The sequence below is a fragment of the Microcaecilia unicolor genome, chromosome 2 (assembly GCF_901765095.1).
Source record: "Microcaecilia unicolor chromosome 2, aMicUni1.1, whole genome shotgun sequence".
In the NCBI taxonomy this organism is placed as follows: domain Eukaryota; kingdom Metazoa; phylum Chordata; class Amphibia; order Gymnophiona; family Siphonopidae; genus Microcaecilia; species Microcaecilia unicolor.
In genome coordinates this window covers 308524115-308596203 of record NC_044032.1, presented here as the reverse complement: position 1 = coordinate 308596203, position 72089 = coordinate 308524115, and the positions used below count along the sequence as shown (strand labels likewise).

At 45.6% G+C, this 72089-nt stretch overlaps 1 long non-coding RNA gene across 1 annotated transcript; it reads left to right on the top strand.

Annotated features, from left to right (window-relative positions):
* The first annotated feature begins 23321 nt into the window (after window positions 1-23321).
* On the top strand, window positions 23322-48625 carry LOC115463132. The gene is made up of 3 exons (XR_003941002.1): window positions 23322-23405; window positions 33220-33223; window positions 48615-48625. It is a non-coding gene; the product is annotated as an uncharacterized LOC115463132 (long non-coding RNA).
* Window positions 48626-72089: the final 23464 nt, after the last annotated feature.

Genomic DNA, 72089 nt, shown 5'->3' with positions numbered 1-72089 from the left:
CCACTGTAGGCTTAGCAGCCTGCAGACCCTTACGAGGACCTGCAAACAGGACAAACAGATGATCTGATTTCCTGAAATCATTGGTCACTTCAAGTATCTGATGATGACTCGTCTCACATCCAGATATTTAAGAGCAGAATACTCCTCTGGGTAGTCCTCCCTACGAAAGGAAGGGAGACAGAGCTGCTGATTCACATGGAAGCGAGAAACAATCTTGGCAGAAAGGAAGGCACTGTGCGAATAGTCACTCCTGCCGTCAGTGAACTGTAGAAAAGGCTCTCGACATGAGAGCGCCTGGAGCTCGGAAAAACTCTTCTGGCTGAAGTGATAGCCACCAAAAAGACTGCTTCAACGTCAGGTCTTCAAGCGATGCCCTCGACAAGGGTTCAAACGGCGGCTTCTGCAATGCTCTTAGCACCAGGTTGAGATTCCACGCAGGCACCACTGAGTGCAGAGGAGGGCGCAGGTGATTAACCCCCTTGAGAAAGCGCACCCACATCTGGCTGCGAAGCCAGAGAAGCACCTTTCAGGCGGCCCCTGAAGCAAGCCAGAGCCGCTACCTGGACCTTAAGGGAACTGAGCGACAGGCCTTTGTCCAGACCTTCTTGCAGGAACGCCAACACTGAGAAATTGGAGCAGAGAAAGGAGAAAGAGAGCCTGCTTCACACCACGCTGCAAAAGATACCCAAACCCTGGCGTAAGCAGTAGAAGTAGAGCGTTTCCCTCGCTCTCAGCATAGTGGGCAATGACCTTGTCTGAGAAGCCCTTCTTCCTCAGACGCTGCCGCTCAATAGCCAGGCCGTAAGCCCAAAGGGGGAGGGATCCTCCATCACCACGGGACCCTGATGTACAGGCCCTGCTCCACTGGCAGCCGCAGAGGATCGTCGACTGAGAGCCTGATCAAGTCCGCATACCAGGGACGTCTGGGCCAATCCGGACCACCAGGATTATCCTGCCGGGATGCTTTGCCACCCGGTCTAGCACCCGCCCAACATGGGCCAGGGCGGGAACACATAGAGAAGCTCTTGTGTCGGCCATCGTTGGAGAAGAGCATCTACTCCCAGGGATCGAGGGTCCCGTCCTCTGCTGAAGAAGCCGATGACGCCATCAGATCTAGGCTCGGCTGGCCCCAGCGCTTCGTGATGTCCAAGAACGCCTGAGCAGATAGCTGCCACTCTCCGGGCTCCAAGGTATGGCGGCTGAGAAAGTCCGCCTTGACATTCATGACTCCGGCAATGTGGGCCGCTGACAGCTGTTCCAGGTTCGCTTCCGCCCACTGGCATAGACTCATAGCCTCCTTGGCTAGAGGGGCGCTCTTGGTACCTCCCTGGCGGTTGACATAGGCCACAGCCGTGGCATTGTCCGACAGGACCCGTACAGGCTTCCACACCAGTACCGGGATGAACTCCAAAAGCGCCAACCGAACGGCTCTGAGTTCCATGAGGTTGATAGACCACTTTGCCTCTGCAGGAGGACCAAAGCCCCTGCGCTGTCCTTCCCAAACATGGGCTCCCCAGCCCGACAAAGAGGCGTCCGTCGTGACGACAATCCACTCTGGGGTCACCAGAGGCATTCCCGCAGACAACTTGTCTGTCTGCATCCACCAGCTCAGCGCCTTGCGCAACTGCTGGATCCAAGGGAAGGCGCACAGCATAATCCTCCGACATCGGAGTCCAGCGCTGCAGCAGAGAGAGTTGAAGTGGTCTCATATGAGCCCTGGCCCAGGGCACTACTTCCATCGTGGCCGTCATAGAGCCCAACAGCTGCACATAGTCCCAAGCCCGAAGAGGAGAGGCTACTAGGAACTGGTCCACCTGAGCCTGAAGTTTGACAATCCGATTGTCTGGCAGGAACACTCTGCCCACTTGGGTGTCGAATCGAACTCCCAGATACTCCAGGGACTGAGTCGGGCGCAGCTGGCTCTTCTCCCAGTTGATGATCCATCCCAGGGAGCTCAAAAGAGCAACTACCCGATCCACAGCTTTGCCGCACTCTGCATAAGAGGGGGCTCGGATCAACCAGTCGTCCAGATAAGGATGGACTTGTACTCCTTCCTTTCGCAGGAAGGCCGCTATGACCACCATTACTTTGGAAAAGGTCCGCGGAGCAGTAGCCAACCCGAACGGGAGGGCTCTGAACTGGAAGTGTCGGCCCAGGACTGCAAAACGCAGAAAGCGTTGATGAGGAGGCCAGATGGGAATATGCAAGTACGCTTCCTTGATGTCCAAGGATGCCAGGTACTCCCCTGCCTTCACTGCCCGCTATAACAGAGCGGAGAGTCTCCATGCGAAAGTGCCGCACTTTCAAGGCCCGATTGACCCCTTTGAGGTCGAGGATAGGCCGGACAGAACCTCCTTTCTTTGGTACCACAAAGTAAATGGAGTAACGCCCCTTGCCAAGCTGACTTTCTGGCACCGGAACGACCGCCCCCAGGCGGATCAGATTGTCCAAAGTCTGCTGCACTGCCACAGCTTTGACCGGAGACTTGCAGGGAGAGAGTACAAACCCGTCTCTTAAGGGTCGGCAGAACTCTAGCTTGTAGCCGTCTCTGATGACTTCCAGCACCCAAGCGTCTGAAGTGATTGTGGTCCACTCGCCCAGAAACGAGGACAGCCGTCCTCCAATCTGCACTGGGGCGTGGACCAAGACCCCGTCATTGGGTACGAGACCCTGGGGGAGGACCGGAGGGAGCACCTCCGGGACGGCGGTCTCTGCGAAAGGAATGCTGCTTGGGGGAGAAATTCCTCTTAAGGAAGAGGGGGCAGAAGCACCCGACCTGCCCGGGCGGTACCGACGGGCTTCCTGAAACCGTCCTCTGGAGGTACCGGGACGAGCACTAGCCCGAGCCCTGACCTCCGGTAACTTCTTGCCCTTAGACGTGCCGAGATCGGTCACGATTTTGTCCAGCTCGACCCCAAAGAGCAGCTTGCCTTTAAAAGGCAATCTAGCCAGGCGGGATTTAGAGGCGTGGTCAGCAGACCAATGTTTCAGCCAAAGCCACCGCCGCGCAGAGACTGTCTGAGCCATGCCTTTAGCTGAGGCTCTCAAGACATCATACAGCAAGTCTGCCAAATAGGCTAAGCCCGATTCCAGGGCTGGCCAATCAGCCCTCAAGGAATGATCAGAGGGGGAAGCCCGCTGCACCATAGTCAGGCACGCCCTGGCCACATAGGAGCCGCACACTGAGGCCTGCAAACTTAAAGCAGCCGCCTCAAAGGACGACCTTAAGGCCGCCTCCAATCTCCTGTCCTGGGCGTCCTTTAGGGCCGTGCCACCTTCCACCGGCAATGCCGTTTCTTAGTCACCGCAGTGATTAAAGAATCCACGGTAGGCCACAGATAGGCCTCACGTTCACTCACAGCCAAAGGATAGAGGCGGGACATAGCCCTAGCCACTTTAAGGCTCGCTTCTGGGACATCCCATTGAGCCGAAATTAAGGTGTGCATGGCATCATGCACGTGGAAGGTTCTAGGCGGGGCGCTTCGTCCCCAGCATAATGGCAGAGCCAACAGGGGCTGAGGGAGAGACGTCCTCCGGAGAGGATATCTTCAAAGTGTCCATGGCCTGTAACAACAGGTTGGGCAAATCCTCTGGGCGAAAAAGCCGCGCTGCAGAGGGGTCATCCGCTCCATCCGAGCGGGGATCCGTCTCCTCCAAGGAATCCGCAAAGGACCGTTGGGAGACCTCAGACACGCTGCCCTCATCTACATCGGAGGAGACAAATTCCTCCAAGGCCTGGGAATCAACCCGAGGGCGTTTACCTCTGGGAACCTCAACCTCTTTACCAGACGAGGGAGCGGGGGCAGCGTTGTGCATGAGGAAGGCCTGACTGCAGCAGCAAAACAAACTCGGGGGAGAAACCCCCCAGACTGTGCACTTCCGCAGCCTGGGCAACAGCCCTAGGCGCGCTCTCAACCGGCGCTCGCAACAGCGGGGGAGAGACATGCTGCGCATCCAAAATGGCGTCCGGCGCGAAACTCCGCGAAGGAGCCGCGCGGGAAGAACGGCTCTTAACTTTAGCCGCTTCTGTGCTGTCGCCCAATTAAGGGCGTTCATGGCATTAATGTCTCCAACCTCATGGGCGGCCCAAGAAGAAGCCGTCCGAGCCGCGTGGCCGGCCAAGATGGCGGAGGCGAGGAGCGGGGGATGGGCGTTTATGGCGGGAAAAACCGCCACGCCGGAGGAAGGACCGGGACATTCATCGGTCACGAAACTGTCACCCAACAAGGGCGAATCAGGCTTTAAGACCCCCGCATCCCCTCTAGAAGCGCTCAAGCGACCCGGGGAGCGACCCTTTGCGCCCTCGCCCTCCGACTCCATGTGCCACGAGGAGAAGAATCGGGGAACCCCCGCCCGCTATAAAAAGGTAAAATTACCTGCTGTCCGCTCCGAGTTGTACGACCTGGTGTCTCAGTGAGTAGCTGCAATAGACGCTTAAATAAACGTCGAAATAAACGCCTTTAAGGCCGTTCAAAATTTTTTTTTTTTTTAACGGAGCCAGCGGGAGGGGGGAGAAAAGGAGGGACCTGGCACCACCAGGTTTGCACTTGCTCAAAAGAGCCCTCAACCCCAGGCACTCAACAAAACCTAAAAATTAGGCTTGGAGGCCTAGCCAGAGCTGCTGCTGTGTGTGACCACCACCTGCTGAGATAGAGAACATACTGAGGAGTTTCCGGCAGCACATGACCACATATAGGGAGGCAAAAGTTTGCTCTCTATCTCCACCTGCTGGTAGATGGACACAACCCACCCACCAGTCTATGGATTGATCAGCTTGATGATATGGAAGCCTATTTTGAAAAAATCAGATCTTGCTCCGACGCAGGCCAAAATTATCGAACAGTTTCAAATCTATCCTTTCTTTCTAAAGTTGTAGAGTCAGTGGTTCTTGATCAGTTTTCTACTTATCCGGATTGCTCTCTGTAGAGGTTAGTCTGGATAATCGGCATCCTACTGTATTAGCACCAAGTTCTACAAATACCACTGGAACTCACAGTGTAGATCTGAGCTGCACCCATGTTCCACCCAGGCTACAAATATGTGTGCACACACCTCTAAAAAATAATTGTTATTTAAGTGAAGTGGTTATTTACAGAATAGCGCTTAGAAAGATCTTTGTTAGTTACACATATATGTACATAAGTTATCCCCCGGATTCTATAAAAAGTGCTAAATATTGCAAGTGCAAATTTAGGCACACTCCCAATTTACGTACGCGATTTGATTGAACAAGCTGATTAGTAGCAATGTCTTTTTAACAAGTAATTATTGACACTAAATAGAATTAATTAAATTGTATGTGCATTAATTTAGAAGTGGGATATGTGCCTAAATTTTACGTGCAAGTCAATAAAGAGAAAGTGGAATTGGGAAAGTTATGGGTAGATCAGAGGTATTCCTTTCAGTTACGCATGTAATTATAGAATAAGGTGGGATCCACGCCTAATCTAGGCATGAATATATGTACCATGTTTCCATTGGTATAAAATGCCATGCCTAAATGTAGTCATGGTTCCCGGGCATAATCTGTAAACTGTGCCTAACTTTAAGCGCTGTTTATAGAATAACGCTGAGTGGGAGGGTTTCTTGGCACCAATCTTTTTAAGCGCCATATATAGAATTTAGTCCTATGTTGGTAAATGCCATTACTCTATTTTTGTGCAAAATAGATGCATAAATGTCAGTGTGTTAAGTGGGATCCCTGTTCATGCTCCACTCATGTGCATGCCCCCCTTGCAAATACACACTATGTAATGTACACAGGTATTTGTAGAATAGCATATTGGAGTCCTGCTGGCACTTTTGTGGGTACATTTACACATATATGCGTAAGTGCCTCGCCTCACCCCATGCGTGGAACAAACTCCCTGAGCCCATACGCCAGGCCCCCTCCCTGCCCATCTTCAAATCATTGCTCAAAGCCCACCTCTTCAATGTCGCCTTCGGCACCTAACCACTACTCCTCTACTCAGGAAATCTAGACTGCCCCAACTTGACATTTCGTCCTTTAGATTGTAAGCTCCTTTGAGCAGGGACCGTCCTTCCTTGTTAATTTGTACAGCGCTGCATAACCCTAGTAGCGCTCTAGAAATGTTAAGTAGTAGTAGTAGTAGTACCTTATTCTACAAAGTTCATGCTCCTAAATTTGCATTCCTAAAATTTACCCTCCTAAATTTATGAGCATAATACATGCTCCTAAATGTATGTAGGGGCATAGATTACACTTGTAATTTAGGAACATAAATTTAGAAGTATAAATTTAGGTGCAAAATCTTTGTAGAATAAGTGCCTTAGGGACCTTTTTACTAAGGTGTGTTAGCATTTTTAAAGCACCTACAATTAGCACGCGTGCTAACCATGTAGGCACCTATAGGGATATTGTAGGCGTGTACACGGTTAATGTGCGTACATGGTTAATGCGCCTATAACACAGCTTAGTAAACAGGGCCCTTAGTGTCCAGTGGTTAATTGAAGAATGTTCTGATCCAATAGATACAAGAAAGGGACTGTGTTCTGAGCCATGAGAGCACTGCTGCCAAGAACAGGACTCTTCAATATAAAAGGGTCTTCCCATCCAAACTCTGTATACATGGCTTGCAGATGAACATTTTCCCAAGAGTAAAGAAAAAGCTGACAAAATGACATACCTTATCCTGTGTATCAGAGCAGTGGAGGGGCATTTTTGAAAGGACATACAAGTCAGAATAGAGAAGTCCAGCTTATAATGTCCAAAACAGATATCCATCTCGTGGGTATTTTCCAATTGGAAATACATCAGGATTTCCTGTTCAAAAATACATGAGATGGATTTCCGTGCGCTGAGGACGTCCAGCATGAGCAGCCATTTTACAAACTGGAACATCCAACATATGAACGGCAAAAAAACAGGGACAAGGACGTCTGGCAGCATTCTTAGAAGAATGACTACACAGACATCCCAGAGGAGCAGGGAGGCAGTCTAGTAGTTAGTGCAGAGCACTTTAAACCAAGGGACCCAGATTCAAATCCCACTTTAACTCTTTTATTTTGTGAGCAGTCCAGAAACAGAAAAATATATAGTATACCTGAATGTACACCACTTCAATAGCCTTCAGGCTACAATAGGTATTTTTCTGTTTCTGGAGGGCTCACAAAAAAAAAAAAAAAAAAGAGTTAAAGTGAGTTTTGGTCCTAGGTTCCTTGGATTAAAGTCCACTGCACTGACCACTAGGCTACTCCTCAGACTTGAGTCCTACTTTATTTATTTATTTAGATTTGCTCACACCTTTTTCAGTGATAGCTGAAGGTGAGTTACATTCAGGTACACTGGATATTTCTCTGTCCCTGGCAGGAGGGTTCACAATCTAAGTTTGTACCTGAGGCAATGGAGGGTTAAGTGACTTGCCCATGATCACAAGGAGCAGCAGTGGGATGTGAACCGGCCACTTCTGGATTGCAAGACTGGTGCTCTAACCACTAGGCCACTCCTCCATTCCACTTTGCTGAGAATGCCCATAATACCTGAAACCGTCAAGAGCCTGGTATCCTCTTTCAGTTTAATTTTCAGGGGTGGAGGGAGACAGCAACCACTGGGGGATTAAGGAGGTGTCATGCCTTAATCTCTCCAGTGGTCAACTGCTCAATCAGTGCACCTTTTTGTACCTTGGATGTGACTGAAACAGGTCATTTAGGATATAGACTTGGGTATTTCTTACCGTTCAGTTATTGCTGTTGGATGTCCTGATTTTGGGTGCTCCCTAGTCCCACCCAAAATATGGATGTCCATTTTCTGCCTTTGCAAAATCAGGATTTTAAGGTTTCAAGCACATGGATGTTTATTTTGGGCATTTTGAAACATCTACATGCTTCAAAAATAAGCTCCTTAGAGTTACAACATTTCTCCTAAGCCTGAAACACCCATTGTCACTAATTCTTTCCATAATAAGAAATTCTTGAAAAAGACAGTGTAACTAGCTAATAACTTAATGCAACACCAAGCTAATGTTGACATCTAGCAAGATTATGTCTGACTTTAGTGTCAATAATTTATTAGACCACATTGCATGCAGCAAATATGAAGAAATAAATCATTTCATTAATAATTCTAAATAGCATAAGGGACCTTGTTTTCAGCAAACAATAAAGAAGCATTAAAAAAATAATAACAATTATCCATCTAAATGGCAGTGTAAATACAAGTAATAATGGATTTTTGTACAGTCTTGTACTGAATTTTAACTATAATAGATGGTATTCACTTGTCAAAAACAATTGGAGCTCAGCCATGAGAGGGGACATGATCCCATACAGATTCATTATTCTGGAATGACTCATTAAATATTTAATAGCATACGAGCATTGACATTTCGAGAGAGGATTCACACCACAAAATTAATAAGAGATGACAGTACATGTCTTAGGATAGATTCTTCAGTAATAGAGTATTGTATCAATTGCACTTTCCAAACTGAACCAATTGATTCAGCAACAGATGGGGTACAAAAATGTCAAACACATTATAATACTGCATTTTTTAAAAAGCACACAGAGTTTTAGGTCCATGCTTTTCGATCTCCAGTATTCACTTAGCATGTTTATTATTTTACATCTTCATAAATGGAGCAAGAATAGATTAGATACTACAACTCAGAAAGAAACAGACACAACTGAAAAACTTTTTGTCAGGAATGATACTAGTGTTGCACATATCACATAGACAAAAGAGATAATGATATAGTTTGCCCACACTGGTAAAATCTGATGGACCTTGCACCAGAGGTGAAGCTAGTTGGGTCACCAGGGGAGCAGCCGCTCCCACAAACAGACTTCCGATGACGATGGAGCCTATTTTTCACATGATCTGTCGCATTTAAAATATGAGCCGGTGCTGTTGGCAATCCACTCTCCACTCCCCCTGTGCCCTCAATCTGGCTACATTATTGCCTTGCACCAGTGATTAAAGCAAAAGTTTGCATAGTCTTTTGCTCTGATTAGTGTCCCCAGAAATAATACGCATAGGGATTGCATCTGGTTTTTCTAATTTTTACATTGAAAAAATACATTTATAATTTTTGATTATCCCAAACTACAAATGTATCTCTGACCCCTATCCTCAACCTCCACCTGGCACCTCTTCTTCCTTCTGTATGAATAATTTTACCCACTGACAAGTTGGACTATCCTCTACTTCTCCTCCTCCTCCTACTTATCATTTCTGCAGCACTACTAGACATACGCAGTGCTGTATACTTGAACATGAAAGAGACAGTCTCTGCTGGACAGAGCTTACATTCTAATCAGGACAGACACACAGGACAAATAAATGATAAGGGAATTACTTAAGGTGGGAATGACAAAACAGACTTGGTTACTGAAAGTGAATAGGGGCTAGGAGTTAAAAGCAGCCTCAAAAAGGTGGGCTTTTAGCCTAGATTTGAAGATGGCCAGAGCTGGAGCTTGCTGTACTGATTCAGGAAGTCTATTCCAGGCATCTGGAATTCATTGCCGGAGAACGTGGTGAAGGCGGTTAGCTTGGCAGAGTTTAAAAAAGGGTTAGACGGTTTCCTAAAGGACACGTCCATAAACCGCTACTAAATGGAGTTGGGAAAAATCCATAATTCCGGGAATAACATGTATAAAATGTTTGTATGTTTGGGAAGCTCGCCAGGTGCTCTTGGCCTGGATTGGCCGCTGTCATGGGCAGGATGCTGGGCTCGATGGACCCTTGGTCTTTTCCCAGTGTGGCATTACTTATGTATTTATATGGTACAGCAAGATAAAAGGAACGGAATCTGGAGTTTGCAGTGGAGGAGAAGGGTACAGATAAGAGAGATTTTACCCAATAAAGGAGTTCCTGTGGAGGAGTGTACACAAAGATAAGCGTGGAGAGGTGCTGATGAGCTGCAGAGTGAATGCACTCATAAGTCAAAATAAGAGGATTTTGAAATGTATGTGGAAATGGATAGGGTGTATTCCAGGGTGCAGATCTATATATAAAATGCTACTTAACCTGCAGAAAGGGCTCTGATTATTGTCTATTAAGAAGGATCTTTCAGGGAGGGACAGACACAAAACGTTTGTTTCATGTCATTTCGTATTTCATTGCCAGGAATTTTTTGTTTTATTCATTTTATTTGGCCATCTTGTCATCATAGGAGCAAAGCTGCTTAGTGTGTGCGCTTTCAAAAGATTGAACATTATGGGGGCAATTCTATGAAAGTCACCCAAATTTGGGTGCCAAAATACAATGCTGAGTGTGAATTCTATCTATAATGGCATCTCAGCACCCAGATTCCATTATAGAGTGTAAGGCTGTATTTGCATGCCAATATTTTGGCACTATCATAAGTACATAAGTATTGCCATACTGGGACAGACCAAAGGTCCATCAAGCCCAGCATCCTGTTTCCAACAGTGGCCAATCCAGGTCACAAATACCTGGCAAGATCCCAGAAAAAGTACAAAACATTTTATACTGCTTATCCCAGAAATATTTTCCCCAAGTCCAATTTCATAATGGTCTATGGACTTTTCCTTTAGGAAGCCATCCAAACCTTTTTAAAACTCTGCTAAGCTAACCGCCTTTACCACATTTTCTGGCAACGAATTCCAGAGTTAAATTACACTTTGAGTGAAGAAACGTTTTCTCCAATTTGTTTTAAATGTACTACCTTGTAGCTTCATCGAATGCCCCCTAATCCTAGTATTTTTGGAAAGCGTAAACAGATGCTTCACGTCTACCCATTCCACTCTACTCATTATTTTATAGACCTCTATCATATCCTCCTCAGCTGTCACTTATGCTATATAAATTTGTAGAATACTACTTCCACCCAAACAGCACATGTACATGAAAATAATATTAATGCATAGAAAATTTAGTATTTTATAATATTAGAGCACAAATGGTGCTTACATTTAAGCACTAAATTGTTAAATTAGGGGGTATGTGCAAAGAGGGCAGATTCTTTTGAAAAGAGTGCATACTCTTTTCTTGATAGTGCACACACTATTTGCACATATGCAATGGTTTGAATGAGTACACACCGTTAAATAAAGTGCACACTTTCAGAAAGAGGTGCTGCAACTTCTTTGCATATAGCGTTGATTATTAGCACTAATTAGCTTGTTATTCAATTAAATTGTGCATGCAAATTGGGCACGCATGCAATTCTTGGTGACTTTTTTTTACATTTATAAGTTTTACATCTTTAAACCAAGAATTTATACTTGTACAGAAAAGTGTTGTTTTTCTCATAAAGTTAAGGAAACATAACCTTATAGACAAAATAAAGGCAATGTATACAACATAAACACTCAAGTTCACATTCAATGAGATCCAAGATTACTAAAAAAAAAATGAGGAAAATTAAGGAAATATTCTAAGGTAATATTGTACCTAAGAGTTAAGGCTGGTAGTTAACTATTCAAGCTTATTTATCCTCCTAATGATCTTTTAGTTGCTATAAAAGTTGTTAAATGAGTAGGCTCTGTGAATACATATTTAACTGCATTATATCTAACAATACATTTACAGGGGTACCTTAAAAATAAGTAACCCCTAATTGCAAGACACCTGGCTTTAATACCAGGAACTGCTTACATCTTCATTGGGTTTCCCTTGAAAGATCAGGAAATAGTTGAATTTTGAAACCTAAAAAGGATTTCTCTCTATTTCTGAAAAACATACGAAACAACCATTGCTTGTCTGGTAACAATGACACTGTTGCTACCAAAGTAGCAGAAATGGCTAAGTTCAAGTCCGAAGTGTCCAATAAAGTTGAAACATCTAAGGTATTTTGCCATTGTTGTTCTGATATATTTTTTTTGTAAATAGTAAACTTGTGTAAAAGGAGGAAATTTATCTTCTGAGATTCCCAGTATTTCTTTTAGGTAACGTTTAAACATATCCAATGGCCTCACCAAAGTTACCACTGGAAAGTTTATAAATCTAAGATTATTATTCCTAAGCTAATTTTCAAAAGTTTCAGATTTACTCCTTAAACTAGATAAATCCTTAATAACTGAAAACTGTATTTTCCACCTTAAGAATATTTTTTAAAATTTGTTCCATTCATACAACCATGGATTTAACTTCAATCTCAGACTTTTCTATTCTCTGCTCCATACAGGAGACTTTCTGTGAGACGATATTTAGTTGTGTAAGAAAAGTTTTACCTAATTGTGAAATTAGTGACCAAAGAGAGTCCAAAGTTACCTCTTCAGGTTTCCTGGTAAGAAATTCAGGTATGGTTTCCAATGTTGAAACTGCTGCCTTCTCCTGATGAAAAGCATTTTGATTTCCCACTTCTTCAGTCCCAGCTGGCATGATCACCCAGGAGAGTATTGCTTGTCCTTCCTCTCCTGACTCTCCCCATTGTACTAGAGCCTCCCTCGATCCAGAGTCCTGCCCACTTTCCAATGGTGGCCCCGTCGATTCAAGCAGGGGAGAGCTTGAGCCTTGTGGTTGCGGGGGAGGAGCTCTTTGATCGGGGCTCAGCATAGTCTCAAGCCCAGAAGACACCGAAGGTTCCTCACTCAAGTCGGCATCTTCTATGGGACCGCTCCCGATCTCTCTTCTAGCCCCTAGAGTCCTCAAGTGCCGATCCATCGGACTGACAAATGGGGAAGCTGGCAGCGCGGGGGGGGGGGGGGGGAGGCTCGAACCGCTGCTCTACCCCGTCACTTCAGCATAATTTAGAAAAGAAAAGAGGGCTGCTACTGCCTCTCAGGTACGTGCCGCCATCTTGAATCACTCCAATTTTTGGTGACTTTTATAGAATTAGTGGGATAGTGCACATTCTTTTGAAAGAGTGCACATTCTTTTCAGCAAATTTTTTTTCTGCTTGTTTTTGTTCAGTAATGACATGCAACAACATGGGATATGTTGCTGATATTTTCTACATTGTTGCAAATGAAAGGTAAAATCTTAATTTAACAAATGTGTCGTCAAAAGAGTTCTCAACAGGCAATACAAATTGTGCATAAAGGTAGAAGAAAGAGATTAAATAACACTGCGGAGAGACAGGAGCCCTGCGGAACTCCAGACGAGCAAGTCAAAGATTTCTCTATACCTTCGAAAACACAGAACCCCCTATCTTTCAAGAAAGATTTAAACCAGCATAACACACAACCAGATAATCCGATCGATTGTAATCGATTCAAAAAAAATAGAATGATCAATGGTGTCAAAAGCTGCAGAAATATCCAAGGTAACTAACAAACCCTTACCAAAACCTGTCCTGACACTGCCTAACAAAGATATTAATAATGTTTCAGTATCATGGTCTATTCAAAAGCCAAATTGGTGTTACTACTACTACTACTATTTAGCATTTCTATAGCGCTACAAGGCATACGCAGCGCTGCACAAACATAGAAGAAAGACAGTCCCTGCTCAAAGAGCTTACAATTGATCTAAAATCTCATGTTGCTGTAAAACGTCACCTAGTTATTGAAACACAGCACGTACAATCAATTTTGCAAAAACAGGTAATGAATAAATTGGGCGGTAGTTGTCAATTTGTGACTGATCAAGACTTGAATTTTTAAGCAAGGGTTTCATAGCTGCTAGTTTCAAAGCTGATGGCATAATGCCCTCATGTAAAGATGCATTAACCATTTGAGTATATAAAGGTAAAAATGAGACTTTTAACTTTTTCACAATAGAATGATGTAGATAATCTAATTTACAAAAAGAATTATTGATAGTAGTCATTATTTTTTCTAATTGTGACTCTTATAGTAAATCTGAACCACAGTTTATCATCACTTAAAGGATTATAAATTTCAACCGGAAAAGGGTTATTTTCAAACTGAGAAGCAGTCTGGTCAACTTTCTGACGAAAATCTATAGCAAAATCCTGTGCCAGATGCTGACTAGGAACTAATGCTAAAGACTTTACCACTGCAAACAATTCTTTAGCTGATGAGGGGGCTTCTGCTATTCTTTTTGAACATTCGTCCTAACTGTGTAATAAGAATGACGTTGAAGATTATACTCTTCTAAAGTAGGACGACAAGGGCATTTCCTCCATGCCCTCTCTGCTCATCTACAATTCTAGGAAAGACTTAGCAGATTATGATGTGAGGAGTACACCTGCCCATACTGAGAATACTACAGATCATCTGAACTAGATTGACTCTGAAAGTAGCAGTCAAGCTTCTGCTTTCCATATGAAATATTAGGTGCTCTGTGGAGGCAGCAGATCATTTTGAACCATAAGACTGAAGGTATTAATTGGTCTCATTTCCTACCAAGGAGTCCAAGGTTAAGATTTCGAGGAATCACAACAGCCCCTAGAGATTCTCAGTACACAAAGAATGACCACAAAAGCATATGTTCAAAAGGTTCCTGGTACATCCTAAGATGACTATTATGTAAAATGTTTGAGAAGGTCCAGATGAGACAATAACCCTGTAGTCTAGTACATGTGTTCTGGACTAGCATATAACTTAAAATGTAATATAACATCAATTTACCATCAACTTGTTCTGTTCCTTTGATTAACCTATGTCAGTGGTGCAGAAAGCACCAACAGTTCAGCTTGAGTAACTATTATAGAGGTCTATAGTAAGGGCTTGTACTTTGTGATTCTTAACTTCCATGTTCTCTTGGAAATTAGCTAATTTAGGTTTGTCTATGTGAGTGTTGTAGCCTATTGTAAATCAACAACAGTAGTAGCTACACCAGTTTAAAATAAGTGAGTGTTGTAGAGGTCTGTAGTAAGGTCTTAAATTGGTGAGATTTAACCTCTATGTTTTCTTGGAAATGGGCAATGTAGGCCAGAGAACTGTCTAATGGATCAGTTTTGGATTTGTATATTCATATGTGCAATTTATTGCCTTTGAATATTGAGTAATTTCAGACTTGAAGGGGGGAGTCTTAACTGAGTGACAGTATAGACTGGCTCACCAACCCCATTTGGCTTTAAATAGGTGGCCTGGATGCACATCTGATTTGATAAACAATTGATAGTTATTAGGCACTCTGGTCAGCTTCCTGCTCCCAGCCCTACAAATGCACTGATATAGGTTGCCTAGGCCTAAAGCCTTTGCGAAGAAAATAATGCTCAATTGAGAACTTGTGCCCCTTCTCCTTTGCATTCAAACAAGGGTTGCTAGCTTGTCATCGAAGAGAAAAAAAGAGTCAAAATGTCAATATTTTGAAAGGAGAGAGCAACAGCTATAATATACCTTGTATATGCTCTGCTCTGCTCTAATTGTAACCAGGCAATGGAAACATTACAAAAATATTTCTGTAAGCTATGCAAATTACTACATTGGTTCTGGAGATTGTCCAATTAATTTCTTCTATCCTCAATAAAAAGTACTGGCAAGCTGTGAGCCCTAGATATCAAAAGCTTTGGAAAAAAACTCAAGGAATATGACATCAGAAGTATTTTCAGCAATGCAGGCCTTCAGGGCAGAACAAAAACACCATAAGCCCTGAATTTATATGCCAAAAATGTCTACCCCAACTGTATCCCAAGAAGAAATACAAGGAGGCACCCTGTTTTTGAAATTGTCCCCTACGGGTCCTATATGCAGCCAGTGGCAATCAGCATTTTGCTGACTGCCACCGGCATAAAACCAGAAACTTCAATGCTTGGTCTTATCCAGGAACTGACTAAAATATAGTTGAGTAAGGACCTCTTTTACAAAGATGCGCTAGCAATTCCTGATGAGGCAAATGAAAGGAAATTCGTTCAATTCCCATGCTATGCGGGAGTCGCTAACGCAGCTTTGTAAAAGAAGCCCTAAGTGCGATATTCGGCACTTAATCAGCTATGAAGAACCGCATAAAGATAGGACTGCATTTATCCCCTAATTCTCTAAAAGTCGCCAAAAAGTGCATGCCCAAATTTGGTCATATGCTCAATTTGCACACGTAATTTAATTAAATAACAAGCCAATTAATGCCAATAATTGGATTTTTAACAAACAATTGATGGCACTAATTAAATGTAATTGAATTTTACATTTGTAAATATAGGTGTGGGAGCCATGCTTAAATGTTACATACGATTTGAAAAATGGGGCATGGAAATAGGAGAGGCATGGCCAGAACTGGGATGTTCTTAAAATTAATGCACATTGTTATAGAATAAAGGGGATATGTGCCTAATACAAGTGCAAACATTTGCACCATGATTCAGTTAGGCATGTTTCCCAGGCATAGGCACTGTTCTATAAACTGCACCTATCTTTAAGTTTAATAGCCCCTTTCTCTATTTCTGTGGACGGCACTATCATTCTTCCTGTCTCATCAGCTCGTAACCATGGGGTCATCTTTGACTCCTCTCTCTCCTTCTCTGCTCACATTCAGCAGATTGCCAAAACCTGTCGTTTCTTTCTCTATAACATCAGCAAAATCCGTCCCTTCATCTCTGAGCACTCTACCAGAACCCTTATCCACACTCTTATCACCTCTCGTCTTGATTATTGTAACCTGCTTCTCACCAGCCTCCCTCTTAGCCATCTCTCTCCTCTTCAATCAGCCCAAAACTCTGCTGCACAACTCATTTTCCGCCAAAGTCACTATGCTCACATTAGCCCTCTCCTTAAGTCACTTCACTGGCTCCCTATCCGTTTCCGCATTCAATTCAAACTTCTCGTATTGACCTATAAGTGCATTCACTTCGCCGCTCCCCAATACCTCTCCACTCTTGTCTCTCCCTACGCCCCCTCTCGGGTACTCCGTTCTATACATAAATCTCTCTTATCTGTCTCCTTCTCCTCTACTGCTAATTCCAGGCTCCGTTCCTTTTATCTTGCTGCACCTCACGCCTGGAATAGGCTACCTGAGCCTGTGCGTCTAGCCCCATCTTTGGCTGTTTTCAAGTCCAAACTTAAAGCCCACCTTTTTACCACTGCTTTTGACTCCTAACCACCACTCACCTGCCCTGTCCTTTTATCCTCACCTCTTTATTCCCTTACCCTTATTGTTCTGTCTGTTTACCTGTCTTATCTAGATTGTAAGCTCTTTGAGCAGAGACTGTCTTTCTGTGTATGGTGTACAGCGCTGCGTATGCCTTGTAGCGCTATAGAAATGATAAGTAGTAGTAGTAGTAGTAGTAGTATGTGGTGCTGTTTATGCAGTTATCTTAAGTGCTGAATATCGGAACTTAACTGGCTAAATACTTCGCTGCCTCCAGAATACCCCCAAAATAGCCAATCTCAGCTTGGGCACTAATTGGGCATTTTCAGTGGCACTATCCAGTTAAGCACTGCTAAAAATGCCCGGTTAGACCTAAATGATTATATTTATTTGCAACAACTAATTCATACTTAAATATAAGGCACACAATATTCCATCAGTTATTTGAAAGATGCCTTTCCAGTTATTAAGAATAAGCTTTATTGCCAAAGCAATCAGATTATCAAATATTCTCTTTTGATTCTTAGAAAGGTTTGATTAGATAGCCAAGGATCACCAAATAATGGGGCCCTTTTACTAAGGCGCACCTAAAAGTGGCCTGTGCTGGTGTAGGCATGTGTTTTGGATGCATGCTGGTCCATTTCCTCATTGTGCCTTGAAAAAAGGAATTCTTTTTTGTGCCAGAAAATGGACATGCAGCAAAATTAAAACCAGTGCGCGTCCATTTTTGGCCTGATACCTTACCGCTACCCTTTGACTTAGCGGTAAGGTCTCATGCACTAACCGGGCAGTTAAGCATTCAATGCGCGTCAACTGCGATTACTGCCAGGCAAGCACCACGTGGTAGAAAATAGAAAATATTTCTGTGTGTTTTGGTTGCGTGCCAAAAGTCGAATTACCGTCCGGGACACATGGTAGCTGGGTGGTAGTGCCAAATGGACACGCATAGATGCCTACACGCCTTTGTAAAAGGGCCCCAATGAGCTTAAAAGTTAATTCTTCATTGAGATGCAAGGTAGCACAAATCTGTCTCCAAACAGATTGCCACAAATCCTGTATCTGGACAAAAAAATATATGTGAGGGAGTGTGCCAACATCTAATAAACAAAACTAGCATTTGTTATTAGCTGCTGCAAAAGATTAGCTAATATACTAGCTCTATGTACTATAAAATACAGCTCTGGGTGCTATAACAAAAACTTCTGTGTCATAATGTTGATAAAGAGATCCATGAGAACTTATCCCAATGTAAAGATTATGCCCTATGGCAGTGATTCTCAACCCAGTCCTCGGGCACATCCAGCCAGTCAAGTTTTCAGGATAACCACAATGACTATGCATGAGATAGATTTGCATACCAAGAAAGCAGTGAATGCAAATCTCTCTTGTGCATACTCAATGTGGATATCCAGAAAACCCAATTGGGTGGATACGCATTGAGGACTGGGATGAGAAGCACTGCCCTTGGGTCAAGACAAGAGTTCAAATATTTTTCCCAAACCTTTTCAGTTCCCATAATCATATGGCGACTCAATGTTAGATTCTTCTAAAGTCAGTATCCCATCTCTATAGAATAAAATAGTTCAATGCAGATGGCTTAATAATCTGGCTGTCCATCCAGGGATGAACAATTAATATCAGTGTTCAAGATGCAGTGATGAAATTGCAGCGAATTATAATGATATGTTGGTGGTAGCCCATATTTGGTTTGTAGACTTTGATAGGGCATGGTCTAACTTTACTTTGTACATGGTCACCTAGAACATATACCTTTATTTTGCTAATGAAGCCAGTTAATCATTTCCTGTTGGATTCTGAACAAGGTATTTGGCGAGGATATTGAGCAAAGTTCTTGGCAGACATTTAGATAGGGTCCATTTAACCTTCAAATGTACTTTTAATTGTTTAAAAATGTATGGATATTATAATAAAATGGGTCTATAAAGGCTAGCTCACTGTCATTCCGGAAACCTTGTTCAAAGGATATATGCTAATCACCAGATGGAATGAATAAGTACTTTCACTCAAACTATAGGATAAATTAACTCCTCCACTGTGTTTACTAAATTTAAGTTCATGTAGGGCAGTTTGGCATGGTTTTCCTTTCAATAGAATTTAGCCTGTTTGCTCTATAGTCCTATCTTATCTCTTTTTATTGGCAACATGCTCAGCACATATTTAATATGAGGTGAAATAATCATCGTGATGGCTTTCAACTTTCCCCACTCCATGAGAAATAAAGGAGGACTAACGATCTGTTAATTCCTCAACCATAGAGTGTGTAGTGGGCTATAAGATGTATAATAATAATAATTAATATTTATGTTTCATTTTTATATTGCAATTTATAGAATTATTATTTTTGAAATTATGTGTGTATGGTTGTAACCTATTTTGAACATTGGAAAGTGCAGGCTATAAGTTGTATAATAATAATAATCATAATTAGAATCATAAACAGAACTTACTGATTTATACTTTACTTTTTTGAGACTGTGATTAATCAGTTTTTATTGTATAGCTGTCAGAAGAATGCTCCATCTTCTGAATTTGTTGGTTGTAGTGGACTATAAGACTCCAATGTAATATAAATCTTATATGAACCTTTCACAACTGTTGTGTCCATGAAGAATTAGAGTTTATCTGAAGACTTGCCAGTCAGCTTGTCCTTCAAGGGCAGTCAAAATTGTGACCCCTATTTTATGTCATCCTTTATAGCTATCACATTCTAATATGGTGGTCACTTCTATTAAACAGACATGTCGAAGGCTAAGTGTCTGAAAAATATAAGTTCTGTTGCTATGACCTTCAAAGTAAAAATGCCTTTAAACATGCATCACAGCCTCCAATGAAAAAGGAAGTTATCAACCAAATTGCTCAAAATTGTGCAAAATATAAAAAATTCTATTAGGATACATTTGCCAAAACAATAAGGGGTTCTTTTACAAAGGTGCGCTGAAAAGTGGCCTGCGCTGGTGTAGATGCGCGTCGATCCATTTTTCAGTACACCTGAAAAAAAAAAGCCTTTTTTTGCTGAAAAAGGATGTGCAGCAAAATGAAAATTGGCACGCATCCATTTTGGGCCTGAGACCTTACTGCCACCCATTCACTTAGCGGTAAGGTCTCATGTGTTAATTGGATGGTAATCATCAGTGTACGTACAATGCTGATTACCGCCCGGTTAGTGCCATGCGCCGGAAAATAAAATATATTTTCTGGTGTGTGTAAAAAATAAAATTACCATCCGTGCCATGCGGTAGCTGGGCAGTAGTTCCGAATTGGTGCACATTGGGCATGCGTAGGTGCTTACATGGCTTAGTAAAAGGGCCCCTAGGTGCCTTGAAAATAAAAGGCTAATAGATGGAATGGATTTAGATGTATGAATATAACTGGGGAGGTCAACATTGTGTTAGCTTTTGTCATATGGGCTGTGGACCATGACCCCAAATTAATTGTGGCCAATGTAATTGTCAATCAAAATTTCCTCCTGGGAATGATAGATTATTGTTTAGATAAATTTTTTCCCTCTCCCTTTTTTGGTTGGTTTGAAAATTTGGAGAATTTCAACGTGCAAATGAGGTCAGGTTTTTCTCTCTGTTTCTTTATAGTCAGCAACTGTTCTCTATCTTGTGCTCGTGCATTATTAAGACTTTTTTCAATGTACTTTTTTGTATAACCTCTTTTCGCAAAGCGTTCTGACATCTCTTCCGCTTGAGATTCAAACTCTTCCAGGTTCGTGCAAGGACGCCATACTCTCAGAAATTGGGAGTATGGAAGATTGGTCTTCAAACTACGGTTGTGATATCTTTGAAAATGTAGGTAAGCGTTTTTATCAGTAGGGTTCTAAAATACCATTTTTGGTTAAAATTCTGGAGGTGTTAATTACCAATAAATTGGTAAATTATTTAGATAGGTTTACTGTTCTACATCTGTCTCAATCAGGGTTTCAGATGAATTTTAGTACCGAGAGATTATTGTGTGTGTTAATATTTGAGTTGAACACATTACTAAGTGAGGAAAGTAAGGCCCTTATTATGCAATTTGATTTGTTGAGTGCTTTCAACATTGTTGATCATGATTTACTATTGAATATCTTGAATAAAATCGGTATAACTTAAGTTGGTTTAGGGGTTTCCTTATGGCAAGATCATATTTGGTTAAGATGGATGAGTTTATTCAGAGAAATTGAATGGTCTATGGAGTTACTCAGGGCTCTCCACTCTCTCGTTTCATTTAGGGGCCCTTGACTAAGCCGTGTAGATGCCTACGCACGCCAAATTGGAATTAGCGCCCAGTTACCCCATGACCCTTGTGGTAATTTCAATTTTGGCACACATCTGCTACGTACGCCTGAAAAATATTTTTTATTTTCCGACGCGCTGCAAGTGGAATTTGACGTGCGTGAACCTTTACCGCCTAGTTACTGTGTGAGACCTTACCACTAGGTCAATGGCTTGTGGGAAGGGCTCAGACCCAAAATGGACGCATGGCAATTTTCATTTTATTGCACGTCCATTTCCGGCCCCCATCAGTAAATTAGTGAGGATTTTAGGGGTAGTTCCTGATTCTGATCTATTTCATTCACATATTTCAAATATTATCAGGAAAAAGTGGAGGAGTGGCCTAGTGGTTAGGGTGGTGGACTTTGGTCCTGGGGAACTGAGTTTGATTCCCACTTCAGGCACAGGCAGCTCCTTGTGACTCTGGGCAAGTCACTTAACCCTTCATTGCCCCATGTAAGCTGCATTGAGCCTGCCATGAGTGGGAAAGCGCGGGGTACAAATGTAACAAAAAAAAAAAACTGTTCAAAATACATCAGATTCGCTCTATTCAGAATTTCCAGAAGCCAAAGGCTCCCTGAGTCCTGCTTCATTCACTGGTCTTGACAACCTTGACTATTGTGATGCTTTGTTCATGGGCCTCCCTGCTCGAGAAATCAGATGCCCAGAGCTGATGCAGAATGTTTTTGTTAAACTCATCACTGGTGCCACACAATTTGATCATGGAGCACTGGCCTCCAATTCACTTTTGAATACAGTGAAAGATTCTCTTACACATCCATAATATCAAATCCACTAGGTCGCCTCCTGATCCCTTATATTACTGCCTCACCTTCTTTGTTCCTCCCAATATTACCGGTTGCAAATCCCTTTTATTTTGTAAGATCTATCTTTAAAAACTTAGGGACTCTGGGCCTACACTTTGGAACAAACTCCTGTAAGACTTGCACCTAGAAACCTCACATAAGAAATGCTGTACTGAAAACCTTTTTTTTTTTTTTACATGGCTTAGGGTAGTTAGCTGTTACTTTTGTCCCTCTGCAGCCCTCAGATTTGTTGGTACTGGAGTGCAGTGCGCGTGTTTGCAGCAGCAGGTTGGCTGTTTCTTTCTTCTCTATCCTATGTTGTTTGCAACTCCGTTCTGATTTTTTATTACCTATCCCTCCAATTGAATTGTATTGTTCACCGCTTGGATGGTTTGTTTTTGAGCGGTATATCAAATTAAATAAACCTTGAACCTTAAATCTTGAAGCAAACTATACATTAACCTCCTCATTCTATAAGTCCTCTTACATAAGGTGTCAATTGTACACATAAGTTATAGAATACACATGATTGTTACAGTCATGTGTGTCCGTGCTAGCTGTGTGCTCAGCAGTATTTCTTGAGGATTCTCAAGATATGATTGCTGAAAGAGACACTATCTTGGATTTATTTACCACATAGAAAGAATTAACAAGAAGATTATCAAAAGCCCTACGCTGTTCAAAACAGTGCTCTAAAAATAGCGTGGGGCGTTATTAGACCTATGATCACAGATAATGACATGCTAATTTAAGCACACAATTCTCTCTGATCATAGGGAAGAAGTGTGGGAAGATTGTGCCCGAGCATGTGCTCAGGCACAATCCTCCTGCACTTGTTTGATGGGTCTGGCCTGTCAAAAGCCCAGACCTGTCAAACACAGGGGTTGGAGGTCCATGGGACCACCAGACCCCAACTACCCCTGTCACTGGGGGGGGGGGGGGGGCATCAGTCGTTCACTGGGCCACCAGGGAGTTGATAGAAATGCTGGGGGGGGGTAGGCGAGGCTGGAGACTCACTGGATCTCCAGCCCTCCATGAGCATGTGTCTCGGGAGGGGGGGGGGACTGGAGGTCCACAGGACCTCCAGCCCCCTGTCGCGGGGGGGGGGGGGTCGTCAGTTCCTGGGGGGGGGTTGCTTCATTGGGAGGAATGGGGGCCTGCTAGCATGTAAATGCATGCTGGACAGGGCTCACCATTCTTCCCCAGTGGTCTGCAAACCCTGGCGTAGGGTTTGCTGCAGCCAGCAGGCCAATCTTTGGCACACTGGTCACTAATCATTGGGGATCAACAGGTTTAGCATACAGTTGCATGCTATTTGTGCTGAGCCCTGTTTTGCATGCATCTGCATGCTAGCTGCATTCATAGCCCGTGAGCGTGTTGTTTCATGCACTCGGGGGTTCTGATCATGGCGTGGTAGCAAATGCAGGTGCTAGTATGGCGCTAACAGCCTCTAGTACCTGCGTTTGCTTCTGATCGGGAAGTGAATTTGGGTTTAAAATCTTATTTCCTCTGTAAGGATCTTCCATACTGTGGGATGAAAATGTAAGATTTCCTGATGTTATTTGAGATGCTCAGCTTAAGAGGAAGTCCTTTTCAGTCCTTAAACCAGAGGTACTTGAATTGGAGGTTTCTTTTTTTCTTGAAGTTACCCTGTAAATGCCTCATGTCTTTAACGGGAGGTGCAATATTTGTTTGTGGATCTAGCACATTTGGAAAAATTTCTTGTCAATAAGAGATAATGTGGGGTATTTTGAGGACCTTAGTTTACAGGAAGGTTCTTTCCCTTTTATTCCTCTGATTACATATGTCCTCTGTTAGGGCCAGATGCACTAAACCTAACGAGCCAATAACGAGCCATTAACGAATAAGTAGTAAACCCTGGCATGCACTAAAAGCCATTTTACAACGACAGTAGCAGATAACGAAAACGGAATGCAGATGAGCAAATTGTGTAGAAACCCTGTTGTAATGAGATGCACTAAGCTTTTCCAATTGCCTTAATGCTGGAAACTCTAACAAAGAGGTCTGTACCTCTCGTTGGGGCTGCGCCGGATCGAAAACTGATGAAAAACGCTATAAAAATCATTCCTTACCCCGCCGCAATAATAAAATAAAGTGCAGTTGAGGCTGGTCACCGAGAAAAGGCGTTCATTTTCGCCATCATTCATCTCCGCAATAATAAAGAACGTCTTTTTTGGCCGTACTTCACTCAGCTGAGAGACTCAGCTCGGTTAAACACGCTGTGATTGGCTCAGAGACTTCCTGGTCTCTCAGCTTTGAAGAACTGCCCAAAAGACGTTTTTATTATTAAAAAGGGGGGAATGAAGGCCAGAATGGCCGGTCATCCAAAAAACCCGTCCATTTTGGCCGTCATTCCCCCCTTGCAATAATAAAATGTCTTTTTGGTAGTGCTTCACAGCTGAGAGACCAGGAAGTCTCTGAGCCAATCACAGCGTGTTTAGCCGAGCTAAATGCGTTGTGATTGGCTCAGAGACATCCTGGTATCTGAGCTGAGTGAAGCACTGCCAGAAAAGACATTTTTATTATTGCAAGGGGCCAAAATGGACGGGTTTTTTTTTATGGCTGGCCATTCCCCCCTTTTTTAATAATAAAAACGTCTTTTTTGGCAGAGCTTCACAGCTAAACGCGCTGTGATTGGCTCAGAGACTTCCAGGTCTCTCAGCTGAGTGAAGCACGGCCAAAAAAGACGTTCTTTATTATTGCGGAGGTGAATGACGGCGAAAATGGACGCCTTTTCTCAATGGCCGGCCTCAACTGCACTTTTGTTTTTATTATTGCGGCGGGGGTGTGGTGAGCAGCGCGACATCTTTGGGAGGCACAGGCGTATTTGGCATGCGCAGAGCAGCCAGCATAACGCATGCTCGACCAGCCGACTGGCCGACTGTTTTACGATGGAATAGAGAATGCAAGTGAGCTACAATGAGTAGCTCATTTGCATTCCCTTTCCTTGATGCATAGCCGTTCCCTACCGATTCGCTATGGAATTCGGTAGGGAACGGCTCTAATGACGACTTTAGTGCATTTGGCCCTTAGTCTCCTTACTGTCCTCATTAATGTATATAAGAAAGAACATAGGAATTGCCATACTGGGACAGATCGAAGGTCCATCAAGCCCAGCATCCTGCTTCCAACAGTGGCCAATCCAGATACAAGTACCCGGCAAGATCCCAAAACAATACAATACACTGTATGTTGCTTATTCTAGATGATGTTTAATGTGAGTAAGTACAAAGTGATACATGTGGGAAAGAGAAACCCAAACTATAGCTACGTGATGCAAGTCCATTTTAATAATGACTTATGTTCTTTTCTTTTAGGAAGCTGTCCAAACCTTTTTTTATTTATTTTTTTTATTTAAATTTTCATAGATTTTTACACGATTAACATGCTTCTGTAACACATTGAGGGGCAAAATGGAAAGATCGTCCAAGTACGAATTAGGGCGTTCTTACGATAACGTCCAAAAATAGACCTGTATAATGGAAAAATAGTGTGGGCGTTTTTCGATAATCGATTATCCCTGTAAGAAAACAATCAAATGACGAGCGCATAAGCGTGACTAAATTGGGCGCCCTAACACGGTCGACTATTGCAGGTGCAAACGACCAAATCACGTGGTGTGTAAAATAATGTACATAGGTGTATCGCAAGTACAGTACATGTTGTTCAGGCCATCCAGGTACGGAAATATATGACGAACGCATATATGTGTTAACTACAGACATATCATGCTGCTCCACCCATACATTCATCATATGTGCCCATCTGAATGTGCGGATCTGCATGCACTGTACACCTACTGAACATGCAGTAAATGTATATTGTGTATATGTGAAAAGGGTCGGGTGGGGTGCGTCATACTCATCTATAGAAGCCACGTTTCACACTCCTGCAGGCATGTGCACGTCAAAGACGTCTATGCTTACAAGGGCGTCCACGTGCTGATAGGGGCCATATATGGAATGGTCATCCATATATGGAGCTGTGCGTGAAACGACGTCCCTCACGCAAGGTCGTCTATATAAGGCACTTCTTTTCCAACACGTGGAAAAATGGCACAACGAAGGGAACCCAACTTCGGGCAGGAGGAGAGCCTGATGCTGGTGCGGCTGTGTGTAAGGCACCGGCACAGGCTCTTCATTCAGCACCATCACCTGCCCCCCAGGCTGCAGGCCATGTGAGCCTGGTCCCGCATCCGGGAAAGGTTAGAGAGGTAAGGTTATGGCCCAACCCCCCTCCCCTCCTGTACCTACACATATAACAGCTCCGTCATCAATGTTACCAGCAGTAACTGGAGTGTCCATGCAAGGATCATGAGTAATATAGGAACATGCACAATCACTAATAATCTGTATGTTATTGAAACGACCACCATTCCCACATCCCTACAAGAATGTATTTCGTTAGGTTAGGTATGTGACATTTGCTATTAGTGTTATGTGACAATTTCGTTAGTTATGTGAAGGCCACATTTTCCAACCCCTCTTTGGAGCCTCCGAATAGTGGAAGCATGAGACCAATGAAACCTATACCATACTTTATAACATGGTCATGATAACACATATAAAGTAGTTTAACAAGCATACATTATAATGTATACAAACGGTACTGTCTGGCCTCATGCCCACCTCTCTGGCATCATCTGCATAGGAACCAACTCGGTGGCTGCTGTGGGTGCTTCACCACCCCACCCCCAATATCAAATATGTATGGAGGGAGGGGTCATCTCCACTGGGGGTTCCACCCCCCAAAATGGAAAAAAGGTGGCTCCTATGATTCACTACCAATGGAGGTGCCCCCCCCCCCCCCCCCAACACTGTAGACCCTCTCTCTCTGGTATGTGAATAGCAAATGAATGTGTGCAGAGGACAAAAAGGACCAACACCCCTGACCCCTGCTCTCCAAACTTATATCTTACAGACGCTTTGGAGTCCACCGGGACCTCGAGTCCCTGCGGAGGCGGTTCCGCAGGGTGAGGCGGGAGAGGCCCGACGTCATCCGGGCGGTGCGAAGGCACCTCAGGGCTCGCCGTAAGTATTCAAAAACAGGACACCTGTATACAGATTACTACATACATTTCATGAATAAAGCAAATGTGTTGTACAATATCACTTCCCATGTGCCTAATAGCCACCTAGTAATACCATATCTGTCCCAGATCAAGGATGCAGGTTGCAGGGGTTCTCCCATGAGCGTGCTTGCAACGTCCGACCATCCCCCCGAGATGAATGAGATGATATGCCACACTTTACTATTCCCCTTATTGTGGTGGCTGATTACTGTGTCCTGGTACAGCTGCCTGAGGCCCTACTTTTACTGCATGTTATGGCCTAAATCACATAAAAGAATTGTGCTCAACACCCTTCCCACTGCCCCCCCCCCCCAATAACTCCTACAACAACTGCCCATCAACCCCTCGTTGCATCTCACAAAGCAAACATGCTGGTCAGCAATGAATTTGGTATGGCAACATGTCCTGCGTGGTGTGTGTCAGAGGAGGGTCCAGGGTTCTGTTTCATGTCATCTGATGCAGCTCATTCCCCATGGGCATAGGCTACGCCTTACCACACCCTGCCCCATCCCCTGCCTCACGCCACCCAGCTACTGCACTATGCAAGCCATGGTGTATGCACTGATCTCAATCACACTCCTTTTACATACACAGGGCTCCACCAGCAGGAAGCTGAGCGGGAGGATGAGGAGGGCCACCACCTCCAGGAGGAGGAGGAGGAGGAGCAGGAGCAGGAGGAGCAGGAGGAGGAGGAGCAGGAGAAGGGGCACCAGGAGGAGGAGGAGGAGGAGCAGCAGCCAGGCCAGGAGGCGGCCCACCAAGAGGACTCTGAGGACTCGGAGGACTCGGAGGAGGGAGTCCTCATCATAGATGAGGAGGACATTCATGAGGACCCCTCCCCACCTGCAGCGCCATCGCCTGGCCCACCTCCATCCCCTGGGCCAGCTTCCGTGTCCCCTGGCCCACCTCCATCCCCTGGGCCATCTTCTTCCGTGTCCCATGGCCCACCTCCAGCCTTTGGGCCTGCCACTGTGGTGCGCCTCCTGCAGCAGCTGGTAGATGGCCAGCAGCAACTTATAGTTGGCCAGCAGCAACTTCTAGTTGGCCAGCACCAGCTGCTGCAGGAGGTGACAGCCCTACGGCAGGGCAATGAGCAGCTCCAGGGCCCACTAAGGGTACTGCTGGGGCTGCTCATTGCCCTGCTACAGAGGGCCTTACTAAGAGGGCGTGGCCGCCCTTAATTTAAATAGGGGGGGCCTGTTGGGGTTGTGTGTGTGGGGGGAGGGAAATGTTGGGGTTGTGTGTGTGGGGGGAGGGAAATGTTGGGGGTTCTGTGGGGGGTGGGGGAGGGAATTGTTGGGGTGTGTGGGGAGTTGTGGGGGGGAGGAGGGCATTGTTGGGGCTTATTTTGTAGGGGTGGGGGTGGGGGGGAAATAAATGTTTCTGTTATAATATAACTATCAGGGTGTGTGTGTGTGTTTGTCTCCCTTGTGCATTACATATCACCAAATGGTGCTGTTGAGTTGAGAGGAAGGAGGCAGCAATATGCATAGCATTAAATGTGCTGTGTGAATGAGAAGGTGATGTATGTCTGAGAATATTAGCCAGACAGAACGCCACCTGTTCATTCCAACCTGCATGGCCATATGTGCAGGGGGGTTGGGCCAGGGAGGCTGGATGGATATTTGTGTTCATGAATAAAAATGGCCAGCCAGCATCTCTCTCTCCCTTCCTCCCTCCCCTCCACCATACTGACCCACAATACAGAGTGCCATCAATAAGAGATTAATAGTGTACCAGGTGTGATCTGCCACGTACACACTTCCACATAACTCCAGGTACCACATACACAGTGTTTGCTGTCTGATGGACACATATCCGTACCCACAAGCCACATTGGTGGGGGGGGGGGGGGGGGGGGCCCAAGAAGGACCTACAAACAGCTGGCTCATATTTTCACATTGAATACATCAGCTATGGTATATAATGCTGAGGAGCAAAAGGGAAACAATGGGAAACCCAATAGATGGATGGTTACTTCATCACAGTTGCAATGTAATACTTGTGTTAGGGAAGGGCACAAAAAAATGGTGCTCATTATTTGCAGCTGTGATGACACTTTCTCCAGTAGTCGATCAAGGTGTGTTACATTCAAGTATTCTGGGTTTGTGTCAAACTTTGTCTCTGAAGTGACTTGCCTTAGGTGGGATTTGAACCAGCAACCTTATGATTATAAGGCTGGTGCTCTAACCACTAGGCCACAGCAGCCACCAGGTTTTAGCCACCACCAGTTACTTTGGGTTGGTACCTGTACACACACCCCTCTCCCTCACCACCACGTCATAGGCCTCAGTGGCACTACCTGTAGCCACCTCGATCATTTTGTCCAGGCTACCAATTAAAAACAATGTAATGTGCATGTTCCCTACCCTACTACCTATGGAGCAATTTAGGAAGGTGTTCCATAATGTGCTATACACATCCATTGCATTAATCATTCTCCCCTCCCCCGCCTATGGACCTTGAGAATGGGTGGCCACTTCATAAATGGGGACTGGGGTACACTACATAAACAAGGAAGATGGAAGCTACCGGGAACCAATACAGCACCTCCAACAGCTGGCCCACACCACTGAGGACCTGCCAACCCCACAGTACAGTGCACAGGAACCTGGTGAAAAGAGAGCTACCTAACATCTGACTCCAGACTACATACATACAGTGAATGCACACTCCTTGACTATGAGCACAAAGAGAAGAGGTGGCAGACAAATGACAGCTTACCATGAACGTCTGTTTCAAGACTGTGTAGTGCGCCTTTTATCTTCTGGAACATTAGCTGCACATCTCCCTGATTGAAATGACCCTCACCGAGGGGTGTTTGAGTTGGGCCGACTGTACTAAATTCGTGGCCCCCACACACTGCCTGCTACAACTAGGCAGAGAGAATGGGAGAAAGAAAGGGAGCATCAGGGGATGTGGAAGACAGGAAACGGAAGGCGTGGTGGCTGAGGGCCAACAATAATTTCCCCCCCCCCCCCCTAAATACACAGGTGTACCCAAGCATACATTGCTAAACACATACCTTCATATAAGTGAGGGTAAAACCCTGTAACTGATTATTACGAACATCGGGCAAGGTCTAAGTGCAGGAAATGGCAGGTAAAATGGCAATGAAGAAAGGGAAGGCAGGTGGAGACGCCCATACTTATCTACTCATAATCGAAAGCATGTGTTCCTAATCGCTATCTCAGCTGGGCACGCTTAGGAATTATGTGTATAATTGAAAAAGTAGCGCCCAAATCAGAAACGCCTATTCCCCCGTCTCAATGGGCGTTCTTGGCGCCTATATAAACGCCCACTCCGTATTTTCGAAAACCCCATTGGTACAATGCCACCACGCATGCCGCCGACCTGGAAGGGTAATTTTCTCGAGGCAGAGGTGGAGCTCCTGGTGCAAGAAATTGTACAGCGGCACCGGAGTCTGTTTGCTCCCACAGGGCAGAGGCTGGCAGCAACAGTAAAGCAGCGGGAATGGGAGGCAGTACGGGACAGCCTGAATGCTGTCTTCCATGCTGGGAGAGACGTGGAGGACTGCAAGAGGAAGTGGCGGAAGCTGAGGAGGGATGTTCGGAGGAAGGCGGGGGCCAATCCCCCAGGCAATGACACTGCCAACCTTACACCAATGGAGCTGATGGTGTACTCCCTCCTACCCCAGGAGGGCATCCACGGGATTGGCTCCATGGACACCTCGGGCCAGGCTGAGGACTCAGGTAGGTGTTTCATTATGCAGTTGGGGTATCTGTTGTGCTGCACTACACTTGTGTTGGGGTCAGGGGGAGGGAGGTGAGGAGTGGGGGGCAGGAGGAGGGAGGTAGGTGTGTGGGGGGGGGGGGGGGGGGGAGTATCTCTGGCTGTCTTTATGTATATTAACAGCCCACCTTTATGATGCTGTTGTGACCTGGTAACCCCTACTCCCTAGCTCTCTACCCTTACTCCCTATCCCAACCGTTGTCATTGGGTTTCCTCTTACCTGTCCTGTGTGCCCATATTTATTGAATTAATTGTAAGCTCTATTTGAGTAGTGGTAGTGGTCATGTGTGTTATAGGAGCAAGCAGACAGGGTGGACAGGGTGGGTGCTGTGTGTGTGTGTGAGCACCCCCAATAATGAGGAAAGATCATGTAGCTGTGCAGGGAGGAGGGTTGGTCACTGGGCTTAGCACCCCCCAATACTACTTTCCAGTTGGCTCCTATGGGTGTGTGTAGGTTACTACTTTGGCAGAACTTTGGGGGCCGTCCTTCCCTACTACTCCTCTATTTTCCCATTACCAACCTGTGCCTAGTTCCTCCTGTGACCTCTGTGCTCTACTGAGTGTGGGCCACATGCATTCAACTGAAGGAGCCTGTAATGGGGGTCATAAAGCAGTTCTATGCAGTTTAGCAAGTCAGTAGTAACACAACACATGCTGCAATGTTGTTCAATTTAACATTTATACAACTAACAGCTTGAGCACAACGTTGTGAGTGGTGTCCTTCTCTTGGCTGCTCATCCACCACCTCTACCCAGCTGCCTGCGGGGCTCTCTCTTTCGTACCCGTGTCAATTCCATTCCTCCTCACCATCTCTTTGCTGGGTCATCAGGTTGGGGGACATACCAATGTATATGAATGCTGAAAGACAAAAGTGGGTTATTTGCACCAACACTATTCCTCACTCTTGTGCTATACAGGTGAAGACTCGGAGGAGGCCGGCCCTAGTGGCCTGCAAGGCCAACGCCCTACACCATCCGTCCAGCCTCAACCTCCACAGCCTGCAGCACCAGCAGTCCAGCCTCCACCACCTGCACCAGCTATGCATCCTCTGCGTCCACCACCACCTGCACCAGCTGTCCAGCCTCTGCCACCACCACCTGCACCAGCTGTCCAGCCTCTGCCACCACCACCACCACCTGCACCAGCTGTCCAGCCACCACCACCACCTGCACCAGCTGTCCAGCCTCTGCCACCACCACCACCACCTGCACCAGCTGTCCAGCCACCACCACCACCTGCACCAGCTGTCCAGCCTCTGCCACCACCACCTGCACCAGCAGAGGCCGCACCTCCAGCACCGGAGGACTTTGTTGAGGAGGAGGAGGAGGGCCCAGCTCCCCGCCAGAGGCCATCTGGCCAAAGGAGGCAACTCCTGCGGCTGGCCACAGAGCTACTCCGCCACAACGTGCGCTTGGAGGAGTACCGGCAGCAGAAACTGGAGCTGCAGCGCCAAGCACTGGAGGCACAGCAGCGAGCACACCAGGAACTCCTCCAGGCGCACCGTGAAGGCCACCAGGAGGTGCTCCAGCAACTGAGACGGCTGGAGCAGAGCATCCAACACCTGCGCCCTCAGGGCACCGCGCCTACTCCAGCCCCCGTGCTGCTGGAGCAGCCCCTGCCATCAACATCCTCCTCCACTGACCACCAGCAACCACCAGCTAAGAGGTGGGCATTGCGCTCCTCAGCCTCCGCACCCACTCCTGCAGCACCCGCGAAATCTGCTCCCATTCTGGGTCCTGTGGCCAGACCACTAGAAGCAAGAAGGTGGCCCGATTTCCACGGTGCAGCCGAAGCCGCAGGCTGCCGTGGGGATACGGAGGAGGACACTGGGAGCAGCAGCTCAGAAGAGACTTCCCATGCAGCACCAGCTGCAAAGGAAGGGCGTGGGAGGGGTAGGAGGGGACGGGGGAAGGGAAGGGGAAAATGATGGGACATGCTGTAGGGTGAGGGTTGGTGGGAGGGGGGTGGGTGTGGGAGGGGGGTGGTGGTGGTGGTGGTGGTGGGGTTGACCAAACACATATGCACTGTATGTACAAAATAAATGTTCACTTACATTCACCTAAAACTTGTTTCAATGAGTCTTTGTCTTGCTCTTACGCCAAGCTGGTAGGCATTGAGCTCTGCTCTGTGGGCTGGGGGTGGAGGGGGCTCCTCTTCCAGCTCATCTGGGGCCTCTTCTGGTGGTGGCTGTGGCTCCTCTGGGAGAGGCTGTCCTCTGCGCTGGGCCAAATTGTGTAACATACAGCACGCCACAAAGATCTTGGCCACCTTTTCTGGACTGTAGAGCAGCTCTCCTCCAGACCGGTCCAGACAGCGGAAGCGGTTTTTCAATAAACCAAAGGTGCGCTCAATGATCCCCCGGGTGCTGCGATGTTTCCTGTTGTAGGTTTCTTCTGGCCCTGGTTGTGGGTGGATCAGGGGGGTCATAAGCCATGTCCTCTGCGGGTAGCCTCGGTCACCTTTGCGGAAAAGCAGAATGAGATAGATGAGTGTGTATCGCTTGGAGCAGGTACAGGGGGGGCGGGGGGATTTGGATAGTGGGTTGTGGTGGAGGAAGCCAGGGCGGAGGGTTGCCCAGTGGAGGAGGTCTAGTATGGGTGGTACATGCATGTTGCACTTACCTAGTAGCCATCCACCAATGAACTCCCCTCGCTCGAACCTGCGGAAGATGCCCGAGTGCTGTAGGATGTAGGCATCGTGGCTGGAGCCGGGGTACCTGGCACACACGTCTAATATCTCCCCCTGGGCATCACATACAACTTGCATGTTCATAGAATGAAATGCCTTCCTATTTCTGTAGGTGGCTTCGTGTGCCCGGGGGGGTCTGAGGGCTACGTGTGTGCAGTCTATCACACCGATGACCGAGGGGAATCTAGCAACAGCATAGAAGGCGGCCATGTTGTTGTGCAGGGCCTGGGGGGTGGTGGGGAAAGTGATGTAGTGTGAGGTGTGAGTTATGAAGGCATCCAGGAACTGGGTGAGACAGTGTGAAATAGAAGCCTGGGTGAGGCCTGTGTTAGCAGCTAATACGGATTGAAAACTGCCAGTGGCCAGGACAGAGAGAGCGGAAGTGATTTTGAGGTGGGCAGGGATGGGGTTACTCCTACGTGTCTGGGGCTGAAGGAGGGGGTTCAGCTGCTCACACAGCTGACGAATGGTGGCCCTATCAAACCTGAACCTTGTTAGACACTGCTGGTCAGTGAGTTGTAGGAAGGTGGTGCGGGGCCTAAACACTTGGGGCCGTGAATACCTCCTGCGGTGGGTGGCCTCTTCGTGTAGCATGCATGCCACAAGTGCATTAAGTGCATCCATATCCCCACCACCAGTGCAAGTATTAGGACTAGTAGTCAAACAAACAGCAACACACACAGATCTGTCACTTCCAGCCACCACGCCCTCTGGCCACTCACTCGCCAAACAGTACAGGCACACAGAGACAAACGGAGGTCAGGGAATAGAGTATACACGTGGGAAGAGTGAATGGGGAGGGATAGGGGGAGGGGAAGGGGGCGATGGAGCAAAGGAGTAGGAGTAAGGAACGGTGAAAGGGTAAGACACAAAAAGAGGCAGGGCACACAGACGACCGTCACAGGTACTCAACACGCTCGGCTTTCTCTCTGCAACCACCACTTCAGCTCTTCCACCAACAATATCGCCACTCTCCAACTACACACAATCGCTAATGGGTCTAAAGACGATTTCCTCCTTGCTCTGGTCGCTTTTATTTCGGGTCCATCATATTACGCCCATCTTCCCGCCCAACCAGAGCCCTTTCGCTATTCGTTATACGTTGTACCCGTCCACGTCGTATCACCGCCCCTAACACGCCCCCGACACGCCTCTTATTTGGACGTTTTTACGTCCACGTACGAGCGACACGGACGCACTGAAACATTGCTTTCAATTATATGGATTTACTCGTTTTTGTGAGATTAACGTCCATCTCCCGATTTAGGTCGACTCTTGGGCGTTTTTTTCGTTCGATTATAAGCAGGATAGTATATCTTTGAATACATAATACTAAAGGAATCTTAACACAAAGAATTTTCATATATCAAATTATACAATTCCTTAGACCACAATCAAAAAACGTAAGGGAAAAAAAGGAGGGGGGAGTGATTAGGACAATAGGAGATCCATAAAGAAAAGAGAAAGAAAAACAATATGGCCTGACCTTAACATTCCCATTAATTCTATGATAATCAGTATGATAACACTCATATTACTCTTTAGGTTTAGTGGTTAGCTTTTTCATTTCCAAAAATGCTTTAAGGTGTTCTGGGTCATAAAATGTATACTTTATACCCATATATTTAATCAAACATTTACATGGATATGCAAGCAAATATGTTGCCCCCAAAGCTCGGGTCTCCTCTCGAAAAGTCAGAAATTTTTTCCCTTCGATCTTGAGTTGTTTTACAGACATCAGGATATACCCAAATTATTTGACCACAGAAGATCTTCAAGAAGTTCTTAAAATATAGCTTCAACACCGAATTTAAGTCCTGCTCGAAGACAAAAGATACTAAAAGAGTTCTACGTTGCTCTATTTCAGAAAATGATGTTTCTAATATCAAAGAAATATCCAAAGGTTCTTGTATAGCTTGGTGATCTGAAGGTAATCTCCTCAAGTGTTCCAATTTGTTATCGCTAAGCTAACTGCTTTTACTACATTCTCCGGAAACGAATTCCAGAGTTTAATTACACGTTGAGTGAAGAAATATTTTCCCTGATTCGTTTTAAATTTACTACTTTTTTAGCTTCATTGCATGCCCCCTAGTCCTAGTATTTTTTAGAAAGAGTAAACAAGCAATTCACATCTACCCATTCCATTCCACTCATTATTTTATAGACCTCTACTCTATCTCCCCTCAGCATTCTCTTCTCCAAAATGGTTATCAATAGAAATCAAACAAAATAAAACATGGAAAAGAAAATAAGATGATACCTTTTTTATTGGACATAACTTAATACATTTCTTGATTAGCTTTCGAAGGTTGCCCTTCTTCGTCAGATCGGAAATAAGCAAATGTGCTAGCTGACTGTGTATATATGTGAAAACATTCAAGCATTACTATGACAGTCTGACAGGGTGGGAGGATGGGGGTGGGTACGAGGTATGCATGGGGACATCAAAGCATATCATTGATATTCTAACAGGATGGGTGTGGATAATTGAGGGGTGGGGTGATCAACAGAGAAATACAGCTTTATGGTTTATAATGGGCTAGGAACCCCAGATCCTTGTTAAGCCCTTTCTGTTGGGTGTTAAAATATTCAATCATTCTGACTTCAAAGGTCTTACGTTCTTGTACGGTTTTAAAGTTACCTTTCAGGATTCTCACTGTGAAGTCACTGGTACAGTGTCCTGGTCCTGTAAAATGTTGACCAACAGGCTTGGGAACCCTACTGGCACCAGTATTGTTCATGTGATGTCTATGTAAATTGAATCTTGTCTTAAGCATCTGGCCTGTTTCTCCAATATAGCATCCTTCGTTACATTTTTTACACTCAATGATATATACCACATTGGAAGATGAGCAAGTGAAAGATCCCTTTATGTTGAATATCTTTCCTTTGTCCATAAACCGCTACTAAACGGACTTGGAAAAATCCAACATTCCAGGAATAACATACAGTATATAGAATGTTTGTACGTTTGGGAAGCTTGCCAGGTGCCCTTGGCCTGGATTGGCCGCTGTCGTGGACAGGATGCTGGACTCGATGGACCCTTGGTCTTTTCCCAGTGTGGCATTACTTATGTACTTATGACTTTGGGGTCCTGTGAAATATTTTGGCATAGTTTGCAACTGGATAAATTACAGGGAAGTGTGCCCTTCTGTTCCTTTTCAGTCTGTGATGAAAGTTTACTTCTGATTAACTTGTGTTTTAAGTTGGGTGGCTGTCGGAAGGCCAGTACTGGTGGGGATGGGAATATCTCTTTCAGTAATTCATCCTCCTGGACTATAGGTTATAGATCTCTTATGATTTTCCTCAGTTTTTCCAGCTCTGGATTGTATGTCACTACAAGAGGGATTCTGTCTGTGGATTTTTTCTCCTTGTACTGTAGCAGATTCTCCCTGGGTGTTTTGAGGGAGGAGGCAATATTCTTGGAGATTATTTTGGGGTTGTAGCCTTTCTGTTTGAAGGATGCAATCAGGCTTTTAAGGTGTCTGTCTCTGTCCCCTGGGTCAGAGCAGATACGGTGGTATCTTGTGGCTTGGCTGTAAATGATGGATCTTTTTGTATGTGAAGGATGGAAGCTGGAGTTGTGGAGGTAGCTGCATCTGTCTGTGGGTTTCTTGTATATAGATGTTTGTATACAGCCATCACTGATTGAGACCGTGGTGTCCAAAAAATTGACTTTTTCTGGGGAGTAGTCAATTTTGAATCTGATTGTAGGATGGTATGTATTGAAGGCAGAATAAAATTGTTTCAGAGTTTCTTCACCCTCCGTCCAAATCATAAAAATGTCATCGATGTACCGGTAGTATTTTAGAGGTTTGGTCTGGTGTGTATCCAGAAATGTCTCTTCCAGCTCAGCCATAAAAAGGTTGGCATATTGGGGTGCTGTCCTGGTGCCCATCGCAGTGCCCATTATTTGCAGATAGATATCATTGTTAAAGCGGAAGTAGTTGTGAGTTAAAATGAATTTGATTAATTTTGTAATAGTTTCTGGTGAGTATTGATGGTCCAGTGTGGATTTTTTTAGGAGTCTTCCACATGCAGCTATGCCATCCGCATGTGGAATGTTGCTGTATAGTGATTCTACATCCATCATGACCAGAAGGGTGTTAGGTGGTAGTTGCTTGATATTTTTCAATTTATTTAGAAAGTCTGTGGTGTCTTGTATGAAGCTGTTAGTTTTGTGTACGAGAGGTTTCAGAATTCCCTCTATGAATCCAGATATTTCTTCCGTGAGTGTGCCAATACCTGATATGATTGGTCTGCCAGGGTTTCCCGGTTTGTGGATCTTGGGTAGCATGTAGAATGTGCCCACAGCAGGCTGGTTTGGTATGAGTTTCTTCAGGTGAGGTTGCACTTGTGTAGGAAATGTTTTGATAAGGTCTTTCAGCTGTTTTGTGTAATCTTGTGTGGGGTCCTCAGTTAGTTTCCTGTAGTATTTATTGTCTGAGAGCTGTCTGTGCCCCTCTTCAATGTATTTTTGTATGTCCATAATTACCACTGCGCCTCCTTTATCTGCGGGTTTGATGATAATGCGTTCGTTAGTTTGTAGGGTTCTTATGGCTGCTCTTTCTGGTGGGGTAAGATTGTACAGGATTCTCTTTTGTTTGTTGGAAAGTTGGGATTTCACCCTGTGTCTGAAACTTTCTATGTAATTATCCAGCTTGTAGTTTTGTCCCTCCCTACCTAAATGTGTGCCAATAACAGCAGAACTCTTTGTTCAGAATACAACAGAAAATGATTAACTGGTTGCATTGGCAAAATAAAAGTATAAGAACTCTTAAACATGTGTTATGTAAAAGCTAGACTATGTCCTTAGTCTACAAACCAAGACAGTGGGTACTTAAAAGGTTTGGGAAAAAGAATTGAATTTCTCTCTTGATGCTAGGCATGAACTTTACATTGGGATAAGTCCCTACGGACCTCTTTATCAACATTATGATGAACACATTCTTGTTACAACACCCAGAGCTGTATTTTATAGTATACAGAGTTAGCTAAACATTCGTGGCAGCCCATGTTTGTTTTGTTTATTACATATTGGCACCCTCTTCCTTACATTCTATTTTCTTGTCCAGATATACAGGATTTGTTGCAATCTGTTTGGAGACAGATTTGTGCTACCTTGCACGTCAATGAAGAATTAACTTTTAAACTCACTTTTTGTAGATCCTTGGTTTTGTCAATGAACTTCTCTGGGAACCAAAAGAGAATATTTGATTGCTTTGACAAAAAGCTTATTAATACCTGAAAAGGCATCTTTCAAATACCTGGTGGAATATAGAGTGCCTTATATTTATTTATTTTCAAAAATTTTATACCGCCTAAAACTAAGCGATTTACAAAGCATAAAATACAGATATAAAATAATACAAAAACATTAAGGGGGCCTTTTACAAAGCCACGCTAGCTCATGGTAGAAATCATCTGATGTAAATGCTGAGACGCTTATAGGAATATAATGGATGTCTCTGCATTTACCACCAGCTGATCTTTACTGTGAGATAAAAATGGCAGCGAGGCTTTGTAAAAGACCCCCTAAAATACTACCTCTCTTGACTAATACCAAAAAAAAGTGGTAATTCTCCCAAAACAAGCACAGAAACTGCACCCACTTCATCATACCTTCCTTACATAAAGGCTTCTACCTTGTAGAACTGTAAAAGAAAATAGTTTGGTTGAATTTCCCCCCTGGAATAATTCAGCTATTGTTAGAACTTTGCAAAGATGTTAAGTGAAAGCTTGTGGAGACTCTGATGATTCATATAAGATTCATTTGCAGGAGTATATTGATGTTTGTTAGCAAGTTAAAACTCTATATTTTAGGGACAGAATTTCTAGTGCTTTAAACAAGCCACAAGAAGTATTTTGAATGGTTCATTTTTTGACTCAGGATAAGATTAGTATTGTGAGTAGTGCTCTGACAGCTTCTGACTTTGGTGATTACTGTTGTGGAAAAGTGCAATCTGTTTTAAACCAAATGCCTGCCCTGCCAAATAGATGTTGAGGTACCTGTATGGAATACATTTAGAATGGTTGATGTTTCAGAACTGCTTTGTGTAATTAAAACTTTGCGGCCTACTAGGGCCTTGTTGGAATCCTGTTTATCAGTAATCTTAAAGGGATTGAGTGACAAGGTTGTTCCAGTATTAGGTGATATTGTGAATAGATCATTAAGTGAGGGTTTTCTGACTGATTGTATGAAAAGGGCTACTGTTAAGTCGCTCTTGAAGAAGGAAAGTTTAGATCTCAATGTTTTAGTGAATTATAGGCCTATTTGTATTGGCCAAAATTGTGGAAAAGATTGTTTTGAATCAGTTTATGGATTTTATTGAAGTAAACCAATTGCTGGATGAGAAACAATATGGTTTTCATAAAGGACATAGTTGTGAAACTTTAATACTATCAGTTTTTGATGTTTTGAAGAAGGGTGTAGATTCATGTTTGAAATATTGTTTGGTGTCTTTGGATATTTCATCTGTTTTTGACACTGTAAACTACAGAGTCTTGCTGGATAGGTTTTTATGTATTAGGGGTGAGGGGAACAGTTTATGATTGGTTTGTATCTATCTTTCTGGATGGACAATGCAGGTGAATTGGGAAGATTCTGTGCCACAGGTTTTGGCAGTGGATGTAGGAGTTCCTCACGGATCTGACTTATCAGCATTCCTATTTAATTAGTATTTACCTCCACTTTGGGTTTTATTGCGTGAGTTGCAGGCTGACTGAGAGAGAAGGGAAGGCTAGAGGCGAGCTTGCTGCTTTTACTGCTGCTGCTGCTCCGACGAGGTAAAATAAGTTTTAAATGCAGGGCGGCAGGAAGGAAAGGAGGGCTGTTGTAGGAAGTTGAGGGCAGGTGGGTGGGGCTGGGGTTGGGATTGGAACTCGGGGGCTGAAAAGGGGGGCAGGTGGGGGTTGGGGCGAGCCACTGGACATGGATGGGAGGGCAGAGGAGAATCGCTAGACATGGATGGGAGGAGAGGGCAGGGGAGAGAGGAGAAATAGCTGGACATGGATGGGAGGAGAGGGGAGAGGAGAAATTGCTGGATATGGAGGGAGGGCAGGGGAGACAGAAGAATTGCTGGATATTGATGAAGAGGGCAGGGAAGAGAGGAGAGTTTCTGGACATGGACGGATGGAGGGGAGGGCAGGAAAAATGCTGGACATAGATGGAGGAGAGGGAAGACAGGAAGGAGATGCACATGGATGGAATGGGGGAGAGGAGAAATACTGGACATGGATGGAGTGGAGGGCACGGAAGAGAGGAAAAATGTTAGACAGGGATGGAGGGAAGGAAAGACAGGAAGGAGATGCACACAGATAGAGGGAAAAGAGGACAAATGCTGGACATGGAGGGGAAGAAAGAGAGGAAGTATTAAGTAGTAGAGGAGATGCATATGGATTGAGGGGAGAGAGGAGAGATTCTGGACATGGATGGAGGGGAAGAAAGACAGGAAGGAGATACACATGGATGGAGGGGAGGAAGAGAGAGGAAGGAGATGCATATGGATGGATATGAGGGAAGAGAGAGGAAGGAGATGCATATGGATGGAGATGAGGGAAGAGATAGGAAGGAGATGCATACTGATGAAGATAAGGGAAAGGGAAAGAGGAGAAAAATGACATATGGATGGAGAAAATAGGCAAAAGCTGGATCCACTCTATACCTCCCCTCCAGTCAAGTCTGTGGAGGACCCAGCTTTTACCTATGGATGTAGGGCAAGAAATGAAGTAGAAAGGAGGAAAGGAAAGAAATGGAAAGGAAGCCCTGGAAACGGAGTTAAGAGAACAGATAGACAACAGCAGAATCAGAGACTGGGACCAACATGATCAGAAAAACAAAGTCACCAGACAACAAAGGTAGAAAAAAATCATTTTATTTTCATTTTAGTGTTTGGAATATGTCCAATTTGAGAATTTATATTTGCTGTCTTATTTTGCACTATTTCTGGGATAAGCGGTATAAAATGTTTTGTACTTTTTGGGATCTTGCCATGTATTTGTGACCTGGATTGACTACTGTTGGAAACAGGATGCTGGGCTTCATGGACCTTTGGTCTGTCCCAGTATGGCAATACTTATGTAGGATTACTGAGACCAAGTCAGCATGGCTTTTGTGTGGGGAAATCTTGCCTGACCAATTTACTTTAATTCTTTGAAGGAGTGAACAAACATGTGGACAAAGGGGAGTCGGTTGATATTGTGTATCTGGATTTTCAAAAGGCGTTTGACAAGGTACCTCATGAAAGGCTACAGAGGAAATTGGAGGGTCATTGGATAGGAGGAAATGTCCTATTGTGGATTAAAAACTGGTTGAAGGATAGGAAACAGAGAGTGGGGTTAAATGGGCAGTATTCACAATGGAGAAGGGTAGTTAGTGGGGTTCCTCAGGGGTCCGTGCTAGGACCGCTGCTTTTTAATATATTTATAAATGATTTAGAGATGGGAGTAACTAGCGAGGTAATTAAATTTGCTGATGACACAAAGTTATTCAAAGTCGTTAAATCGCGACAGGATTGTGAAAAATTACAAGAGGACCTTACGAGACTGGGAGACTGGGCGGCTAAATGGCAGATGATGTTTAATGTGAGCAAGTGCAAGGTGATGCATGTGGGAAAAAAGAACCCGAATTATAGCTACGTCATGCAAGGTTCCACGTTAGGAGTTACGGACCAAGAAAGGGATCTGGGTGTCGTCGTCGATAACACACTGAAACCTTCTGCTCAGTGTGCTGCTGCGGCTAAGAAAGCGAATAGAATGTTGGGTATTATCAGGAAAGGTATGGAAAACAGGTGTGAGGATGTTATAATGCCGTTGTATCGCTCCATGGTGCGACCGCACCTTGAGCATTGTGTTCAATTCTGGTCGCCGCATCTCAAGAAAGATATAGTAGAATTGGAAAAGGTGCAGTGAAGGGCGACTAAAATGATAGCGGGGATGGGACGACTTCCCTATGAAGAAAGACTAAGGAGGCTAGGGCTATACAGCTTGGAGAAGAGACGGCTGAGGGGAGACATGATAGAGGTATATAAAATAATGAGTGGAGTGGAACAGGTGGATGTGAAGCGTCTGTACACGCTTTCCAAAAATACTAGGACTAGGGGGCATGCGATTAAACTACAGTGTAGTAAATTTAAAACAAATCGGAGAAACTTTTTCTTCACCCAACGTGTAATTAAACTCTGGAATTCGTTGCCGGAGAAAGTGGTGAAGGCGGTTAGCTTAGCAGAGTTTAAAAAGGGGTTGGACGGTTTCCTAAAGGACAAGTCCATAAACCGCTACTAAACGGACTTGGAAAACTCCAAAATTCCAGGAATAACATGTATAGAATGTTTGTACGTTTGGGAAGCTTGCCAGGTGCCCTTGGCCTGGATTGGCCGCTGTCGTGGACAGGATGCTGGGCTCGATGGACCCTTGGTCTTTTCCCAGTATGGCATTACTTATGTACTTATGGTATTGTGCTGCATGCAGAGTCTAACTTCTTAGGATTTCAGGTTAATTTTTGAAGAAGGGCTATCTCTGTTCTGCATGTATGACTGCAAAGCCAAGTGTCTGAATAGGGATCTATTTGGTAGGTTCTGAGATTTTGATAACAATTTGGCAAGACTGACGGACGACGGACGAAGCAATTTTTCTTCTTTTACTCTCAGATGCGCGAGGCACTGCCGCTTGTAGATTTTTAAAATGCTGGGTCAGGTGCCGGCTGGGTCGGGTGGCAGAAGAGGGTCGTTTGGCGGGTCAGGGAGAGGGGGGTTCAGACGGGAGGGGGGCTCAGGTGGCTAGAGGGAGGGGGAGCATGGGAACGAGGAGAGTCGCTGGACATGGGTAGAGGGCAGGGGGGATGGGGGGTTACTGTTCATAGGTGGATGGCAGGGGAGGGCAGGGGGGACAGGAGGGTCGCTGGACATGGGTGGATGGAGGGGAGGGGGGTTTCTGGACATGGGTGGATGGCAGGGGAGGGCAGGGAGGACAGGAGTGTTGCTGGACATGGGTGGATGGAGGGGAGGGGTTTCTGGACATAGGTGGATGGCAGGGGAGGGAAGGGAGGACAGGAGGGTCGCTGGACATGGGTGGCTGGCAGGGGAGGGGGGTTTCTGGACATAGGTGGATGGCAGGGGAGGGCAGGGAGGACAGGAGGGTCGCTGGACATGGGTGGATGGCAGGGGGGACAGGAGGGTCGCTGGACATGGGTGGATGGAGGAGAGAGAAGAAATGCTGGACATGGATGGAGGCGAGGGAAGAGTGAGGAAGGAGATGAGGTGAGGGAAAAGGAAGAGAGGAGAAAAAGTGCACATGGATATAGAAAATAGGCAGAAGCTGGATCCACTGGACAGTCAAGTCTGCGGAGGACCCAGCTTTTACTTACGGATGTAGGGCAAGAAATGAAGAAGAAAGGCGGAAAGCAAAGAAATAAATGGAAAAGAAGCCCTGGAAACGGAATTAAGAGGACAAATAGCAGCACAATCGGATACTGAGCCAGCATGATCAGAAAAACAAAGTCACCAGACAACAAAGGTAGAAAAAACTATTTTATTCAGGATTTATTAATTGGAATATGTCAGTTTTTGGAAATGTGTATCTGTGATATTTTTCATGTAAGTTTCAATTTTTGTAGTATTGCTGCATGCTGAGTCTGACTTCTTGAGGTAATTTTCCAGTTCAGTATTTTGCCTTCATGTGTTTTTCAGGTGTGATCAAGGAAGGTGCAGTATTCTGCTAGCGTATAGTTTGCAGCCCTTTTTGTTTTTCACTAGGTTGTGCACTGGTGTTTTAGAGCTCGATGTAATTACAGTTGCCTTTCCACGCCACGCATAAGGTTGTAGCTCATCCTGTCCTTGGAATTAGTGCTGTTTATGGTTTGTTAAGGTTATGAGTGTGTTTTTGCACAAGTTTGTGTATAGTGTTTTGCAGTGGCGAGATTGTGTATTGGCCTTACTAAGGTGGCACCAAACATCAGAAAGGGTGTAGAGCCTAAATCATGACACACTACCTCTAAAAGGGTGTTTTGTGGCTCTACATGAGAATTGTGATATTATGATCCCCTGTTAGCTTCATATTGTTGACGGTCTGCATTTTCCGTATGGCTGGTATATTGGTGTATAAGGTATTAATTGTGACTATTTTATTTTTACTTATTTTTTTTCTGTGTGTTGTCAGACAATTATGGATGACAGACAGAGTCGGAGTCTTCTTGAGTCAGAGAGTTGTGGTATATATTTTAAAACAATTTTAATACTTTGGTGGTCTATATGTTTTTATATTGTACATTATATTTTACACACTTTATTTTATTGTATATCTTTTCATTTCATTTTTATTTTATTGCATATATGGGTTACAGAGTAATAGGGGAATTTGAAAGTACTGAATCTTTTCTTAATATTTTTCCTTTATTCTCCTTTGTTATGAGAATTGGAACTACTAATTGTAGTGGACTTGAACTAAATAATTTCTGGGGAGAGGAGGATTCATGATAGCATTGTGCTTATTATTTCAATCAGTTTTTTTGTACAAGTTTAGCTTCATTTGTCTTTATTTTAAATTTCATAAATAAAAAAATGTTCTAAAAATGGAATAATCTTATCAATGGGGTGAAGCTAGGTTGGGGGCGGGGCTACGGTGGGCGGGGCTAGGATGGGGCCCCACCAAATTGGTCTGCATAGGGCCCCACACTTCCTAAGACCGGCCCTGCGTCCTGCCTACAAGGAAACAGTAAGTTACATCAGGAGGCTGGACACAGAGGAGGTCCCTGGACTGGCAAGAGCAGGCAACCTGTCTTCTTAATTTCAAATAAAAATATTCAAATCGTGACCATCACCTCAGGAATAGCACACCCAGTCCTTCCACTGCTAGACACCTTGTTTAAATCAAGATGGGCTTTTGTTTGTGTGGTGACTCTACAGGATGTGAAGAACACTAGTCTTGAGCATTTTTATTTTGGGTGACAAGGGCCTTGCCCCAGAGCATAGGCGCCCCGTATAAGAGGCTTGGGGAGGCTAAGCCTCCCCAGCCCAACCGTGACCTTTCCCTTGCTGCTGCCCACCCCCCAAACGCAGGGCTGCCTGGCACTGCAGCCAAGCAGCTCTCAAACGTTTCCTCCGATGTCCGATCCTTCTCTCCCTAAGCTGAGCTTCCGATCGACAGCCCTGAGCCCTCCTCTCTCTCCGTTCACCCACCCACCCCTGGTGCGTGTTTAACTGTTTTAGTTTAGTGGCAGCGAGTGGCGACGGCAGTGATGAAAAAGAAAGCACTGCCGGCTCACCTCCAGTCCAGTGGGACCTAGACAAGTGTTTCCCTAGGTGGTCCTGGAGTACCCCCTTGCCATTCAGGTTTTCAGGCTATCCACAATGAATCTACATGAAAAAGATTTGCATGTAATGGAGGCAGTATATGCAAATCAATGTCATGCATATTTATTGTGGATATCCTGAAAACCTGACTGGCAAGGGGGTACTCCAGGACCACCTAGGGAAACACTTGTCTAGGTCCCACTGGACTGGAGGTGAGCCGGCAGTGCTTTCTTTTTCATCACTGCCGTCGCCACTCGCTGCCAGAACTGCCCTAGAACACAAAACTTACCACACCATAACAGCCCTAACCCACCTATCAGAAAACAGTGCTCTTTCTCTTTCTCTCTCTCGCTCTCTCTATATATATATATACATTACACTGGGCTCTGGAGCACCAATATACCTACTATTGGGAAACTGGAACAAGCTGCACTGTTACACATTCCTACACAGATACTACATGCTAGCAGAATCCTTCACCTCAGTCACACATGCAGAATATGGACAGACCCTCATCTAAATAACATAAGAGTAGCCATACTGGGTCAGACCAATGGTCCATCTAGCCCAGTATCCTGTTTCCAATGTGGCCAACCCAGGTCAGAAGCACCTGGCAGAAACCCAAATTGTGACAACATTCCATGATACCAATCTAATGCAGAATAGGGAGCCACAAAAACGCCAACAACAGAAACTGAAATAGAGACCCCCCCACCAAGGAAGCCAGACTCTAAACAGTGCAATACTGGTAAAACAAAGAGACAGAAATGCATTTTCTCCTGTACTATGCAAAATAAAAATAGAAAAAAATGTACAGTTTACAAAGCAGGTACATCTCAGTCCTTACAAAGTATTAAATAAAAATAATTTTTTTCTACCTTTGTTGTCTGGAAATTTGGCTGGTCCAATTCTTTTTTCCATGTTCCATGAGTCAGTCTTACAAATTCTTTTCCAGGTTGGCCTTTCCATTTCTTCTCTCACCTCTTGTCTTCTTCCTTTCCTTCTCTACATCTGTCTCCAAGTGCACCATCCTTTTTTTCCTCTGTCCTGTCCAGCATCTCCCTTCTGTGTCCCTTGTCCCTATCCTGCCAACTTCAGCATCTGCCCTGTGTCCCCATCTCCCCCCCTTTTGAGCACAAGCCTACCTGGTCTCCTCATCTCCCCCTTTCTATAGCATCTGCTATCTTGTTGTCCCCACCTCTCCCTTTTTCTAACATTGTCCTGTGACCCCATCTTCCCAGCATTACCTGTTACCATCTTCCCCCTTTTCCAGCATTGCCTATTTGTCCCTATCTCACCCCTTTCTCACCATTGTCCCCATATCCCCCTTCCAGTGGTGCCACTCTGTGTCCCTATCTCCTCCTCCCCTTTCCAGTAGTGCCTTCTCTGTGTTCCTATCTCCTCCTCCGCTTTCCAGTAGTGCCCCTCTGTGTCCCTATCTCCTCCCCCTTTCCAGTAGTGCCTTCTCTGTGTCCCTATCTACTCCCCCCTTTCCAGTAGTGCCCTCTTTGTGTCCCTATCTCCTTCCCCCATTTCCAGTAGTGCCCCTCTGTGTCCCTATCCCCTCCATTTCAGTAGAGCCCCTATCTCTCCCACTTTTCCATAGTGCCCTGTGTCCCCATTTCTTCTTTTTCTAGCATTGCCTCTTTGCATTCCAATGTCCCTACCCTCTCCCTGTCCAGTATTGACTGTGTCCTTCCCCCTCCTTGTCCAGCATTTACTATATCCTTCTCTCTCCCCATGTTAACCTTCTTTCCCGTCTCTTTCAGCACTCCCCATCCTACTTAGGGCCACTTATCTCCCTGGCCTGCTCTCATGGTCCATCCTCTGGCAGCTCCAAGGAGGTTTTAATAGACAGGAGACCAAGTGACGTCAAAAGGTTAAAACCAATTAGGTCAGTCTCAGTTTCCCCTTCCCCATGCAGCTGTCATTGCCGTATTCTCAAAAGAAAGAAAGCAAACTTATGAGTTGCTTCCTGCACGTTGTCACTCTTTATTATTGGTAGCATTTGTATTTAATCTCACTTTTATTTTCAAACATGTCGATTTGTGCAGTATGCAGATGTACACAGAAGAAGTATAATAACAGAATAACTTTTCATAGGAAGAGTAGTAATTTGTTATAAATCGTAATCAGTGTGCCATTTGGAGGGGCTGGTTATAGGCACACTCTAGCATGTGTTATATGTAAGCCACACTGAATCCGACTTTGCTTGGGATAATGTGTGATATAAATGTAAAAAAAAAAATTCTTTATCCTCAACGTTTCAAGACACTTCCTATCCTGCTGGATAGTGATGGCACAAGGAAAGCAAGTTTGGTCCAGTGAAGACTAACTCAAAATAACTTGTTCCTTAGCTGGGCCCTAGTATTATCATATTAAAAATGCAACCATACCATGCCTCTGTGGCTATGCTCCACTAATGTTAAACAATTTACTGAATTTTTTGAAAGGATTATATAAACGTAGGATGCATGACTAGGGACACAAAAATACTCTTATTTATTCAATATCACAATTCCTCATGTACAGCCACAAAACAACTTTTTTTAGGGTGGATAGTGTTCCTCTTATTATCGACCAGATAGAGATAAGAGTTTTCAGTTGTGGCACAGTATAAGTCATCATAAGAACAAAATACAAGAAAACAAATGGACTGCATTAGGGGCTTATAGCCCATTTATGTTTAAACAAAAGAGATCTGCATGAAACAAAATATTTAATTTTATTTTGACTTATAAAACCGCTTGCCCCTGAAACATGTTCAAAACAGAATAATCCATTTGTGTATCTAAAAGGTAAACTTCTACAACACAGATGAAGATGTGATTCCACGTGCCCCAGTGAAAGGAGAGTTTAATTCTACTTCCATTTAATTTCAGTATATTCTATCATCTTTATAACTAACATCAGGCTTCCCAAGGCAGATTACAATAAAGAACGACAACGTGTATGTAGCAGATCACGTTTGCTTCTTTTGAACCGAACGGCAACAACGGCTGCGCGGAGGGGGGGGGAGGGTGGAAATAGATTACCCAAATTGGCCTCACCCTCTCTTCTGCCCGTCTCTCCCATCTACATGGTCACTTTTTACTTACTTCCCTGAAGCCTTCTCCCTACTGCACTGGTGAATCTATTCACAGTCAGCCTTCTGCCAGTATCGGGGCCTCTCCTCAGGTGCGTCCTGCCTACTCTAAGCAACTTCCTGTTTTCTGCAGAGGTGGGACACACCTGAGAAGAGGCCCCAATGCTGGCAGAAGGCTGACTGTGAATCGCCGGTGCCGGAGGGAGAACGCTTCAGGAAGTAAAATTGACCTCGCAGATGGGAGAGCGCGGGTAGAAGAGACAGGAAAAGATTAAAGACTCGGGAGGGAGCAGACAATTTTTTTTTTACTGGGTTGAGGCGCATAGGCGCCATTTTTTCTAAACAGCTGTTTAGGGGAGTGACCGCTTCCCCTGTGCCCCACCTATCTATGCCACTGGGTCCTGGGTTTAACATGATATGTGCATCATTTAATCAATTACTGTTGCTGTACCAACTAAAGTTGATGCTGACTGTCAGGCTTCTCACGGAAACACTGGGTTTGTGAGTTCTTGGACCACTGCCGAGGAGCGGCAGTGGCAGTCAAAGCCACCCCCAAACTTGAGACAAGGCAGAACAGGACTGGAACCCCGGACTGCAGTTGCAGCAGAGGAAAACAAGCTGAGACAGGCAGAGCAGGAACAGCTGGACTTCACCTGCGCTTGACCCCTGTTCCCCAGGAGTTGAGCCCCTAGGTGCTGGCGGCCGGCAGGACTTACAGGACAGGGCCGGAACTGGATACCAACAGGAAACACACAACAGAGTCAGAACTAAAAACTGCCAGGCAGCCACTGACAGGTGAGAGTCAGGACTGAAAGCTGCCAAGCAGCCACTAAAATGGAACACAGACACAAGACAAGGAAATGCAGACCAGAAACAAGACTAAGAACTAAGCAATAAAACCAAAGCTAACTACACACAAACAAACTAGAACCAGGCAAGAAACTTAGACTAGAACTGGACTAGGCAGAAGTGCACAGAGCACACCCACATACCAGGGAGCTTAGACGATGCAAAGGCCAACACAGAAGTTTCCAGCAGTTTAATAAAGCCCATCAGCTGCTGAAGTTCACTGCAAGAATCACTAGGCAACTACGGGTGCTGTCCAGGCACAAACAAGAAAAGCAAGTCTGGCAGCCCAGAAGATCTGGACCGGATTGGGCTGAAATCTGGAACGTGTGACAGTCCATAGCAGCCACCAGTTCTGGCCACCAGAGGGCGAGGTGAGCACAAACAAGGAAACAGTCACCACCGTGACACTGACCTTACCTGACTTCCGTAATGTTGTACAAAGTTTGGTTCTATCAAACATGTATTACTCTTAATTCTCTAGATATGAGTATGTCTACTGCTAGAGTCAAGGCACTGCAGGTAGTGCAGAATGCTGCCACGAGTGTGGTTGTTGGTGTTTCAAACTGGGATCATATTACTCCCACTTTGAAACAACTACATTGGTTGCCTGTGAGATTTAGAATCCAGTTTAAAGTTTTACTTCTTCTCCATCAGATTGTTTATGGGAGGGTTCTGTGGTATTTGCATTCTGTTGTTCAATTGTTTGTATCTGCTAGGCAGTGGTTCCCAAACTTGGTCCTGGAGGCACCCCAGCCAGCAGATTTTCAGAATATCTACAATGAATATTCATTAAATAGATTTGCATGCAGTGGAGGCAAATCTCCCTCATGAATATTTATTGTGGGTATCCTGAAAGTCTGACTGGCTGGGGTGCCTCCAGGACCAGAATTGGGAACCACTGTGCTAGAGGTTTGAGATCTAACTCTGTAAATAAATTAGCAACTGATGTAGCGATTTTTTTTGTTACATTTGTACCCCGCGCTTTCCCACTCATGGGCTTGCATGGGGCAATGGAGGGTTAAGTGACTTGCCCAGAGTCACAAGGAGCTGCCTGTGCCTGAAGTGGGAATTGAACTCAGTTCCTCAGGACCAAAGTCCACCACCCTAACCACTAGGCCACTCCTCCACATGATGCTCTGATAAGGGCTGCAGCATTCTCAATTGTGGGTCCACTATTGTGAAATGTTCTGCCTGGCAATTTGCGCCTTTGTGCTCATATGGAATAATTTAGGAGGTTATTGAAAACTCACTTTTTTGCCAGTTTTTCCTGCTTTTTGATAACAACAGGCAGTAGCAGCTATTGTTTTTGAGAAATTTGTTGGGGGGATAATAGCGTATTTGTTGTTTGTGTGTTTGTGATTATTTTTATTATTATTATGTATTTTTTTTCTTGTTAGCCGCTTAGGTTTAAGTGGTGTACAAGTTTTCAACATAAGTAAATAAATAAACATAAACATCACCCCTTGTCCCATGCCTGATTTAAAAGTACTAATGTTTGCGGCTGATCCTTTTAGCTTCTTTTTAATCATTTTCCTCATTTTTTTGTAGTTGCCCTTTTGAAAATTAAATGCTGCTACAGTAGATTTCCTTAAGGGTCCTTTTACTAAACCACGGTAAAAACTGGCCTGCGGTAGTGTGAGTGCGTGTTTTGGGCAGGCACTGGGCCATTTTTTACCACGGCTGGAAGAAAAAGCTTTTTTCAATGGGGACAGTAAATGGCCATGTGCCAGAATTAAGGGGTCCTCTTACAAAGGTGCGCTAGCATTTTTAGCACACACCAAAAACAACACTAGAGATGTCCATATATTCCTATGGGCGCCTCTAATGTTTGCACTCACTAACGATTAGTATGTGCTAAAAATGGTAGTGCGCCTTTGTAAAAGACTCCCTAAAAGTAGTGTCCTATTACTTTCTGAGCCCTTACCGTCACCTATTGACCTAACGGTAAGGACTCATGTGCTACACACATGGTACTCATGCAGCACACACCAGTGATTACTGCTGAGAACCAATGTGGCCGTGCTACTGATTACTGCTGAGAACACCCCTTGCGGTAGAAAATAGAAAAATATTTTCCGCTTCGAGAAACAGCACACACCAACTTCAACATTACTGCCGGGTGGGTGCGCTAACCAGGTGATAATGTCAATTTTGCATGTGCTACACTGCTTTGTAGAAGGGCCCCTTAGTGACTTCACTCCAGATATCAGCTCAAGTTTTATCATGTTATGATCACTGTTTCACAATGGACCCAACAACGTTACTTCTCATACTGTGCCCTGCACAGTAGATCTAAACTGGCTCCTCCTTATCAGTTCCTGCACCAGTTGCTCCAAGAAGCAGTCATTTATTATGTCTTGGAATTTTCCCTCCCTAGCACTCCCTGATGTACATTTAATGTACTTATGTATGGTTTTATGTATTATATTTTTTAGCACTTGGGTAGCGTGCGCTGATCCCAAGACTACCATGGGATGCCTGAGCATGCCCCAAGGTAGTGCTGTATAACCTGTGGCAAGCACATGTTAGTGCTTACCACAGGTTAGTAAAATAAACCTTTACTGTTTAACTCCAAGTTAATCTGATAAAACTGAATATCCACCCCAAAGTCTGTATTTCATCAAACCTTTTAGAAGGATGATCATTTCTGTTCGAGTTTTCTAAAAATGCCATATGTTTATTTTTATTTTGACCTTGCTCATGATCAGAAGAAATATATGTGTTTCTAACAATGCAGAAGCCTTTAATTAGCAGGCAGTACCTGCTGTTCCTACAGTCCAAGATTATGAGATAAACTCAGTAGGTACCTTATTTAGTTCTTATCTGATAGCTGCAGGGACCTATTCACCTTCAGATATCTGTGAATCCCAATTACTCTTCCAGTAATAATGAGATTAGATCTGATTAGCATTTTACTCTTTTAAATGGGAAGAACAGTATATGAGGAAACAATCTGTGGCAGCAGGGAGAGATAATAATTTTATCAAAACATGAGGTGCATGAGGTTGGTTAGTTTCCTGCAAATCTCTGAAGCAAATAATTGATAGAGTAAATATTCCAAATCCCGCTGTAGCACACTATTGAAATGGCCATGTGCCAGAGCCTACTTGAAATATCTATCCTTCATTGTCGGTGCCTGACAAAAGATTTTTTTTAACTCAATAACATTTTTCTATAATTTATTGCACTATGGGTGAGATTCTATATATGGTGCCTAAAAAATTGGCATTGAAAAGTGCTATTCTATAAGCTGTGTTTAAAGTTAGGAGCAGTTTATAGAATAGCACTTACACCCGGGACTTGTTCCTAACTGAAATGTGGTTCAAATTTACACACCTAAATTAGGCATTTATTCCCTTTATTCTATAACAATGCATGTAAATGCTAGGAACACCCCTGTTCCGCCCACAACCCTCCCATTTCTGCACCCCTTTTTTTACTCACACAAAAAAATTAGGTACAGATCCCATGCCTAAATTTATGCGTTAGTTCCAATTAAATCTAATTAGTGCTAATTGCTTAAGCCAATTATTGGCACTAATTGGCTCATTTAATTAAATTGCATGTGCAAATTGAATGCACGCCCAAATTTGTGTGTGCAATTTTTGGCAACTTTTATAAAATTAGGGTTATATTTGTAGTATTCTACTCAATATTTAGAAAAGATACATGAGGGGGGGTAATATTCAGCCCGTGGAAGGAGGAGCTGAGTTGCAGGCTTTTGGGGGTGGGGAGAGGAAGTGAGCTCTGTAGACTTGGGGACAGTAATTGAAACTAGTGAGTGTCTTGGAGGTGATGGAAGAGGGTAATTGAAAACAGGGCCGTGCCAACACAGTAAGCGGGGTAAGCACCGCAGGGGGGCGCCGACCTCTGGAGGGCATTGCCCAGGTCCACTCACTTGCAAAATCTTTTACCTGAAGTTGTGATTCTCCTCTCTCCCCTGCCCTTCTCTCTCCACGTCAGGAAGTGAAGGCAGCCCAGCAGTGCTGAGGCAGACACGCTCTGCTAAAGTTGCTTCAAAGAGTACAACCAGTGCTATATATGTCTTTGGTGAGGGAAGAACTCCTCATTCAGGGTGAGCTTGAACAACATTCAAATTAACAGGTTTGGAGGGAGGTGTGCAAGCATAATTGTTAAAATCTGTAAGTGGTTCAAAGTTTTTGGTTTTTTTTCTGAGCATGTACACTGAGAGGAGGGCATGTCTGCAGTGATGTGTGCATAATTATCAGGTAACCTGAGATATCTACAGCTAAATGCTATTTTATTGGCTGATGGTTCAAACAGTAGGTTCAAAGAGGAAGTTAGCTTAGAGCTAGTAAGTGAAAATCTGATTGCTTTTTTTGTGTGTAATTACTAAATGTTTTGTGTGTAATTACTAAATGTTTATTTCTTATATATCTCCACCATTCATGATGGATTGTAAGCCACCAGAATCTTCAAAACTTTTAGTATATGAACATTGCTGGGCAGACTTCTACGGTCTCTGCCCTGATTGTGACTGAATAGATATGGATGGGCTTGAGTGTATACTTTAAGGGACTTCATCTTTAGTATTGTCATGTCTGTGGCCGTGACCACCCTCAGACTTACCTCATTTCTGGGGGCTATGCCTCTCTAGGGAGCCAGCATCTAAGATGGCTGCCACCGGCTCTATGCCAGCTTCCAATATGGCTCCTGCTTGTCCTTCCTATGTGTGTCAAGCCTCGCTTTGGGGTCAAGGTACTTCCTGCTTCTGTCCTGCTGCTGGTGACCTCATCAGTGAGAGCCTTCATAAGGAAGTGCTGTGCTGGCATTCTGGGCCTTTGCATTGCCAATGCCTCCGCAGTGCCTTAGGTCCCGAGGTTAGTGTGCTGTTTGCACAGTTAGCTTTCCTTGTCTTTTCTTATGGGCTTCCAGCCCTTCTGCTTTGCTAGTTACTATCACCTGTGGGCCTTGCCTTCTGGCTCAGGGTATTATTGCTCTGTGGGCTTTCAGCTCTTCTGTGTTTATTGCTCTGTTGGCTTCCAGCCCTTCTGTGTCTATTGCGCTGTGGGCTTTCAGCCCTTCTGTGTTTATTGCTCTGTGGGCTTCCATCCCTTCTGTGCCCATTGCTCTGAGGGCCTCCAGTCTATCTGCATATATCCCTTTTACCTGTGGGCTTCCAGGCCTTCTGGGTGTATTACTGCGGCCTGGGGGTTTCCAGCCTTTCTGTGGGCTTCTAGCTTTTCTGGGTGTATCTCTCTGACCTGCAGGCTTTCAGCCTTTCTGTGTTTATTATTCTCTGTGGGCTTCTAGCCTTTCTGTTATCCCTGTGCAGTGGTGCTGCTCCCTGTCTGAGGTTGGTCAGCAGCTGATGCTGCAGCCATTTCTCTCCTTTCTATCTGTTAGCTACTGTAGTTCCAGTCTAACTCTTCCTCTGGCAAGCGTAGCTGTCATTCCCATTCCCTTGAGCTTAGCTTGTATGTAGCTCCTGTATCCTCTTCCCTGCCTGTCTGCCTTGCTTTAGCCTAGGTACCTGGGAGCACCGCTGGATCCTGACTCCGGTTGTTCCTGTTGCTGGTTCCAGTTCTGGTTTTCCTGTAAGCCCTACCGGCTGCTCGAACCTGAGGGCTCAACCCTCGGGGAAAGGCAGCTAAGCGTAGGTGAAGCCTACTCCAGTGTGTTCCGGTCCGGTGCGTTCCAGTCCCGAGTGTTCCAGTGCAGGACTCCAGTCCGGGGTTCCAGTCCAGCCTTGTCTCTTCTCTGCTCCGAAGGTGATCTTGCCTGCCACTGCCGCTCCTCGGCCGTGGTCCAAGGACTCACGTACCCAGGCTTCCCGGGGAAGAAGCCTGACAGAATGCTAAGGTCCTCGAGAACACGACAAGTATCAGAGCTTAGCATAAGAGTGTTGGGCAGACTTCTACAGTCTGTGCCCTGAGAATGGCAAGGACAAATCAAACTCAGGTATACATATAAAGTATCACATACCGTGTAAAATGAATTTATCTTGTTGGGGAGACTGGATGGACCGTACAGGTCTTTATCTGCTGTAATTTACTAGTTACATTGAGCCTGCAAAGAGGTGGGAAAATGTGGGATACAAATGCAATAAATAAATATAAAACATTCTGCTTGGATAGGAAGAGTTTGTGATATGTGAAAATACATTTTGCTTTAATGAAATTGCTAAACTTTAGAGTCAGAGTCTCAGAGACTTATCAATGAGGGATACATACAGTGCTTTTTTTGTACCAGCACCTTTTTCCTGAGGTCTGGCTCACTTGCCCGCTCCCTTCTGTTCCTGCTCTCGCGCTCCAAAATCTTTTACCCGAAGTCGCAATTCTCCTCTCTCCCCTGCCCTCCCCTCTATGTCCAGCAATTCTCTCTCCCCTCCCCTGCCCTCCCCTCCATGTCCAGCATGTCATCTCCCTCCCCTGCCCTCCCCTCTCTATGCTGGACATGGAGGGGAGGGGAGAGGAGGGCAGGGAAGAGAGAATTGCTGGACATGGATGAGAGGGGAGGGCAGGGGGCAGAGGAGACATACTGGACATGGATGGGAGGAGAGGTCAGCGAAGATTCGCTGGACATGAAGGGCAGGGGAGAGAGGAAAATCGTTGGACATGGATGGGAAGTGAGGGCAGGGGAGAGAGGAGAATCGCTGGACATGGATGAGAAGGGAGGGCAGGGGAGAGAGGAGAATCGCTGGACATGGATGAGAGGGGAGGGCAGGGGAGAGAGGAGAATCACTGGACATGGATGAGAGGGGAGGGCAGGGGAGAGAGAGAATCACTGGACATGGACGAGAGGGGAAGGCAGGGGAGAGAGGAGAATCGCCGGACCTGGATGAGAGGGGAGGGCAGGGAAGAGAGATTCTCTGGACATGGATGGATGGAGGAGTTGGCGGGGAGAGAGGAGAAATGCTGGTCTTGGATGGAGGAGAGGGGAGGGAGAATTATTGCTTTATATGGATACAGGGGAGGGACAAGAGGGGAGAAATGCTGAACATGAATGGAGGGGATGAGAGAGGAGAAGTGCCTGACATGGATGGAGATGAGGAAAGAAAAAGAATGCACATGGATGGAGATGAGGGAAAGGGAAGAGAGGAGAAAAACTGTACATGGATGGAGATGAGGGAAAGGGAAGAGAGGAGAAAAACTGCACAAGGATGGAGATGAGGGAAAGGGAAGAGAGGAGAAAAACTGCACATGGATGGAGAAAATAGGCAAAAGCTGGATCCACGTTATACCTCCTCCAGTCAATTCCACAGAGGAGGACACAGCTTTTACTTATGGATGCAGGGCAAGAAATGAAGAAGAAAGGAGGAAAGTAAAGAAATAAATGGAAAGGAAGCCCTGGAAACGGAGTTAAGAGAACAGATAGAGAGCAGCAGAATCAGAGACTGGGACCAATATGGATAGAAAAACAAAATCAACAGACAACAAAGGTAGAAAAAAATCATTTTATTTTCATTTTAGTGTTTGCAATATGTCCACTTTGAGAATTTACATCTGCTATCTTATTTTGCAATGTATAGCAATTTGTTTTCTAAGAATATTGCTGACAATTCCTGTCAGTGTGGCAAGTGGTGAGCGACCATTTTCACGGTTAAAAATCATAAAAAATTATTTGCGATCAAGTATTTCGCAAACAAAGGCCTGTAAGCCTTGCCATCTTGTGCCACACGGGGGGAGGGGCGCCAACTGCAGAGGGGCACCAGAGACCCTAGGCACGGCCCTGATTGAAAAGGAGTAGGAATGTACTAGGAGCTGAAGGAAGTGTGAGGGATCTGTAGCAGGCTAGGAAAAGATGGCAGAAAATGCATGAACTTTCAGGATGGTGGGCAGAGCTGTTTTGGGGGAGAGGGCCACTGGGTTGAGCACATGCAGCAGAAGTAGCTCAGCACCAAGAGAGAGAGTGTGTGTATGTCCAGAAAGTGACAGAGTGCATACATGTGCAAGTGTGTGTGAAGCACACCTGCCAAGAAAATGAGAAACTCTCAATTTTGCAGGTCTCCCATACTCCTGCTAAGGAGCTGGGATTTACTGCTGAGCAGCCTCTCCTTCCAGTGGCAGCAGGAAAGGCTTTCCTAAAACATCATCTCCTGCTGCCCTTAGTCCTGCACAGCACAAAATTACATTTAAGGAAGGCTTCTCCTACTGCTGCTGGAAAGGGAAGCTACCACTGATGCCACTGTGGGTGGTGCTGGGCAGAGATCTAAATCTCTCGCTTACGTCAGCCTCCTTGGCAGTTCTGGTGAAGAGTAGAAGTGCATGGTGTCTCTGGTGGAGATAGTATCATATAAATAGAGCTTCCCTTTGAAATTTTGAGCTGCAGGGCTGGTGTTAGACATTTAGGGGCCCAGAGCAGAAACTGGGGCAGGGGCCCCAAAGCTGGTCTTTAGCCTATGCCTTCTTCAGCTTGAGGCAGATTTGGGAGCCCCATGTAGTATGGGGGCTCAGGGCAATTGCCCTGTTTGCTACCCCCTAACGTGGGCCCTGAGTGGAGAAGTCCATTGGTACAAATTCACCTGTGTACACGCTATGTGAAGGAAGATTTTCAGATTAAGCAATTTATCCATCAAAATATCGTTTTCTTTTTCTGCTTCCATTATTAATTTTATTTCACACATAAAGGGGAGAATTCTATAAATGGTGCTCAACAATTGGTGCTAGAAAAAATTCAGCACTAAGCATTAGGTGTGCTATGGGATTTAGGTGCCTGGTGTATAGCGCAGTATGCAAGCACACCCACAAATGTCAAATTAGAGCCAATGAACTTCAATAATTGATAGTTGAGCCCAATTAATTGATAGTTAATGGCTTGTTAACCAATTTGGTTGTTCATGAATCTTGATTCTGTGCTGAAAGTTTGTTCCAAATAGAGAGCATAACCGAAAGGGGCGCCCAAGTTTTCCTGATGACATCCTCGCAGGATGTCCCGGCAAAGGGGCAGGGAAACCTGTATTATCGAAACAAGACGGGCGTCCATCTTTTGTTTCGATAATACGGTCGGGGACACCCAAATCTTGACATTTAGGTCATCCCTAGAGATGGTCGCCCTTAGACTTGGTTGTTTCTGATTTTTGGCGATAATGGAAACTAAGGATGCCCATCTCAGAAACAACCAAATGCAAGCCCTTTGGTCGTGGGAAGAGCCAGCATTCTTAGTGCACTGGTCCCCCTGACATGCCAGGACACCAACCAGCCACCCTAGGGGGCACTGCAATGGACTTCAGAAAAAGCTCCCAGGTACATAGCTCCCTTACCTTGTGTGCTCAGCCCCCAAAACCCACTCCCCACAGCTGTACACCACTACCATAGCCCTTACGGGTGACAGGGGGGGCACCTAGATGTGGGTACAGTGGGTTTCTGGTGGGTTTTGAAGGGCTCACATTTACCACCACAAGTATAACAGGTAGGGGGGGATGGGCCTGGGTCCGCCTGCCTGAAGTGCACTGCACCCACTAAAACTGCTCCAGGGACCTGCATACTGCTGTCATGGAGCTGGGTATATTTGAGGCTGGCATAGAGGCTGGCAAAAAATATTTTTAAAATTTGTTTTGAGGGTGGGAGGAGGTTAGTGACCACTGGGGGAGTAAGGGGTGGTCATCCCCGACTCCCTCCGGTGGTCATCTGGTCAGTTCAGACACCTTTTGGGGCCTTGGTTGTAAGAAAAAAAGGACCAGGTAAAGTCGTCCAAGTGTTTGTCGAGGACGCCCATGTGTTAGGCACGCCCCAGTCCCGCCTTCACTACGCCTGACATGCCCCAGGGAACCTTGGTCGTCCACGCAATGGAAAGCAGTTGGGGACGCCCAAATTGGCTTTCGATTATGCCGATTTGGGCGACCCTGGGAGAAGGATGCCCATCTTCCAATTTGTGTAGAAAGATGGGCATCCTGTTTCAAAAATAAGCCTGATATAGAATCTAGGGGAAAATGCTGTACATTTATACTTTGAACACATTGCCCATAAATCTTACTCTTAGAGCTGTCCACCCTAGGCATCTCTGGTTTGTACCAGAGGTAATGGAGGGTGAAAATGATTTGATCAACTTCCTTGGTTCTCAACCCACTGCTGCAGTGCTGTCCATGGGGAGACCTTTTAACTAGTCCAGTTTTTTTGAACTGGTAATTGTAGTTCCTGATTCTACCCATTGATATTAGCACTACATATTCCATTATGCACAATGATAGTGCTGTCAGAAATCTAAAACTGGCCCAAAATGTCCCTCCTGGGACTGAATAATTTCAGAGCTCTCTAGTTCTAAAAATTAAGCCACTCTATTCAAGCATGTGCTTGACCAGTTCAAATGCTCATTCGCAAACTCTTATTGATGCCATGTTCACCATCACAGTAGGCTATGCACTTTTCCTTGCTACTTCTGAACAGGTGAAATATGGGGGAGACCATGAATGAAGGTAAGGGGGAGGAGGGGTAGTGAATGTGAATCTAGGGAGAGGGGTGAGGAATGATGAAATGAGGCTCTATAGTAGAGGTGCCCACAAATGCATGTTTGCCTAGGCCCAAGTTTTAATTCAGCCCTGCCCAAATTAATGCAAGTTAGTAAAAAGAATATTAAATGCACATTAGGGGCAATTCTTTAACTGGGCACCACATTTAGGTGCCAAACGTAAGTGGGTAGTGTGCCTAGTCTATAAGAGCCATTACACAAGTAATTTCTATTATAGAATGCAAGCATAATTTGACATCAGTGCGCCTACATTTAGGTGCCAACAGCTATACCGGGTGTGTAGCCTGCATAAATGTTAGTGTCTAAGTGTGACCTTTATGCACATCATTACAGTATTCTATAGGATACCTGCCTAAATGGCCTCACCCATGTCCTTTCCCAATGAATGCCCTCTAACAATTACACGCTAAGCCATTGTAATGTATAATTATAGAAAAGTGCTTAGTAACGGCTCCTGGCCAGTTAAATAACATTTAGCTGGCGAATCTCTAATATTCAGCGTGGAATAGCTGGTTATCTCGCTGAATGTTAGCACTTATTTATTTTATTTATTATCCCACCTATTTGCAGGCTCAATGTGGCTTACATAGTTTTGTTAACATTGTCATTGCAGGGTGACAGTTACATTTAATATTGTGCAGAGGTTAAATAAGGGTAGAAAGAGGAAGGAAAGGATTGATTAAGGTAGTTATATTAGGTGAGCTATCTTGACTGAGTGGGTTGTCGGGTGAATTGGTGTGGCTATTAGTTCTCATTGTATGCCTTGCTGAAGAGATATGTCTTCAGAGATTTGCGAAAGATCTTTGTTTCATTGATATTTCTCAGGTCTGTAGGCAGTGCATTCCACAATTGCGAGCCTAGGTACGAGAATGTGGTAGCATGCATCTGCTTGTACTTTAGTCCTTTACAGCTGGGGAAGTGCAGGTTGAGAAATTTGCGGGATGATCTTGTGGCGTTTCTTGGAGGTAAGTCTACGAGGTTTAGCATGTAGGTTGGGGCGTCTGCGTGAATGATTTTGTGAACAATCATGCAGATCTTGAACGTAATGCGTTCCCTAAGTGGGAGCCCGTGGAGCCTCTCTCTTAAAGGTTTTGCACTTTCATATTTAGTTATGCATAGGACTAAATTCTATATATGGTGCCTGAAAAATCGGCGTAAAAAATATTTCCACCTAGTTGAATTCTGTAAATTGCACGTAGTTCTAGGTGCAGTTTATAGAATACACCTAGTGACCGTGCCTGCGCCTAATTCTAGGTGTGTCCATTTACGCCAAGTAAAACTTGATGTAAATACTGGTGCCTAAGTTAGGCACAGAGCAAGTGTATTCTATAACTATGCACATAGAGTTTTGGAATGGTCACAGTCTGCTCATTCCACGCCTATGGCCACGCACCCTTTTGGCAGCACACATTAGAATTTCCACGCACCACCTAACAAAATGTGCCTAGCAAGTTGTGCACATAAATTCAAGTTAATACTAATTAGTATCAATTATTTGTTAAGTGGCAATTATCAGTGCTGATTGGCTTGTAGTCGGCCTTTCTCCCACAGACTGAATATTGACCAGTATAAATTTATAGAATGAGGGGGATTCTGAATTCTAGCATCTCCATCTTTTAAAATTCATTTTTGAGGTATTTTCTTATATTTCAGACCTTTCAGCTAAGCACAAGTATAAAGCTTGGGCGATGAGATCAAAACAATTCTTTCTTAACCTTGTGGCTGAAACTGAAAGTCTATAAAGGGAGTATAGCCTTGCCACTTGACCCCATTGGGGGTACAATATCATTATGACCAAGGCTATGCAGATGGAATAAACCTCAAGTCTAAAAAGCGTATTTCTTTGTTTTTGTAGGCAGTGTAAACATACATGTGAGATTATTTTGCAGAAGTTGTGTCTACATATGTAAATGACCAATATATGTAAAGCATGATTTTCAAGGGGTATATATCATAGCGTGATTTGGGCAGTCTGAGAAGGTATATGTGTATTTCCAATCTGTATGATGGCATTTCTGTCTTATCTGAGCCATGACTAACGGCCTCTTTTATCAATCCGCTCTAGTGGCTCCCAGTGCAGTAATGCCGACAAAGCCCACTTACTTTGAATGAGCTCCATCTCCATTCCCCTGTGGGAACCGCTAGCACAGCTTGATAAAAGAGGCACTAAGTGTTATCTAACACCTAGTTTATACTTGGGGTTTGCTTACTTCTCTAGTCTTTAACATTACCTTATATTTTACAAAAATAAAGAAGTTTTTTTTAACTGTGAACTTACAGAAGCCTTGGTTTTATTATAGACACAATGTTACTTTAGATATGTGGATCAGAATTTTAGAAAGGACATACAACTCAGAAAATGAAGATACATTGTAGCAGGTATTCTCCGAGGACAGTAGGCTGATTGTTCTCACTGATGGGTGACGTCCACGGCAGCCCCCCGAGATCGGAAATCTCCCAAGCAACAAAAGTTTGCTAGAGCCTTCAATCGCGCTCGGGCACGTGCACCGCGCATGCACGGCCATCAGCTTCCCGCCCGTTGCGCGAGAGTCCCATCAGTTTGATGACAAAGCAAAGAAGGAAAGACAACTCCAAAGGGGAGGCAGGCGGGTATGTGAGAACAATCAGCCTGCTGTCCTCGGAGAATACCTGCTACAGGTTAGTAACCTCACTTTCTCCGAGGACAAGCAGGCTGCTTGTTCTCATTGATGGGGTATACCTAGCCCCCAGGCTCACTCAAAACAACAAAGAAGGTCAATTGGACCTCGCAATGGCGAGGACATAACAAGGATTGACTTACGAAGAAAACATCTGAGAGTGTAGCCTGGAACAGAACAAAAATGGGCCTGGGGGGTGGAGTTGGATTCTAAACCCCGAACAGATTCTGCAGCACCAACTGCCCAAACTGACTGTCACGTTGGGTATCCTGCTGAAGGCAGTAGTGAGATGTGAATGTGTGGACTGAAGACCACGTCACAGCCTTGCAAATCTCTTCTATAGTGGCTGACTTCAAGTGGGCCACTGATGCTGCCATGGCTCTAACACTATGAGCCGTGACATGACCCTCAAGAGTCAGCCCAGCTTGAGCGTAAGTGAAGGAAATGCAATCTGCTAGCCAATTTGAAATGGTACGTTTCCCGACAGCAACTCCCCTTCTGGTGGGGTCTGCTGTCCGCTCTACATAGAAGGCCAATGCTCTCTTGCAGTCCAATGTATGCAACTGACGTTCAGCAGGGCGGGTATGAGGACGGAGAAAAATGTTGGCAAGACAACTGACTGGTTCAGATGAAACTCCAACACCACCTTCGGCAAGAACTTAGGGTGCGTGCGGAGGACTACCCTGTTATGATGAAACTTAGTATAAGGAGCATGGGCTACCAAGGCTTGAAGCTCACTGACTCTACAAGCTGAAGTAACAGCCACCAAGAAAATGACCTTCCAGGTCAAATACTTCAGATGGCAGGAATTCAGTGGCTCAAAAGGAGGCTTCATCAGCTTGGTGAGAATGACATTGAGATCCCATGACACTGGTGGAGGTTTGACAGGGGGCTTTGACAAAAGCAAACCTCTCATGAAGCAAACAACTAAAGGCTGTCCAGAGATAGGCTTACCCTCTACAAGTTGATGTACACTACACTAATAGCACTAATGTGAACCTTTACGGAGTTGGTCTTGAGACCAGACTCTGACAAATGTAGAAGGTATTCAAGCAGGGTCTGTGTAGGACAAGAGCAAGGATCTAGGGCCTTGCTGTCACACCAGACGGCAAACCTCCTCCATTTGAAAGAATAACTCTTCTTAGTGGAATCTTCCTGGAAGCAAGCAAGACTCGGGAGACACCCTCAGAAAGGCACAAGGAAGCAAACTCTACGCCCTCAACATCCAGGCTGTGAGAGCCAGAGACTGAAGGTTGGAATGCAGAAGCGCCCCCTCGTTCTGAGTAATGAGGGTTGGAAAATACTCCAATCTCCACGGTTCTTCAGAAGACAACTGCAGAAGAAGAGGGAACCAGATCTGATGCTGCCAGAAAGGAGCTCCCAGAATCATGGTTCCGCAGTCTTGCTTGAGTTTCAGCAAAGTCTTCCCCACCAGAGGTGTGGGAGGATATGCATACAGGAGGCCTCTCCCCCAATGAAGGAGAAAAGCATCCGACACTAGCCTGCCGTGGGCCTGAAGTCTGGAACAGAACTGAGGGACCTTGTGATTGGTCTGATTGGCAAGAAGATCCACTGAGGGGGTGCCCCACGCTCGGAAGATCCTGCGTACCACGCATGAGTTGAGCAACCACTCGTGAGGTTGCATTATCCTGCTCAACCTGTCGGCCAGACTGTTGTTTACGCCTGCCAGATACCTGGCTTGGAGAAGCATGCCGTGAGCGCGAGCCCACAGCCACATCTGGACGGCTTCCCGACACAGGGGGTGAGATCTGGTGCCCCCCTGCTTGTTCACGTTTTACATGGCAACCTGATTGTCTGTCTGAATTTGAATAATTTGATTAGGCAGCCGATCTCTGAAAGCCCTTAGAGCGTTCCAGATCGCTCGCAACTCCAGGAGATTGATCTGAAGACCTGATTCCTGGAGGGACCAAGCTCCTTGAGTGTGAAGCCCGTCTACATAGGCTCCCACCCCAGGAGAGATGCATCCGTAGTCAGCACTTTTTGCAGCTGAGGAATTTGGAAGGGACATCCCAAAGTCAAATTGGATCGAATTGGCCACCACTGAAGGGAATTGCGAAATTTGGTGGGTAGCTGGATTGCATCCTCTAGATCCCCTGTGACCTGAAACCACTGAGAAGCTAGGGTCCATTGAGCTGATCGCATGTGAAGACGGGCCATGGGAGTCACATGGACTGAGGCGGCCATATGGCCTAGTAGTCTCAACATCTGCCGAGCTGGGACCTGCTGAGACGCTCTGACCAAGGAAACAAGAGACAGAAGGTTGTCCGCTCTCACCTCTGGAAGATAGGCATGAGCCGTCTGTGAATCCAGCAGAGCTCCTATGAATTCTAGTTTTTGGACTGGAAGAAGATGGGACTTTGGGTAATTTATGACAAACCCCAGTAGATCCAGGAGTTGAATAGTCATCTGCATGGACAGCAGAGCTCCTGCCTCTGAAGTGTTCTTCACCAGCCAATCGTCGAGATAGGGGAACACATGTACTCCCAGTCTGCATAGCGACGCTGCAACTACCGCCAGGCATTTGGTAAACACCCTGGGCGCAGACGTGAGCCCAAAGGGCAGCACACAATACTGAAAATGCTGTGTTCCCAGACGGAATTGTAGATACTGCCTGTGAGCTGGCAGTATCGGAATGTGCGTATAAGCATCCTTTAAGTCCAGAGAGCATAGCCAGTCGTTTTTCTGAATCATGGGAAGAAGCATCCTGAACTTGTCTCGGACCAGATATTTGTTCAGGGCCCTTAGGTCTAGGATGGGACACATCCCCCCTGTTTTCTTTTGCACAAGGAAGTCCCTGAAATAGAATCCCAGCCCTTCTTGCCCTAGTGGAACATGCTCGACCGCACTGGCGCTGAGAAGGGCAGAGAGTTCCTCTGCAAGTACCTGCCTCTGCTGGAAGCTGAAGAACTGAGCTCCCATTGGGCAATTTGGAGGTATGGAGATCAAATTGAAGGAGTATCCTAGCCGGACTATTTGGAGAACCCACCGATCGGAGGTTATGAGAGGCCACCTTTGGTGAAACAATTTTTACCTCCCCCCGATCGGCAGATCATCCGGCACAGACACTTTTGATAGCGGTTATGTTCAACTGGAGCCAGTTAAAAGCCCGTCCCTTGCTTTTGCTGGGGAGCTGCGGGGGGATGTCTAGGCGCGTGCTGTTGACGAGAACGAGCGTGTTGGGGTTGAGCCTGAGAAGGCTGTCAAGAAGGTGGATTGTACCTACGCTTTTTGTAAGCATAGGGAGCATTCTGCCTTCCCAGGAAAAAACGTCTGCCTGATGAGGTAGATGCTGAAGGCACCCCGTGGGAGAGATTGACTAAAAACGAAGGCTTTTTCTCGGGCACAGAGAGAGACAGCTATCAACACAACCGCTCTCTACCGCGGAAAAAGAAAAAACTGACGGGACTCTTGCGCGACGGGCAGGAAGCCGATGGCTGCACCTGCGTGCAATCGAAGGCTCTAGCAAACTTCTGTTGCTAGGGAGATTTCCAATCTTGGGGGCTGCCGTGGACGTCACCTATCAGTGAGAACAAGCAGCCTGCTTGTCCTTGGAGAATATAGACTTCCAAGTCTGTATGTCACATATGAACGTTCATTTCTCATGTATTTTAAAACAGGAGTTCCTGACATACAGCTTGTTCTAAAATACATGAGAAATGGACATCCATATGCTGGCTACATCCATCATGGGCATCCATTTTACAAACTGAAACATCCAAACAATGAATGGTGCAAAGCAAGGGGCATGGGCATCTGGGTGACAACATAGGACCAGTCAAAGTGGAGGAGTAGCCAACTGGTTAGTTCAGTAACCTGAGAACCTGCAGAACTGGGTTCAATTCCCACTACAGCTATTTGTGACTCTGATCAAGTCACTTAGGGCCCCTTTTACAAAGTGGTGGTAAGCCCAACGCAGGCATATCAGTCGCTAAAAACGAAGTACCACCGGGCTACCGCAGCAGCCCAGTGGTAGTTCCCACCCCCCAGTGTGCCATCATATCTGGCACTACAAAAAATATATTTATTTTTGTAGCTCCGGTATGTACTCAGCAGTACCGGTTACCACCAGGTTAGCGTGGGAGCCACTACCACCACCTCAGTGGGTGGCAGTAAGGGCTAACCCCCCTCCCCCCACCGAAATGGCTTCACTTGCCGCATGGCCATTTCCTAAAAAAAAAAAGACCTACCTTTTACCCCCTGTGGTAAAAGGGGGGCCTCGGCAGAAGTCAAAACCATGTGCCAATACCAGCGCAGGCCCCCTTTTTCTGCAGCTTCGTAAAAGGGGCCCTTAATCCTCCATTGCTCCAGGTGCAAAATAAGTACCCATAGGAGCCAGCTCTGTGACTAATTGACTGTGTCCAGGGAGGGGTCATTTCCATTGGGTTTAGCACCCCCAATCATTTTGAAAAGTTGGCTCCAATATATGTTGGCTACCTATATATGATATATAAACTACTTTGATTGTAACCACAGAAAGGAAGTATGTCAAGTCCTATTCCCTTTCCTATTTCATAAAAAATGGCCACCCAAGTGTCAATCTGGAAGAGTAACCTCATGAATTGAAAACCAGAGGTGATAGGTTCAAATCTCATTACAGCTCTTTGTAAACTGTTTTCATTTCTTTTCATTTTTTTTTTTAATTGTGATCCCTCCAGGGATAGAAAAACACCTACTGTAACTTCCCTTACTCCCTCTAGTAGAGAACTGCTCAATTGGAGTACCTTTCTGTAACCTGGACGTGCCAACTATGAGGTCTAAATATGGACATCCAATTTTTGGACATGGATGTCCCTTCCACTTCTGCAGTATTTATTTGCTACACTTGTATCCCACGTTTCCCCACCTATTTGCAGGCTCAATGTGGCTTACAAAATGTTATAGCAACATGTACACATTATAGGATAAGAATTTCAAAATATAGATACAGATGGGTACATAGAATATCAAAGCAATCATATTAACAGAATAATAATTTTACAATTATTACAAATAAGAGTGCATAAGTAAATCATATTGGATTGGAAGTGGATTGAAAAATCAACATAACATCATGATATCAGGACAAGATATAAAGCGAATGCTACATACCTGTAGAAGGTATTCTCCGAGGACAGCAGGCTGATTGTTCTCACTGATGGGTGACGTCCACGGCAGCCCCTCCAATCGGAAACTTCACTAGCAAAGTCCTTTGCTAGCCCGCGCGCACCGCGCATGCGCGGCCGTCTTCCCGCCCGAAACCGGCTCGAGCCGGCCAGTCCAGTATGTAGCAAGACAATACACTCCAAGGGAAGACACAACTCCAAAGGGGAGGCGGGCGGGTTGGTGAGAACAATCAGCCTGCTGTCCTCGGAGAATACCTTCTACAGGTATGTAGCATTCGCTTTCTCCGAGGACAAGCAGGCTGCTTGTTCTCACTGATGGGGTATCCCTAGCCCCCAGGCTCACTCAAAACAACAACATTGGTCAATTGGGCCTCGCAACGGCGAGGCCATAACTGAGATTGACCTAAAAAATTTACCAACTAACTGAGAGTGCAGCCTGGAACAGAACAAACAGGGCCCTCGGGGGGTGGAGTTGGATCCTAAAGCCCAAACAGGTTCTGAAGAACTGACTGCCCGAACCGACTGTCGCGTCGGGTATCCTGCTGCAGGCAGTAATGGGATGTGAATGTGTGGACAGAAGCCCACGTCGCAGCTTTGCAAATTTCTTCAATGGAGGCTGACTTCAAGTGGGCTACCGACGCAGCCATGGCTCTAACATTATGAGCCGTGACATGACCCTCAAGAGCCAGCCCCGCCTGGGCGTAAGTGAAGGAAATGCAATCTGCTAGCCAATTGGATATGGTGCGTTTCCCTACAGCCACTCCCCTCCTATTGGGATCAAAAGAAACAAACAATTGGGCGGACTGTCTGTGGGGCTGTGTCCGCTCCAGATAGAAGGCCAATGCTCTCTTGCAGTCCAATGTGTGCAGCTGACGTTCAGCAGGGCAGGAATGAGGACGGGGAAAGAATGTTGGCAAGACAATTGACTGGTTCAGATGGAACTCCGACACGACCTTTGGCAGGAACTTAGGGTGAGTGCGGAGGACTACTCTGTTGTGATGAAATTTAGTGTACGGGGCCTGGGCTACCAGGGCCTGAAGCTCACTGACTCTACGAGCCGAAGTAACTGCCACCAAGAAAATGACCTTCCAGGTCAAGTACTTCGGATGGCATGAATCCAGTGGCTCAAAAGGAGGTTTCATCAGCTGGGTGAGAACGACATTGAGATCCCATGACACTGTAGGAGGCTTGACAGGGGGCTTTGACAAAAGCAAACCTCTCATGAAGCGAACAACTAAAGGCTGTCCTGAGATCGGCTTACCTTCCACTTGGTAATGGTATGCACTGATTGCACTAAGGTGAACTCTTACGGAGTTGGTCTTCAGACCAGACTCAGACAAGTGCAGAAGGTATTCAAGCAGGGTCTGTGTAGGACAAGAGCGAGGATCTAGGGCCTTGCTGTCACACCAGACGGCAAACCTCCTCCAATGAAAGAAGTAACTTCTCTTGGTGGAGTCTTTCCTGGAAGCAAGCAAGATGCGGGAGACACCCTCTGGCAGACCCAAAGAGGCAAAGTCTACGCCCTCAACATCCAGGCCGTGAGAGCCAGGGACTGGAGGTTGGGATGCAGAAGAGCCCCTTCGTCCTGCGTGATGAGGGTCGGAAAACACTCCAATCTCCACGGTTCTTCGGAGGATAACTCCAGAAGAAGGGGGAACCAGATCTGACGCGGCCAAAAAGGAGCAATCAGAATCATGGTGCCTCGGTCTTGCTTGAGTTTCAACAAAGTCTTCCCCACCAGAGGGATGGGAGGATAAGCATACAGGAGGCCCTCCCCCCAATCCAGGAGGAAGGCATCCGACGCCAGTCTGCCGTGGGCCTGAAGCCTGGAACAGAACTGAGGGACCTTGTGGTTCACTTGAGATGCGAAGAGATCCACCAGGGGGGTGCCCCACGCCTGGAAGATCTGTCGCACTACACGGGAATTGAGCGACCACTCGTGAGGTTGCATAATCCTGCTCAACCTGTCGGCCAGACTGTTGTTTACGCCTGCCAGATATGTGGCTTGGAGCACCATGCCTTGACGGCGAGCCCAGAGCCACATGCTGACGGCTTCCTGACACAGGGGGCGAGATCCGGTGCCCCCCTGCTTGTTGACATAGTACATGGCAACCTGATTGTCTGTCTGAATTTGGATAATTTGGTGGGACAGCCGATCTCTGAAAGCCTTCAGAGCGTTCCAGATCGCTCGCAACTCCAGAAGGTTGATCTGTAGATCGCTTTCTTGGAGGGACCACCTTCCTTGGGTGTGAAGACCATCGACATGAGCTCCCCATCCCAGGAGAGACGCATCCGTGGTCAGCACTTTTTGTGGCTGAGGAACTTGGAAGGGACGTCCCAGAGTCAAATTGGAGCAAATCGTCCACCAATACAGGGATTCGAGAAAACTCGTGGACAGGTGGATCACGTCCTCTAGACCCCCAGCGGCCTGATACCACTGGGAGGCTAGGGTCCATTGAGCAGATCTCATGTGAAGGCGGGCCATGGGAGTCACATGAACTGTGGAGGCCATGTGGCCCAGCAATCTCAACATCTGCCGAGCTGTGATCTGCTGGGACGCTCGCACCCGCGAGACGAGGGACAGCAAGTTGTTGGCTCTCGTCTCTGGGAGATAGGCGCGAGCCGTCCGAGAATCCAGCAGGGCTCCGATGAATTCGAGTTTCTGCACTGGGAGAAGATGGGACTTTGGGTAATTTATCACAAACCCCAGTAGCTCCAGGAGGCGAATAGTCATCTGCATGGACTGCAGGGCTCCTGCCTCGGATGTGTTCTTCACCAGCCAATCGTCGAGATATGGGAACACGTGCACCCCCAGCCTGCGAAGCGCCGCTGCTACCACAGCTAGGCACTTTGTGAACACCCTGGGCGCAGAGGCGAGCCCAAAGGGTAGCACACAGTACTGGAAGTGGCGTGTGCCCAGCTGAAATCGCAGATACTGTCTGTGAGCTGGCAGTATCGGGATGTGTGTGTAGGCATCCTTCAAGTCCAGAGAGCATAGCCAATCGTTTTGCTGAATCATGGGGAGAAGGGTGCCCAGGGAAAGCATCCTGAACTTTTCTTTTACGAGATATTTGTTCAGGGCCCTTAGGTCTAGGATGGGACGCATCCCCCCTGTTTTCTTTTCCACAAGGAAGTACCTGGAATAGAATCCCAGCCCTTCTTGCCCGGATGGCACGGGCTCGACCGCATTGGCGCTGAGAAGGGCGGAGAGTTCCTCTGCAAGTACCTGCTTGTGCTGGAAGCTGTAGGACTGAGCTCCCGGTGGACAATTTGGAGGTTGTGAGGCCAAATTGAGGGTGTATCCTTGCCGGACTATTTGGAGAACCCACTGATCGGAGGTTATGAGAGGCCACCTTTGGTGAAAAGCTTTCAACCTCCCTCCGACAGGCAGGTCGCCCGGCACTGACACTTGGATGTCGGCTATGCTCTGCTGGAGCCAGTCAAAAGCTCGCCCCTTGCTTTTGCTGGGGAGCCGCGGGGCCTTGCTGATTCGCACGCTGCTGACGAGAGCGAGCGCGCTGGGGCTTAGCCTGGGCCGCAGGCTGTCGGGAAGGAGGATTGTACCTACGCTTGCCAGAAGTATAGGGAACAGTCTTCCTTCCCCCGAAAAATCGTCTACCTGTAGAGGTAGAAGCTGAAGGCTGCCGGCGGGCGAACTTGTCGAATGCGGTGTCCCGCTGGTGGAGAGACTCTACCACCTGTTCGACTTTTTCGCCAAAAATGTTATCCGCACGGCAAGGCGAGTCCGCAATCCGCTGCTGGATTCTATTCTCCAGGTCGGCGGCACGCAGCCATGAGAGCCTGCGCATCACCACACCTTGAGCAGCGGCCCTGGACGCAACATCAAAAGTGTCATAAACTCCTCTGGCCAGGAATTTTCTGCACGCCTTCAGCTGCCTGACCACCTCCTGAAAAGGCTTGGCTTGCTCAGGGGGAAGAGCATCAACCAAGCCCGCCAACTGTCGCACATTGTTCCGCATGTGTATGCTCGTGTAGAGCTGGTAAGACTGGATCTTGGACACGAGCATAGAGGAATGGTAGGCCTTCCTCCCAAAGGAGTCTAAGGTTCTAGCGTCCTTGCCCGGGGGCGCCGAAGCATGTTCCCTAGAACTCTTAGCCTTCTTTAGGGCCAAATCCACAACTCCAGAGTCATGAGGCAACTGAGTGCGCATCAGCTCTGGGT